The sequence below is a fragment of the Tauraco erythrolophus genome, chromosome 8 (assembly GCF_009769465.1).
Source record: "Tauraco erythrolophus isolate bTauEry1 chromosome 8, bTauEry1.pri, whole genome shotgun sequence".
Lineage (NCBI taxonomy): Eukaryota > Metazoa > Chordata > Aves > Musophagiformes > Musophagidae > Tauraco > Tauraco erythrolophus.
The window spans coordinates 34347878-34419379 of record NC_141472.1 but is presented as its reverse complement, the minus strand read 5'-3'; the positions used below and the strand labels follow the sequence as shown (position 1 = coordinate 34419379).

At 42.2% G+C, this 71502-nt stretch overlaps 2 protein-coding genes across 2 annotated transcripts in view; one reads left to right on the top strand and one right to left on the bottom strand.

Moving 5' to 3' along the window:
* SCTR (secretin receptor) overlaps positions 1 to 19905 on the bottom strand; it is a 20855-nt gene extending 950 nt beyond the window's left edge. The window contains exons 1-12 of the mRNA XM_009987091.2: positions 19861 to 19905; positions 15842 to 15968; positions 11230 to 11340; positions 7156 to 7259; positions 6762 to 6859; positions 5650 to 5782; positions 4279 to 4432; positions 4122 to 4182; positions 3522 to 3591; positions 680 to 771; positions 446 to 584; positions 221 to 262 (exon numbers count right to left, since the gene is read on the bottom strand). Coding sequence (XP_009985393.1) covers positions 221 to 262; positions 446 to 584; positions 680 to 771; positions 3522 to 3591; positions 4122 to 4182; positions 4279 to 4432; positions 5650 to 5782; positions 6762 to 6859; positions 7156 to 7259; positions 11230 to 11340; positions 15842 to 15968; positions 19861 to 19905 — 1176 coding nt within the window. The remainder of the gene's footprint in view (positions 1 to 220; positions 263 to 445; positions 585 to 679; positions 772 to 3521; positions 3592 to 4121; positions 4183 to 4278; positions 4433 to 5649; positions 5783 to 6761; positions 6860 to 7155; positions 7260 to 11229; positions 11341 to 15841; positions 15969 to 19860) is intronic.
* Positions 19906 to 27404: 7499 nt separating this feature from the next.
* CFAP221 (cilia and flagella associated protein 221) lies at positions 27405 to 50867 on the top strand. Its single transcript, XM_009982318.2, has 23 exons — positions 27405 to 27543; positions 27989 to 28089; positions 30014 to 30100; positions 30204 to 30299; positions 30782 to 30882; positions 33328 to 33431; positions 35511 to 35670; positions 36198 to 36321; positions 36408 to 36519; positions 36741 to 36849; positions 37436 to 37523; positions 39238 to 39327; positions 40742 to 40837; positions 42289 to 42379; positions 43667 to 43794; positions 44230 to 44310; positions 45348 to 45455; positions 45598 to 45774; positions 47212 to 47370; positions 47783 to 47877; positions 48366 to 48455; positions 48658 to 48777; positions 50744 to 50867. The coding sequence occupies exons 1-23, from the start codon at positions 27405 to 27407 to the stop codon at positions 50865 to 50867; spliced, it is 2580 nt and encodes an 859-aa protein (XP_009980620.2).
* Positions 50868 to 71502: the final 20635 nt, after the last annotated feature.

Genomic DNA, 71502 nt, shown 5'->3' with positions numbered 1-71502 from the left:
CATCTGATTTATGAAAGGGCTGCAATAGTTGAGAGGAAAAGTTTGCATCTGGCATACAATTACTCAGGCTTGCCAGGTCTAGGAGGTATTTCACAAGTGACGTTAGGTAGCTGAGCAGAAAACCCTCAGATAAAACATGTAGTTCATTGGAGAATATATCCTACTGATAAATGAGGCATGCTCGAGCAATAAAAAAGAATGTTATATATACAAAACTCACCTCACCATTAAGAAAACAATAAAGTACTGCCACAACAAAGCCCTAGAAGATAAAAGAACCATGGTCACAGAATTAGAACTGCAGTTTCAGCTTTCGAACGGGGATGAAACATCTCAAGGGAAATCAGACAGCTTGGTTTTGCCATTGGAACTGTGCGCTGTTGCAGAGTTACACATTATACCTCTTTTTCTTATTTTGAAGAAACAATAGCTTGTCAAATATTACCTGGAATGATCCAAGAGCCAATTCGAAAAACAGCTGAATTTCCATTGTGCCGTTGCTTGCGTCTTCGGGGAAAAAAGCAAAGATGATGTAGTGGACTCCAAAGAGAGGAATGAGGAGGAGTGTTGACTTTGCAAGTCTCCTGAGAACGAAAACAGAGGGGAAAGCCGGTGTAGAAAGAGCAAGAGGAGCTCTGGTGGGCTCACGTGGCGTAAAGTCGCGATGTAAAGGACATACTTGTATTGGTTGAAATCACTGCTCCGTCTTTCAGGAGAGCTGAGCTTTCTCATCAAGATTCTTAAAATGTTGACAAAAAGAATGAAATTAATCTGAAAAAAAAAAAAGGAAGGAAGTGAAAACAAAAACAAAAACAAAACAACAAAACCAACAAGCAAACGACAACATCAAATGCCCAGTAACCATTTATGTAACTGCTGGGAATCAGCAGAGCCAGTTTGGGGTGTTTTGGCCGAGCAGGCAGACTAGAGGGGCTGGGGCTGGCCTGTCTGTGTCCCTGTCCCATCCCAGTCCCTGTCCCTGCCTCTCCAGCCTGCCCAGCCACTCTGGGCTTGGGTGCTGGCTGCTTTCCCCACCAGTTTGCTGCAACTAGTTTTGGGGATGATCTTATTATCCCAGCAAATAATGGGGGACCAGGCACATTTGTAGGATCACTTCTGGCTGTGGGATTCAGACAGCCTCTGTGCAGTCTGGCCCCACTCTGGATGCCAGCAAAGGGGCAGCCCTGGAGCTACTGCTTGTTAACTGGGACAGCAAATGCCATTTGTTCCATGCCAAAAAGACACAGCATGATTTGGGATGATGGAAGCAAAGTAGTTAAAAGCAGAGATAGGAGAGAGTCAACACTGAATGTCTTCCTTTTGCATTTTCTCCCTCTCTAAGGGTGGATATCAGATAAAAATGCTGATCTGCTGCTCAGTTTGGGTGAAGGTGAAGCAATAGCTGTTTCTGTTCCTTTGACCCTCAGGCAAAGAGCAAGAGTCAAAGGGGAGGCAGAGCTGGCCCCAGTGTGCCTTTCTCCCACAGCCAGCGTATCCCACTGGGGATCAACCATGATTTTACCTGCCCTTTGACCACGGTTTTGTCTGCCCTTTGCGCCAGGGCTCCCGACATCGCCCTGCACTCCTCCTGCACCCACAGCCCTTCTGCAACACCCTCACCATGGCAGGCCCTTAACTCTTCCCTACTCCTGGAAACACCATCAAAATGGTGCATCCTCTTCATGGTGGCTTGTACGTGCCCATGGGTGTTGGAGCAGGGCTCTAAGGTGGTGGGTTTCCCTAAGTGAAGTGGGTCTACTGCAGATGGGACAGACGCAGGATGTCCCTGAGTTCCCTAAATTATCGGATGAAGATGGAGCAACTGTGGCTGCATGGTCTGGGCTGCTGAGGGTGTCTGGAGAGGACTGGAAGTCTGGGGAGCTGGGGAGGGGTGAGGAAAGGAGCGGAGCTGGGAGGAGCTACAGGTAGGGAACATGAAGGAAAGCCTGAACTATTTTGGGGGTGTTGGGGGAGAAGGAGGTTCAGGTCTGGGGATTCTGGGTTTTTTAACCCACGAGTCCAGGCATGAGCAGTGTAGACTGAGCAGGACTTTTTGCTGATGAAAACTACTGGGGAAGGGGAGGACGGCGACGGCGGAATTCCTGCTGGGAGGGATTGCTGCCGGCAGCCCGGCGATGAATGTTAGCCTGGGAGCACAAAGGAGTTTATCGGTGTTGATTTTCTGCCCTTTGAACTGCTAAGGGCTGTGCGCTGTGAGGAATAAAGAGATTAGATCTGAATTCTGAAGGTCTGGCTGTTTGTTTGTCTGCGGCTGTGGGCTTGAGAAAAGCCTCTTTTAGGTAAAGAGGCAGAGTCATGCAGGCGGCTCCTGCCTGAAGTGGCTGAGCTAGATGCGATCAGGATGTTGAGGACACTTGGGAGGGGATTGTGCTTTTTGCCTTGCAGAATGCCTGGGCCTCCTTGGCATTTAAATATTGCTGAGTGACTCCTGGAGCTTAAGGGTTGTTTCATTAAGAAAAATAAATGCTGTGGCTTCCTTAAGTTGATGCTGAATCACTTGTGTAGTCTTCTGCTTGTCTTGGGGTGAAGGACCGCTCAGTGGTAAAAGACAGCAGAACTTTAATCCACCATCTCCGCTGCTTGGGTTTCCAAGAAAGCCTGCAAGTGTTGCAGTTTGTGTTTTGCAAACTTAAGGGCTCCTACTGGAAACACAAAAAAAATCAACCAACTCTTGGGTTCTCACTTGGATTGTCAGTGGGTTACTTGAGGGTAACTAGCAGCTTGAGCGTTTCTGTACCAGAGTTTCAGACTGATCATTGCAGAGCGGTCTGCCCCAGAGCATCTCAGCTGGGCAGAACAACTGTCTCCAAGAAACAGCTCCAGCCCCTTGGTTCCTAAGGCTCTGAAGGTGAGCACCAGCAAATGCTCAAACCGTAGGTGTTGAGTATTATTTGTACCGGACTATACTTTACATCGCTACTGCCTTGTACTGGGCAGGTTCACACTGAGTTTCAATGCCTATGCCTTATTTCGGTGAGCAATACCATAATAGTATAATTGCAGTCCACTAGCATATGGTGGGTGCAGCCTGTGAGCTGCTTTCATTGCTGAAAACAAAAGTTAATGGTCATGTAAGGCAAGTTGTTTTTGGCTTTGCTGAGAGGGGCATTGACCGGGAGACACAAAGGCGATTGTACTGAAATGTACAGCCACTTCGTTCCTCCTTCAGAGCCTTCCTTGAAACAGTCCAAAACAAGCTTCCACAAGCCAGCCAAGTTCATACGAAATCAACAGGATGTGGAAACCCGATCTTCTTCAGGCTCTGGCTTCTTGGGAGGACACTCCAGCTTTCCTTGTGAACTTAGCTTCGGGGCATTAGTTACTGACTAAATCCTGCTGAGCAGAAGTTGCTTAAGCAGTAATTCATGTGTCACACCAGTTCAGGCACATGTGTAAGATCAGTTCATTAACACACTTCTAAAGCATGTTGAGTGAACGATCTCTGACTTCACAATATTTGAAAATACAGTTTGAATCTGCTTGTCCCAGAAAAGACTTACAAAAATAGACAAAACGACAGGGCCTCTAATGATCCACCAGGTATTGGCATTAGTGTTAATGTCCCAACACCTGTAAAAATAGAGGAGAAGGTGCAGTCAGTTATGAAAACACTGGTGTCTTTTCAAAGGGGTTTAGTCTGGTTTGCACGTCAGATAGGCCTCTATTCCTTTCTTCTACAAAATAAATTTCTTGTTCTCACTTAGTTGTACAACATTTCTGACTGTCCACCTGCACAGGACAAAAGTACATCCTGCCCTTCAAGTACAACCACTGTTCAAAATTTCGGAAGGGAGAAGAGAAAGGAACAAAGTTTCAGACATCAGAAAGTCAAATAGAGATGCTGAAAACATTGTAGGCTGAATTCATACTTGAAGGCTACCTCCTATCCTTGAAACTGCTCGAATTAAATTTGAAGCTCTTTCTCAGCTGGACCTCTACTCCCGCCCACGCCAGGATCCAGGCTTGCACCGCAGCGGGGTGGTGGTTCGTTTACTTGGCTGCCAGCGGTTAGGAATGAGCAGGACCCCGTGGAGTCAGGGCCTGCACAGGGCTACATGCTCCCCCCAGCATGCCACCTCGCCCCTCTCCATGCAACTTACCCAATATTTTCATGGAGTTGCCTCGCAATCGCCCATGCAGCCACAAACACAGTTGGGGCACCTGCGATGGGATTGGAAAAGCTAGTTACTGCTCCACAAGTCGATCCCAAAGGCAAAACAAACCCACAGTTATTCTTACTGAAAGGAGAACCAGTACCCCATCCAAGGGCGATGAACCACCAGAGGAACTTCCTTTCTGAGAAGAAAGAAATAACCAGGAGAGTGTGGAGGTACAGTCCCTCCACGAGGAGCCAGCTGTAGTTGGACATGATGCAATACTGAAAGAAGACCATGGTGAGCTTACACCCAGCCTGAGGAAAGAGAGGATAATTAGCTTCTGCCTGGGTTTGTATCTACCTATTAACAGAGAGCAAGCTGTAAATAAATCTTGGCAAATCGAGATTTTAGAGCAATTAAGGAATTAGGGGACTATACAGGTGGCCTGAGACAGGTGTTCACATGACAAGAAAGCAGGGCTGGCACTCTTAAGTGCAGTAATCAACTCCCTCACTAGCAAGAACCAAATATGTCATGGACACATGGGTTTGGGTTATTGTCTCACTTAGAGGAGTTTCACTATTCCTACTTTAGGAATAGCACTTATATCACCTTAGAGAAGCACGTGAATGTATTTGTCAGTCTTTTTTTCCTAAGAAAAAAGGTTGATAAAGACAAGTTAAAATTTGCTCAGAATGTTCTTGTTCAGCAATAAAAACCCAGCAAAACTGGGGAGGCAAAAAAAAATAAAAAGGCTTTTTTTTGTTTTATATTTCCCTCCCTAATTCTTATCTTTTGGTTTAAAGCATTTGACATTGTCTCCAGTGTTCAACACCCCGCCCCCCCCCCCCCCTCAGTTTTCAAGATATTTTGCTGCCAATAAAAAGAAAACAGGAAAAAACAATTCAAAATTTGGGAGGTTCCTTTTCCGGGCTCTCTGAGTGCAAACCCAAACCCATATCTTACTATGAGGTCTCACACTGCAGTATAAGTCAGCAATATTTAATGTATTCTTGTACTCTTCCTGCCAGCCCCAGAATCTAAAATCCATGCATGAATCTCCACCCTGGTAGTGTATCCTGTGTTCACAGCCTGAGACACCCATGTTTAGGCATTTCTGGGTCAATGTGCTGAACTCCTGGTGTCTTCTGTGGCCATCTATCAATGCAATTGAGATGACGAATGCAGGTACCTGCTTCAGACTGACCTGGATGTCCTCTGCTCCAACACTTGTAAGGGCATCTATAGCTGGGAGAAACCACAGCTGGGTTTCTGTGTGTATGGTCCAGCCTGGGCTGCTTTTGCATCCCCATGACTCCCTCACCCATGCGTAATACTCCCAAACAGGGAAATCTGTCAGGAACAACTAACACATGGGATCGAGTGACGGAGGAGGGTCAGTGCATACGTCTCTTCTCCCATAACCCCACATAGAAATCTGGGATGGGGATTTCCTTTCCTGCAGACTAACTGTTGCTAGGATTCTGCTGGGAAACTGAGGCATGGAGCAAGCTGGAAGGCAGAGGGTTACCGTGTATGCCCCACAGTAATTTGTGTCTTCAGAGGAAAACAAAACAGCATCCTTGATAAAGTTGGACGATGCTCGCAAAATGAACGATGTGAAGAGATGCATGTGAATGTAGTTCCTCGTACAGCGAAGTCTTCTGTTACAAAAAGACAGAGACATCCTGTGAAGTTAATGCCTAGCCAAAGTGGGTAGCTTATGACTCTAAACAGCAGGCTTCAATCCTTATTAATGCTAAACTGACAAATTAAGAACGCTGTTTTTCTCTCTGTGAAAGGAAGACTAATGCATTTCCCAAGAGTGATATCCTAGAGAAGACCTTAAAAAGCTAAAGTCACATCTGCTCCACTCAGGTACTAAAACAAGCTGAATGTTGCCAGAAGAATTGCGATTTCACACCAATATACGTGGTCTAGCCTCCTCCCTCCTTTCTGAAGTAACACGAACCCAAGGTGTTTATCCACACCTGGGTGGGTTTATTTGGTTTGCCTGCACAGTGCACTTGTGCCTGCAATGTTTTCTGTACTAAATCTCCACATAATATGGATCTGGAGACTGTGCAGCTTGAAGACAAGTTTGCAAAGTGGCTGAGGTTCCTTCTGCCCAGAGGTGCCTCCCTGACTCTTACTGGAAGGGAAATTCATTTCACTGAATAAGCAGCAAAGTACAAATTCCAGGTTATAAGGATGCGTGAAGATAAGCCGACTGTCAGATCACTGCTGTAAACCTGAAACAAGTTCCCAGAAGTCAGTGCAGCAGCACTTAGAGCAAAGTTTTAGCCACAGTCTCAAGCGGGGAAAAGAACAGCAAGGGGAAAGACATCCTGCCTGAGGGACGCTGAAGCCATGGGAAGACCTCAGCAGGGAGGTGGTGCAAACACCAGTCTGAAAAATGCATCCAGCTACATTTTGGAAAGGACAGGAGAGCACAAAACGAGGAGCAGCTCTGACATTTTCTGGGAGACAAGACTCAGAGATCATTTTTGTCACCGATTTCTGGGAAGGTTTTCAGAACTACTTCAATTTTTAACTTGCCCTGAAAGCCAACAAGAAGGACCTGTGTTGGCTGAGATGACCAGAAGTCCTGGCCAAACGCAAACCAGAGATGCTTCTCCTCACCTAAAAGAGGCCAGGACCACTAAGGCTATCGTCAATGTCACGAGGGAGGTGCAGTACCCGACGGTGTACATTGTCTTCAGAGTCATGAAATAGGAGCGCTGCAGGGAAACATATATTCACATCTTTACCTTTGACTGTCTGGTAGAAATCAACCCATACCAAGAGAAGGGTGCCTCCTCCTATTTAACAAATAAATTTTCTTGTAAAATCAGCTACTGAAGTTTTACCCTCAGCAACCCATTCTGATCATTTGGAGGCAGCATTTATGCTGAAAAACACCTCTAACAATAATCCCACCTGAGTTAAATCACAAAATCATCCAGTCTCTCCCTAAAATGTTCCTCCCCCAGGGCCCCGAAGCAGCAGATCAGTGGTCACAGACGCTCAGACTCACTCTCGCCTCGTTGGTTGTGTCATTGACATTGTAGCCACAAGCAATATCGGGTCTCGGATATGGGTCTGACCAACCCTCACTCGTACAGTTTCGGTAGACAAAACCTGTGTGGTAACAAAAAGAACAAAAAAGACAAAATCAGGTGTGATCGTTTCCAATTTTATCTTTGTTCTCCTTGGGGGTCCGTCACCAACAGGTAGGGTTGCTCCAAGAGCAAAGAGAATATTTTCCCACAGGCAGTGCACTCTGCATAGCTGGAGGTGAAATGCAGCTGAGCTAATTGTGTTGATACTTGCCCAGTGTACTTGTGTGGGTCATAATATTGTTTGCCAACTCAGGGATGACTGTGATGGATGTGTTTTTATTAATTGCAACATAAATAATACTGTTCAGTACATCTGGTGTTTCTTGGCTGGTATTCCAAGGTCAGCAAACATTAAGACTTGTTCAATAATAGATTCATACTCAATGCAAACCTGATAGTTTCCTGAATGCTCTCACCTCCTTACTGTGGTTTGTCATGGTCTGAAGACAACACAGAACTTTAAATGGTCACAGATTTTTGGTGAGATGTAAATGTAAACTAAAAGGCTTTTCCTCACAGCCAGGTCTGAGTATTATCTTACACTGTTGATTTCCTTGCTTACTTGCAAATTAAAAGCTAGGATGGGATTCCTCTAACTTCAGTTAGACTTCTGAAAGCTCAATGCTTGAGTCCAACTGTGTCCCTCATGTCTGTCTTTCTAGTCAGTGCAGGAAGAGAGGCACTTGCAGAATTAATCTTATTTTCAGACAGACATCATCAGAGGGCAGTTTGTCTGACCCAGTTCTGCTGGGATGTCTGATGTTTAGGCTCCTAAAGCTGAGTGAGATGGATCCCCAGCAAGTTGCACATGGTTGAACAGGACAGGTTTGAACACAACTATATTCATGTTTGGCACTAAAGTGGAAGTGGGAAGTCCTGCCCTACACACCTTACAATCTCATTGGAAGAAAATGACCCTAGCAGGCATATAGGTTACGCACTGAAAAGAAGAGAAATTTTTACAAAAGAGTAAAACCACTGCCCGCTGTCCTAATCACGTTCATCTGTCAGGTAGGAGCTACACCAGAAACATGGAGTGAAACCCTGGCTTTGCTGCAGTAATGGCAATACTAGCAAGGACTTAGAGCGGGTTGGAAATCAGCAGCCCTTTGTAGTAGAAGACTTAACAGAAGGCACCATAAAAGTCTATTTTTGCCCACATGTTGAGCCACAGGGACTCTAGAGCATACAGTTCCTGCAAAACATCCCTGCAGTGTTGAGGGAACAGAGGGAGATGCATATGCAGCAGTGTTTGGCACTGGTTTATGTTCTGTGGAGCCCTGCTAGGACTGTCAGGACAGAGTCAGAGCTCCTGCTACCTCTGGGCTGATTCTGATGACCTGACAGCATGTCTGCACTTGGCTTGAACTCACCTCTGTAAAACTGTAAGGCACAGCAAACATGCTGAGATCTCCAAGTGGGAAGAGCTCTGGGTGTGTCAGTATCGGACTATTATTCTGATGCTTTTAGGAACATGTTGTTCCAGCTTAGCGTCTTGGAAGGCCAGGCTTGCTTTTTATATACCCTGTTTTCTATACCCTGCTGCAGTGCAGCAACAGCATGAGAGAAACAGCTCTCCCAAACAGTTCTCCCCAGCCTACCTTGGCACTCAGCAAGGGAGAGGTACGGTGGCAAATTATCTACCTCAGCTTCAATTATTAAGACACACATACTTAGAGTGTTGTGCTTGTAAACATGCGTGTAACTGGTTTTGCCTGAGGATGTCAAAGTAGATCAGAAAGAAGAAGTGAAGCTCTGTGCTGGTGTGCACACGTGATCACGTTATATGCAAAGCATGGGAGATTATGAAGGGTATCTTACACTGATGGGCTTGAGCACAATTTTAATAATGCTTCTTGTGTGGGTGACACATACACTGGGAAAACTGCAGCATGCCCCGCTCAGAGCAGGCTCGAGGTCTGCAGTCTGTCTAAGGATGGGTGCTTGGTCTTTCCTACTGCCTTGGAGGCTTTCGGAGTCGCCTAGGCAAGGGGCAACACTGGCCAAAGGGATGGCTGTGGAACTGGGGCTATCCAAAGTGATCTTCTCCTCTGCCTCCGAATTCCCACAGCTGCCACACCTTTCCTCATTTCTTGCCTCAGACACAATGCACAGGTCTGGATGTGAACATCAGTTTTGTTACTTGGTTCCAGATCATTCTGTTCCTTTGGTCTGTTATGTGAGAAGGGGCCAGACAGTCTGGGCTGCAAATGCAAGTCTAGATGTCAGCACAAAGCTCAACAGCACAGAGACCAGGGTTCGGTCAGGGCTCAGAGCTATCTGCGTCCCTTAACGCATGAGTCTGGCATTTGCAGCTGCCCATCTGCTTTGTAAGTGGTAAAGAGAGAAAACTTTTGCTTTTTTTTCAAGTAAACAGATCTTTGTTTTTCTTTTGCAAAATTGCACCAAACAGAACAACTGTAACAGTAATTAAAGGCATGAGTCACAAGCCAACCACAGTATAAAATCAGAGAAGAATGTGGCTATGAGAATGAGAATAAACTATTGCTGACTTTGACCAAAATGCCAGATGCAGAGACCGAAATAAGATGCAAATGCTAATGGACCATGTCTTGGGTTTCTGTTTTCAACGCTGTCACTCTGGTTATTGCTTATCAGAAGTGGTTCAGCTCTCAGCTTCTTGATAAGAAGGGCAACTAAAGTTTAAAGCTGTTAGACTATCTCCAAGATAATGCAATACACATTTGAGATGTAATTATGACCTTTGGATGTACAAATTCCTGTTTTCCTCCCCGGTACGAAGGCCAGAGGCAGGGAGCAGTTCCCTCTAGTGGCTGTACCAACAGAGATTTCATTTAATATGCTTAAGAGCCGGTATCACTATGCTGAAGATTTGTGAGCGCACGCCAGGCAGATGATTTCCTCAGCAATCTGTGTCTTTATATAGTTTATTCTCTGTCTTTAAACCAGATTATAGGATTCAATGGGCAGCTACTCTTTGTGTGTACAGAAAGTAGCACAGTATTATTTATTTTAATCTGAATGGCTCAAACGATTCTATGTCTGATTTTATTTGAAGAGCACTAAGTGCTTCTCCTCTAACTTATCTAATCTTTATTAGACAATCTAATACTTTGTCTCCCGCTCTTCCCTCAGTAAAATGAATCTGTCTGCTTTTCTGTAAGTTCTGGACCTCATTAATCGGTGTCCCGTAACCACAGAACGCAAAACCCTCTTCTGATTTGAATCATTAACTCACTAAAGAGAAATGTAAGCACATTTCTTGGGCATTGATGAAAAGTAGAACTGAACAAAAAGCAGGCAGAAACTCCTACTTAGTGATTCATGATTACCGTAGTATACTGGGAATAAATTTCACTTCACTTCTAGCTTAGAAATCCCAAAAAAAGGAGAACAAATGTTGCTTGAGCTTGTTTCTTTCTGAGTAAGTTGGCTGGTGAGCCATGAAACCCGAGTTCCCATCAATTTGTGCCACTTGTGTGCAGCCTGTCACAGCCAAGGGAGGAACCCCCAGTGCAGGTTTCCTCTTGATGGAGGCAAAAAAAGGTATCTTTTCCTACTACCTGGCTGACTGTTTTGCCAAAACTTGTATGAATGTAATGCTGTGTGAAGTTTTGTCTCGGTCAAGCTCAGCTGAGATCAGCCACTGGCTCTAAGAGTTATTAGAAGGGGAAAGATGGACAGAAATACATAAACACAGAGCTTGAGCAGAGAAAACTCTTTCCTTTAAGAAACCATGCTAAAAACCTGCTTTTCAGGATGGCATTTACTTCCTGCACTTTTCTCCACCTGGGTAAGAAAAAACATCTTGCTACTTTAATTCCAGGCTTTCCCATGTTTAGCTTAGTGGTGTAAACGGAGCTGCCAAGTGGCCATTGGTCTTAAAAAGAAGACACAATTTGACTTCAAGTTCAGGCCTGACAGTGGCATCTTTGTAAATAACACATTTAAAACCAAAATAACAATAAAAAAATACCTGGGCAAGAAAACCATATTTTCAGTGTTACCTTTTTTCCCAGTCAGCATCTGGAAGAATTCCGGGCAGGGAGCATTGACAGTCTGTCCCACGGCAGACGAAGGCCAGCAGCTCATGTTATCCCACATTCCAGCACATCTGCCTGGGGGAAGCAACGATGAAACACCATGGAGCATCTCCCAGTGACAAAACACCATGAAACTTCTCCCAACAATGAAACACTACAAAACATCTCCAAGCAACAAAACACCATGCAATGTCTCTCAAGGACCAATGCAGCTACGGGAGCAAAGATGCGCAGTACTCTGAAAAGCAAGCTGGATGAGACAGATCAAGTCCTGCTGAGACCTGCCAAGACCTGGATAGGACAGAATAGGTCCTTCTTGCTTCAAACCAGCCCCAACAAGCTCCTGACCTGTCCCATTCTCGTCCTTGATGCCACTGGTCTCTACTAAACAGACAAAGAGCAACTTGGGCCATTGTGAACTTTGCATCAGGCCCTTGGCTACCCATCTGTCTTCTTATAACTATTGAATGGCCCTGGAAAGATGAAAGAAACCAGATGTGACTTTTTTAGCTCACTTTTCAGTCTTCCTAAAGCTTCCACATTGAGACACCCTGATGTTTTCCTTATGTAATCCTTTTGTAAACAGAAAAGGATACAACTTGATTAGGAGTTTATACAGCTTCAGAATGATAACTGGGGAAAGGGCAGAGAGGAACAGTATCCATGCAATCCTTGTATGACCATAAACACCCCTCTGCTTGTTCATCTCTTTTATTACACCAAGGCTGTGCTGGAGTGAGTAACACCAACAGACCAATCACTGGGCTTGGCTGTGGGTCTCAATGGCTTTTCTGCTGCAGGAGAGCAAAACTTTGCCAAGCTCTGTCAGTCCCTGGGACTATAAAGGGAAGGTCATCGCATTTACAGACCAGGGCAACACATGGATACACACCAATATTCTGGCAAAATCTGCTCATACTGTTGTTCTTTCCAGGCCTCTGACAGCGTGACATGTCTGTTGGAGGACCCATCTCAGAGCAGCCATTGAACCTAGAGTCTTGCTGGGCTCTCTGCAGGCATGAGCCCATGGCTCAGTTGCACTCCCTGCACATTCTGCCACCCGAGGCCTCCATCATCTGCAGCAATTGACCGACACTGCCCAAATTCACCCCATTTCCCTCAGTTAGGTGCAGGAGCTGCTTCTATTAAGGATGGGCTTGTTGTGGTCCCCTCCTACAGTCAGGGTCGGACATGGGCTTTTCCAGCTGCACTTCCAGCTTGTCTGTGTTGCCTTCTGTCAAGGATGGTAGAGATGCTCCAGGCAGCTGATGGTCAATGGAGCACAGTGTGATGGTGATCTCAACTTAAGATATCTTGCTTAGGTGCTTGAGTTGGCATGGATGAATTTTGGCCTGAGGTGCAGGGTGTTAATAGAGAAGACCTACAGTCGATGCCCCCTGTGCCACAGAGAAACTGTAATTCTGGTCTTTCTTATTTTTCTTTTCTCCAGACACAGGCTGAAATAATTCAGGATGGTTCTCTTTTGCTTCCACTCACTGTCATTTGGTTTAGCAAAACCTCCTCTGTGGCTTTTGTACATGATGGGGAAAAAAGAGGCCACTGGAGCATGCCAGGACCACACTACGCCTGGCGGGTCCTGGCGTGTGCTGAATGCCCCACATGGTTACTGCAAGCCGAGGGAAGTACTGAGCGCTCTCCTCAAACACTTTGTGCTTCATAAGGCCAGCCTCCAGTAGCCTGACAAAAATATTTACGTTTCCAGAAATATATTGATTTCCTCCTGCATGACAGTCCTCATGCCTGGAAATATAGAACTTTCAACAGCCAAGGCACCTCAGCTCTGGTGTCCTCCCTGTGCCAATGTTTGTATGACTTGGTATCCACTTACTTCAAAGCAATAGTTTCATCGCAAATGAAACATCACCTTGGGTGATGCTTATGCCTAGCCGTGCTGCAGTATTTGGATTATCAAACCTTCATGCCAACACCACTGGCATAAAGCTCCCAAATCAAACTCAGAGCACAGAAAAAACTGTTGGGATGGTCTCCTCCTGGCAGGAGAAAACAAAAACCAGCCAAGCTGTTCCTCCTGCAGGAGGGCTTCTCGCCAGCCCTCAGGGAGCAAACCCAGTGCCACCCACCCCTACCCACCTAAAGGTCCTCCTGGGTGGAAGCAGAGCACAGCTCTTCTTTTTCCTCCAGGCTACTGGTATCACAAAGGCAGAGGAAAAAATAGAGTTCTTTTTTCCTTATACAACAGGAGGATAAGAAACACTGCTCAGGTACTTTGTGCCTGATTCACCCGCAACAAATCCTGTGTGCTTGTACCATTTTCAGAGGGATGTGAGCATTGCAGCAGTGACAGCACTGTGGAAACTTGTCCCTTGCTTTGCCCCTCTTCGCGCCACTCTGTTTGATGCTGCCTGCCTGCATCAGGCAAAGTTTTTGTGGAAGATGCAGGAGGGATGGGGTATGCAGGGTGACCTACACCCTGAAAAGCTGCTTTTCTCTCTCCCTGTGTGATCCACCAAGGACATGCACTGGATACCCAGAGCTTTGTTTGTTTCTTCTTCAAACTAAAGATCTTGTATAGGATTTTCTCCACATGGACCTCAGACATGCAGATAATCAAAGGCTGAAGGTATTTGCAGAAGGTGAGCAAATATTTCCCAGAATAAAAGCATTACTCCATAATTTACCGAGGTAACAAACCTCCTCAAGTAAAGACAAGCAGAAGGAAATTCTTGGGCTCTCTCTTCAGAAATCAATACTTGGGGAAAGATGTGTATCGTACCCCTATTTATTTTTCTGGAGTTTCACTGCCGGGAGGTGTGTTTGCACAGTTACAGAGACAGAGGAGAGCTTAGTCACTTGGGTCACTCTGAGCTTAAGGGTTTCTGCTGTGTGGGTAGCCCTGAGCCCGTGGCCATATGGCCTTGTTTGATCTGACTTGCAGAACTACAAGAGCAATTTTGACAGTCATTGGAAATGCTTTCTCAAAGCTTTAACACAATCCTGTGTTTTTAACTTCTCTCTCTGTAAATATGGGGAGAGTGGCACAGAGGGTAGAATTAGCCTGTTTAAAAATTTCCAGTAACAAAAGGGCTCAGAGGAATTTTTAAGATTTGGCTCCAACCTAAAACTAGATTAAGTCTCTGCTGGGGAGCTACTATTTGACTGTGATAAAACGAGACCATCTGTAAAACAGTACTGCCTGCTAATGCTAGTGCTGGTCCACACCTGCACAGTCTGTGAAGTTTAACTCGTTTGCATCTCTGGAGCTCTGGTGCAGAGCCACGTCTCAGGATCAAAGCAGAAAAATAAATAGGCTGTCAAACCATCCTCTTCTTTAGTGAAGAGTACCAGGGAAGGAAACAAACAATACCGATTTACTCATATCATCAAACTTCTTATATGCAGTGAGACAGGTCTGTATTTTGGGGTGTGTGGCAACCTGCCACAAGATACCTTGTCACTGCTACATGGGCCTAATGCCCCGAAGCTTTGCTCACACCTATCAGTCTGCAAGGCTCACAGGGATAAAACAAAGATGGAAAAAAATGCTATGCATGCTAAGAAACTAGGCAACAGATCTTCCCTCTGAGTCCTGCCCTTAGGCCAGGTCATAGTGAAACAGTTCTGTGGCTCCAACACTCTCTGCTAGAGAGGAAGGCTTTGAAACTAAGAAAAAGCCTCAACTCTTGCTCCACATGGTAGCTTACTTCTGGCCAGGACACCCTGCACACAACACATCTCATGGGACCTCCTTCACTTTCCACACTGGTGAGGACCTTGCCATGTCATGGTCCGCAAAAGTCACCTAGAAACAGTTCAGACTGTGAGATGCTGAGAATTACACAAACCCATCCTTAGCGGTGATGGCTGGTCAGGCACAAAAAATAGTCACATCTGTTGTCTCCATCTAACATACTCTGTGAGACGCTGACCCAAATGCTGCCTGGGGGAGCTAACACTCAGTTCATAGGCAAGCTTCACCAATTGCTTGCAATTATCTCTCTGAGACCCCTTGCACATGAATACACTTGCTCAGCTGTGAAAGGAAAGCTGTCTACATGATGTGGAATCAGTACCACAAGGTCTTCCCAGGCCAAAAAAATTCCTTCATATGGTGATAAATCCTCTCTGAAATGCAAGAGCTCTGTTACGTGACAGCAAGTTAGAGCAAGGCAGAAGCAACGAGGACCTTCAGGCCACGTGATTTAAATGTTGGTTGCTGATATTCATTGATTTTGAAGGCAAATATAGTTAAGTAAATTTGCACTTACTGGGCTGACTTTATAAAAATATCCTTGTCCAAGATGAGAATAATTTCAAATCCTCCACAATTTGCAACGTTTTGTTGCTGATGTGCTCCCTAGTGGTGAAGACTGCAGTTGAGCAGCTGAGTTAGCTCCTACAACTCTTGCTGTCACAGTAAGGTCAAAATCCCACTCTGAGAGCCTTATAACAGATCATACCCGGTTTTCGGCTCCCAAATGAAAGATGCATACAAGGTGCATGCCTCCTATGGGGAGGAATGTAGGGGTATCTGATTTTGAGGCCACTCAGCTCACTTCAGAGCAGTTTTTATTATGCACATTCATTCAGCCTTTACCTGAGCTCAGGAGCAGATCATTTTCGGGCGTTCTGTTCTTTGCCTCCAGGGAGAGAGTCTCAGCACATTTTTCTTCCTCCTTATTCAGGACGCTCAGGAGGTCACATATAGGAGGGACAGCTCTGATCTGCAAATTTTAAAAGCAGTGGAATCACTTTTCCTCTTAAAACTTGTGTCTCCATGACAGGATTTACCCTGTTATCTTATGCTTACATTCCCCATGCAACCCTATCAACTGATTGTGGGCAGTATTTCCTTAAAATAAAGTCAGTTTCCTTGAAATACAGTCAATTTTCCTAATTAAGTCTGCTTTTTTATAATAGCAGCAGGCAAACACAGACTGAGTTTCCGCCTTCTCCCTTTTGCTGACATTACTGTTAACAAGAAAAATGAATGTGTTACTCTGCTAAATTAAGTACACGGGCAAGATGCCCTTCCAAAAGACTGCAGAAACATCCGAGGCACTGCTGGACTCTTCTAGAGCAACAGAGAATTAACTAATCGCCCGACAGGTCATTCTCCCGTGCACAAGGGATCCAAATACGGCCACTGGTTGCAGACCACCCAAGCCTGTTTCCCTGCTACTGATCGGGAAGTTGCAGGAGCCAACGTGAAAGCAGAATCTGACCGGGATTTTTGCGAGAACCTGGACAGTAATTTGTCCTAAGGTCATTTTTTCACCTTCACGTCTTGCCCCATCCTCCTTTCTCACAAAGCAGTGTGGAAGTGTTAGTCAGAACTCAGTCTTGAAGTAGCAATTAAATGTGCAGTTTATGTTATATGTAGCTGGACCAAAATGAATGTACAAAACAGTTACCAACCATTAAATGACATGTATTAAAAATCATTGCAAAATGATTTGCAGGACAAAGTCCCAGTTGTTCTGTCTTGCAGTAAAAAAGTACTTTTACCATTTCTATTACTTTACCAGTTTCTATTATTTTTGACAACAAAACCACTGAAGATAGGTGATCTATTAAAAAAAAAATTAGATAATTCCTCCCTCGTGAACAAAACAAAATTTTTTATCAATTCCCGCTGTGGAACTTTCATGTGCATATATATATATGCATATGGATATACACATATGTACTTAAAAGATTAAAAGCAAGTCATCAGGATTATTTGAAAAGTATCAGAAAGATTTTTTTTTTTATGTACTTTGTGCAGGAAAAGTTAACCTGGCAGCATCTTATTACTACTCAACCTAATCTGTCTTGTAGCATTGCTCATCACTTTCAGATTAGATTTAGGAGAGAGAATGATTACTGAAAACCTTGTAATGAGAACTATTACTTTTCTACAACTAAATTTTAGCCTGACAGACATCAGCAACTATATTCCCACTCATTTCGGCTGGAAGTATTCTGGGTATTTTATTTCTGAACAAAGTTTGAACTTTTCAGCAGTGTATTATGCCTCATCTAATTGGCCTGTTGTGTTTAACTTCATCATATTTCTCCCCTGTCTTTGTGCGTCATGAAATAAATGAACTAAAAATAATTTGATTTTTCATAATGCGGTTAATTTTCTGGAATCACATATGCAAAGAATTCAGGTGAAATAAACTATCCTCTGATGCCAGGATTTAAATGTATTTTTAATCCATGTAATATTTGAAAAAAAAAAATCCATTTAATCTTTGAAAAAAATAGAAATGTCTGCCTGGAGTATCATGTCTAAAGAAATGTAATTGCATTTAGTAGTTTCTATTGTCAGCTGAAGGCTGAATTTGATAATTTCTAAATATTGACAGATTTTTAAAACGTGCATTATTTATCACTCTCTATTGTTATCTATTCGATTACCAGTAGTAAAGCAATTTAGTACATTTTCAGAGTTCACAAGTACAAATGTGACAGTTAAGACCTAAAACATACTTCTGCTGTTGTATCTCTGTCCAAAAATTGCCTTGAAAATATGTTAAAAAGCAATATTAGTGCCAGGCATTTGAAGTGGCCAATAGAACCAGGCTGGTTTGTGTGCAGATTGTTCCAGATGATACTGAACATAAGGTAAAAATAAACGCTAGCAATCACGTTAGTAACTAGCCCAGAAACAGGAAAGTTCTTCATCTTAAATAAGCCTACACATCTTGTGGGCACCGTTTTCTTTTAAGAAATGTAGGTCCTAAGAAAGCTTTTGTTCTAGAAAGAGATTTAAAGCCTGTTATTTCTTTACAGCTCGAATGAGGCCACCCACTTTTAGCACATTCAGCTGTGAAGCCCCTGATGATCTGATACAGCACTATTTGCTTACATAAAATATGTTGCTCAAGCAGGAATATGGTGTAGTTAATGCCTTATAATTACTGTTTCACCCTGCCAAGCGATGTCCACCCTATTCTTCTGCTCAGATAGATACCACTGCCTGGCAACAGATGTGCAGGTAACAGGATTTTAAACCCAGAGAAAGCAGAGAGCCTCCAGGTACTGGTTTAAAGACCTCATTTTCCACAAGCGCTGTCCCTCGGTCGGTCTTTGTCAACGCTGGCATCCGACGGGGCAGGCTGGGCGCAGGTTCAGCCCAGCTGTTTGCTGAGTGACTTGAAATCTCGCTTCCCATCTCACAGCCGGACAGCCCCACTCCACTACTGGTTGGGCTGCTGTCTGCAACTGGGAACGAACAGCCTGCCCCTGCACCTTGAAATCCAGGAGGAAAATGGGCTCCTCTACATATGTTTTCTTCATCTCTTCCTCAGCAGTTCACTGAAACAGCTCCCAGCTCACAGGCTGTCAGATTTGGTGAGGGGGCAAGACATCCTCATATTTTGTTTGAAGACAATATATGATACCAAAACCATTCCAAATCGAAATAGCTGTGATAACTAGATGCCCAGAACAGGCAGAAAGCTGCAGTTCATGATATTGATAGCAACAGCCAACTACAGTTTTTAACCTATAAATAGATCTAAACACTATTTAATACAAATAATATTTACAGCCATGGAATTCACAGCCATTTAATTTGAAAGTAAGTGGGTTTAGTTTAATGAGAGGATTTAAAGAAGAACAAAAGATGCCTGGCAAAATAAAAATAGGTATTTTGAAGGATTAGAAAAAGAACAAGTGGAAGGAGATGCTCTCGGTAGTGCCTTGAGCAATGACATCTATTTACAGAGTCCTTAAGGTAGTACCTAAGAATAAGAAACCAAAATGATGAGAAAAACATCACAGTCACTATTTTTATTTTGGAAGATGATCAAAAGGCAAAAAAGTTTGCAGATCGCATTCATTCTGCAATTAAAATGTCTAGGCAAAGCTCAGATTTTCTCAGAGTTTGAACCAAATTTCCCTGCTGGGACAAATAGATTGATTTTTCCATTAGCTGTAATCAAACAGTGATTTTTAACATTTGCCGAGAGTTTGATCCTTTCCCAACGTCTCCCACTCAAGCTGGACATACGTCAGTCTTGGTTTGATATGCTTTCAAAATCTGAATAAGCTGAGCAGCACCTGGAGATCACAGCCCAGGTTCAGCTCTCCTTCCCGACTGGTCTGAGTGCCTGGAGCTCAGCAGTGACAATCTGCCACGTAAATTCCCAGTAAAGTGATGAAGCTAAAAGAAAGAAACCAAACTTTGTGGATCAAACATCACTTTTGCCTTCAATTTGAGTCAAGGGAGGCTTTGGTAGTGGTGGGCATTCCCCCTTAGGGGATTGCTCGCTGGTATAAATCAGCAAAGCTTCTCTAAATGGCATCAAGTCTTTTCTCCTGCATCAAAAAACCTGCTATGTGCACCAAACAGGTTAGTAACACTGATGTCTTTATAAATATGGGGAAACTGAGGTACGCTGCTGTCTTTACATAGGTGGGGAAACTGAGGCATCCAGCATCTAGCTATCTGGCCACTGTCAATTAGTGCAGGAAGCAGCAGAAGTAAGAATAAAACATAAAAATCCCAGCTTCTACACTGACCTTTTCAAACAAAGGCACCACTACTTCATGGAATAGAGGTGCACTTCGTCAGAGAACATGTTGATTCCATGAAATTGGGAATAAATAGCACTGAACACCTACCGGGACGGTTGAAATCCAGAAGACGATCACCCAGATGGTCCACATAGTCAATCACAGTCTGTTTCCTTTATCCCTTACGCACCAGAGGTCACCAGGCTGTCTGTGTGCTCTCCAGCGTGGCTCTTAGCTCCTTTTACTTCATCCCTTTCCCTCCTCTCTTTTTTTCCTTCCCAGCTTTGACCATCCTTAGCCAATGTTTCTCTCCAGCCGCTGAGCCTTAGAGACCATCAGGAATGACGGGACCCTCCTGTCCACCCTCTAAGCTCTCCTCCTCCTCCGCAGAAGCCTCCTGTCCCAAGAATAACGGCACTTCTGTTGAGCATGTTCCTACTATCGTCTGCCTCCCTTCCCGGCTATTATTCATTGTTATCGACGGGTGTCGCTGGGGAATGATCATTCCTCACGCTCCCATGATAAGGGACCAAGCAGGAATCCCGTGTAAAATTTCAGCGCCACAATGGCAGAGGTAATCAATCAAGGGGAAATACAGCCCTGGAATAAGAGCCCTGCTGAGAAACAGGGTTGGAGAAACGTGATGCAGGCTGCCTGCGCTGCTTCTGCTCCCGACAGCTCTGCACATGCCTCCCGCAGCAAACACACATCCCAAGGAGCCAGAAATCAGGAGGCTGGCAGAGCCTGCCGCAGGAGAGCTGGCTACCTGCACCTCCCACCCAGCCTGCCAGCACAGCTGCCAGAGCCGAAGACAACCTCGAGTCAGGGGTAAGCACCAGAGGAAGGGCAAATGGGATCTTGTCTTCCCATACCTTCCAAAGAGGATTCTAAATGCTCCCTGGACTTCAGTCTCTCATCCAACATCCAGAGAAATAGCTAGTCTGCATTTCATCCCGATGCTATAGTCTGCAAGATGTGATCACATTTGGATCCCTGTGATGCCTCCATGGTGGGATCTGGGTTTGAGCCATCCTGGGTTCCCCATAGGCAGTTCATCAAAAGTCTCCTTCCCTGGCAGCAGAGTGCTCTTTGTTTTTCCAGGTTTTGTTTCTGTGTCAAAACTATTGTCGAGGGGTTGTGTGTTTAACCTGGGTGTGGGCTCCCAGCTGCCAAGGCAGGCGCTCCAAACCCTTGCTTGTCAAGTTCACTTGTCGCACAATAAGGAATATGGCCTCAAAAAAGAGCCAGAGTTTGCACTATGCACTAGTGCCCTTTCTCAAAGCACTGCAGTCCTCAGCTTAGTAAAGTGTCTTAAAATACCTGTTACCATCTTTTCGAATTTACCATCGCCTGTTATACCAGACAGGTCAAATGTGATGAGGGACTGCCCAAAACTAACGTCTGCTCTCCAATCTACTGAGGCTGTGCTCCAGATCTTCCAGTAGAGTCAATGACTGTGGTCATAAAACATCTGGCTCATCACCTGCGCACTGAAAATCCAACTATTGCATTAAGCAAGTCAACTGCTGAGCAGCACAATGAAGGAATCTGGGTTTCCTAGTGAGTGTTGCCCTTTCCTATGCCCACTCCGACCACAGTAACTCCAGCTCATCTCTATGTGCTCCCTGGGATAGCCAAATTGCAATGCTCTCTGTTTCCCCACACACCACCCTCATCTCTCCCCACATCCCCAGAGCAGGAGTCGGTCAAGCGGCAGCATTTGCCCTACCCTCACACTACGTCTGTCCTGCCCAAGCTGCCCGGGTTGGCATGTGCTGACGGCCCAGCTGCCACGCTCGCACAGCATCGTTTGCCTTGCAAAGGGCAAATGTTTCAGTCTTTTCTTGCCCCTGTCCACACTAAATGTGTAGTAACTTTATTTTCTTGAAGAGCTCTGCTTTCCCGCAGAGTTTGCTTGAAATGGGCCAAAGGGTTAAACAAATCGTGAAAAGGGGGTCTGAGAGGCGGCCAGACAATGTCATTACAGTAGTCTGAAGAAACCACATAGGCAATGCCACATCATCTCGGTGGGATGCCAAGTCATTCTCTCTTTTCCTTTGGCTTAAGGAATGTTTTATTATTCCATTCATTTTGTAACAACTTCCCCTGAAAGCCACTGCTCTTGCTTCCATTTGTGGAATCGAGGGAGCTTTGCTCCTGAACATACTTCTGAATGTGAGGCATCTTCTGAAATAGGCAATGGTTGCCCGGGAGTTTTGGAGATGTTGGATTTAAACACCAGCGGTGTGAATGGAGACTCTAATATTTTGTGACTTTCCCAATATATTCATGTGCATGTTGGGTGTTTGAAAGAAGCTGGATGCAAAATAAAACCTGGAAAATTCTCACCCGTGCAAACCATTGCTTGGCTCGCAGCACAGCATATGTCAGTGCAACAGGACAGACGCCATGGGCTGGGAAACCTAAGAGCTGCAGCAGACTAGAGAGAATTATTCACAAAAATTCACATATCCTGAAACGAGATGTATGTTTAATTAAACAATGTAGCGTTGCACTTTGCCGTGTGCATCTACTTTCATTCCTACTCAGTATATCCATTTTAAATTTGTCACAGCTGCAATTTCTTTCAAGTCTGTAATCTAAACCAGAAATAAAACATCAGAATTTGTTCATGCAGTTTTGAAAGACTTTTAATTGTAGCTTTAGGACTAAATAAGTGAAATTACTTTGCTTTCTAGTACTCTGATTGTAGGATTGTTTACTATCAAACACTAACCAACTTTGATGTTAAATATTTATTTATTAATACTTAAAATTTCCATTAGTGCTTCATTCTAGTAATTCATTTTTCTCCTTCCTTTGCTAAATAATTGAATTGCTTGCAATGCCTCTATTACAGCTTGACAATCACGCATTTTTCAACTGGTACTTGGAATATAGAGATAAGCTGATGTGAAAACCATCTATTTAAATCCTAGTTCACAATCTTTATTTATACTAGCCATCATAAGGAAATGTGCAGATTTCTTGGCTGATAATCCCCTCTTTTCACCTGCCTTTTCTACTGAGTGCACAGAGTGCTTTTCCAGAGGTGCACCATACTCAGTTCCTCTGATGTGGAAATGGAGATGGATTCTGGTTTACACTAGACTATCGCTGTGCAAATAGACAGATGTACATATGAATTGTGTTTCTATGGAAGGAGAAATATGCCAACATGCAATTTGCTATACTATATTCCCACAGTCTTTTTCTTGGAAACAGGAACAAAACCCCAGCAAACCCATGTACCTAAGCAAGTTCAGCATGGGACACTGTGATTAAACTCGGAAGCTGGACAGTCCCTTTTCAGTGCCAAAGCATGCCACGCAAAAACATAGCATTTTGCAGAGACATCTACCCTTGCCCCAGGGAGCCGGTTCAGGCAGCTCAGCCCCCTGCAAGTATTCTCCAGCAGATCCATTCTGCAAGAGAAAAGAATTTAAACCATCTCCCCAGCTTGTCAGGTGGAGAATAAACAGTCTGCCTTAGTCGTGACTGTTTACTCAGCTGAGGTGAATGAATAGTTTGGAAAAGCACTAGCTCGTGTGGTGTTTGAAACGGTCAAAGCTCCACCAAAGGCAGATAGCTGCTTGCGTGGAGCTACAAGGAGGAAGAGGTGTGCGCACCCAGGAGAGGAAGGCTGAGACAGGTTTGGCAGGCAGGAGGTGTTTTAGGTACCCCTCTGAGGGGTTACATGCCTTTAGAGTGGTGTAGCACAGTGGGGCACATACAGAGGTGAGGTGAGGACCAGCTCTGACAGAAAATGTGCTGTGAAATGGTGGGGTAGTGAGCTGCCGGAGTTCGCATGAAGCCAGTGTAGCAGCTGATCCTGAACTTTCTCCTAAACCCAGCTCGAATACTCTCAGCACTGGGCATCTCTCCCCAGCCTCCTCAGGGTATAGACGTCATTCTTTCCTAATCAATGGCAATTACATTTTACTAAGTGTGGGAATTGTGTTGTGAGAGCTGAATTTTATGATCTGAAGTTTTATTTTATTATTAGCTATTATTTATCCTTTCTTTTTTATTTGAACTGAGAGACGCATAACTTTCAGTCACATTTTACCTCTGTGTTAGAAATGCTGAAAAAGAAGAATTTTATTCCTAGAATGTGTAAGAAAAAAAGTTCTGGAAATATTTCTGGCTTCCTGTAGTAAGTGTCCTTGAGAAATCAGGAAAAAAACAGCAGGGCTATGAACATGGTTTGTTGCAAACGCACATTCATGCCCAGGACAAACATAACACACCCATGGAGAAGACTCTGGGCAGCCAATGCTCTCAAATGCATTTCTGATGTTATCTAGTGCAGGATATCAGTGTAGATTTCTTCTCTTAATCTTTAAGAGAAGAATCTTTCTCTTTGGCTCCTCCACCGTCTCTGTGAGGAGCCACCACCCGAGGCAGGGTGTTTTAGCTGCTGTGTTTAGTTCAGCTTTTCTCAGTCTCATCAACCTGTCCAGATCATGTGCCCGAAGAAAGAAAAAAAGAAGAAAGTCGTGCTTTCCCTTCTCCCCTGTACATGTGCAGGTAAAAGCGAAAAAATAATTATTGGTGGTGAGAACAATACACTGCAAAATGTTTTCGTTTTCAGCATTATGTCTCAAGGGACTGCTCTTTAGTGCTGAAAAGTGAGAATTCCTGGGTAGTGGTGAAAAAGATGGTCCCTTTTTTAAAATACTGCAGTAAAACTTTCAAAGTCTGTTTTAAGCCAACGCGGGCCCTGACGGACACTGCCCGATCCCGTCTGGCTTTGTGTCACCTCACCTCAGAGTAAGAACCTTTATTTGAGCCTTATCAAGGAAGAACAATTTATGTGTTACTAGACGAATGTTTTCGAAGAAAAAAGTGCCTCTGCCGTGCCTGCGGCCACACTGTGGATCCTGAAAACGTCGCTAACTAGGAAAAAAAAGTTGTTTTTTTTTCTGGTCTTTGTACTTTTGCCGTCAGAACCAGCTGTGACCCGCTCGCCATCGTCCCTGGGGGAATCTCTCCCCCCCGCGCCGCCCCGAATCGTCGCCCCCGAGCGCAGCGAGTGGCTGCAGCACCCACCGCCCCCCCCGGCCGCGAGTGGTGCGGCCCAGCCGGGCTGCCCCGTTGCCTGGCAACCGCCGCGGCCCGCCGCCGCGCTGAGGTGAGTGGCGGGCCGCGCCGCGCCGCTGCTCCGCCGGCGTGTCGGGCTGCCGGGCCGCCTGGGCGCCGGGAGCCGCTGCGAGGGAAGGAGCGCGGTTAGCGAGGCTCCCTCCGCGTCTGGAGCACGCGTGGGGCGGAGGGGAGGATTGTCTCAGCCTGCGTCGCGTCGCTCTCGGAGGCCCGAAGGGGTTGGGGCGAGACGGCCGGCTCCTCTCCGACCGGGCTGGAGGTCGAGGAGGATGTGGCAGCGGCAGAGGTATGTGTTGTGGAGCTGTAAGCCCTTCTACTAAACTCTGCTAGCCCAGTTATATAGACCGAACCTTAAAAGCACGTCTTGCTTTGCTCCTAAAGCACGTCGATGCTTTTGCAAGAGGCACGCAGTAGGTAACGGCGTTAAACCGCATCCCTTTCTGGAGGTGAGGTGTTCTGGGAGCTCTGAGACAGCGGGATCAGGAAGCCGAAGTGCTGATAGAAGGGTGATACCGTGGCCTGAGGGGATTTGGGGTGAGTTGTGCCATTGCCCCCGGGGGAGCCAGGATTTCACAGCCCCAGAGTTCTCCTGCTGGTGTCTTCCCACAAAAATAAAATTAAAAAAAATGTTAAGGATAGACACAGGTGTCTTGGAAAACTTCAGAACATCAGTCTGTCAGTCAGAGATTCCAGGACCTTGGCATGTAAGCATTCGTCCTGTATTATTAGCCCTTTGATGAATACTGCAGGGTGTTGTTAAAGTTGGTGAGTGGTGATGGTATCGTCACTTTAAATTACTGGTAAGATTGCACTGAGAACCTTTGCTAGTATAAGTCTGTCTACAACTTTTCAAAACTTGTACTCCTGATGGGCAATGCTGACCAAGAGGAGCAGGATGGCAGTTGTGTAAATTAAAGTTGAATATCACAAGTGGAAAAATGTAAGCCTTGTGTTTAGAATTTTTTTAGCATGTTTTTGTCTGAGTTTGCTTGATCTCACTACCTCAGAAGAAATTTACTGTTGTGCACAGTAATATAGTTCCTCTTATAGATTTTCTGTTGCAAGTGGAAAATTAGTACTTGGAGCCATAGAGTGGAAAATATTATGGAGGCCAGGGTTCTGGTAGCACATTATTTTAAGATTCTTGGTTATTTATTATTTAATACTGCACAAGGCCATAAATCAAAACAGCACTTTAAGAGCTTGAAGCACCTCTCAACTTCTGCCTGAAAGATCTAAAGCAGACCAGATAACCAGACAAATACCAGAGGTGAGGTCATAAAATGTAATGGGGGAGGTGGACCTCTTCAGCCCTCAAGAGTGCTGATCCAGGTATGTCGGGCATCACTTTGACGCTCCTCTCTGCCTTTCTTCCCTCGAACTTTTATTGATCAGTGTTATTTTTAGGTTGGGGCCCTTTAAGGTCATTCAAGCCAGTATGAGAGTTAAAAAGACAAAACAACGACAATACTGCTCCTGGTACTAACTGTTCAATTTTGGAACTGTTGAATCTTAAAGTTCTGCCACAGTGTAGATCACACAACCGAACTCTCTTGTCCAAGCAGCTAATCAGCCTTTGTGCCACTGCTCCAGCAGACGGAAGGTGCCTTGTGGACTGGAGCCTGGAAGGAAAAGTCTATAACATGTAGCATTGAGTGAGTTCAAGTGTGCATTGATAGTAATGCGGCACCATCCTGAGCTGCGCACCCGTCTTCCCGTTCAGGAAGAACAAATACAAAATAAGAGTTCTCAGCCCCCTTCTTGAGGGTTGAAAAGCTCTGCATGGCTTTTGAACTCGGTACTCTTTCTGAAAGTATCTTGTCTTTTTATCTGGTTCGTAGGAGAGCCAGGGCTATGTGCTATATTTACAAAGATAATTTCTTGTGGATGGATCATGTCTGGTGTCCTTATTGTGTAATATTTGCACTTGTCATTAGAAAAGTTTATGTCCTGATAACTGTGCTTACTTAGCACAGGATCTATAATACCCGTGGCCTTCTGTGTTTACAGCTATCTTCTCTAAACAAATAACCCAGATGATGCTATCCAAACAGAAGATTCAAATGCCAATTTTCTTATCCCTTATATTAATATTTAAAAATTAGAAATGAATCTGCAAGTTAACAACCCCAACACTCAGGAGAGATTGGAAGAACATCTCTGCAGAAATCAGTTTGGATAGTGGAATTATCAGAAGAACGTTCTCTCCTTCTCTGTGCAGGGGCATGTGAAGGAAGAGAGAAATGTTTTACACAGTTCTGAAAGCCAAATGTCCCCAGTAAGCCCTAGAGCAGATGAACATGCCCAAAGTGCTCGGGCTTGCGGTGGGAGCAATGTTTCCTGGAATCATTCGGTCCTTGTACTTGGCACACACACAGTAATCTACTTCAGTAGGAAAAAAGTAACTCCCTTTCCTAAATGGTTTTGGGCAGTTTTAGGCAACAGATATTACCAGTGCAAGGGAAGACATTTTGATCACTACGCTATTTTGATTTGACCTCAGGTGCTGAGGAATTTTAGTACCATTCAGACTCTGTTTCTGTCCTAACATGGACGTAGTTCAATCGACCACTGCAGACACCATGATCGCTAAGAAATCATTCAAGAAAATACCCAGTCCCCTTCTGGGCAGCCTAGTGGAGGAACCTGAAAAAAGACATGCTGTCCCAAATCACCTCCTGGAATCAAGTAAGTTTCTGCTCTCTAACTGTTCCCCAACCTTGGAGCAATCCTAAGACGCACTTCTCTATTATTTTTTTTTCATAACTCGCAGGCAAAACTCCCATCCTGTTGCTTAAATTCTGTCTTCCTGTAAGCCTAAGTCGTAGGAGAGGTAGCCAGGAAAGAAATAGTGCTGTACTGATCCTGGCTGACCCTAAAGTTTTGGGGTGGCTTGTTGTTGCCAAGAGATAAACTGGCAACAGGATCGTGGCTCTGCTGGGGTAGTAGGTGCTGCCTTAACTTTCCATTTGAGGAGTCATGCCTGCTTAACAGGAGAAATAATCTCCGTCTCATTTTTTTCTCTATAATACCTTGGGTGCAGTGTAAATATGCTTAATCAATGTAAGTAACAGTCATCATGTGTGTTTCACTTGGTCTCCTTTTCTCCCTGTTTTATTATCTATCTCTGTAGAGATTTATTCAGAACTTCAGAGGAGCAAGGTTATACAGGCTGAGCCTGCTGTGTTACACTATGGAGGGTATGAAGTTGGAAAACATCACCAGCAGACGCTGGTAAGTGTCAGAGCAGAGATCCTCTTGGGGCTTGTAAAAGGATAACAGAAGCCGAGTAGACTGCTTGTGGTCATGAGGCCTTCTGCTCTATGGAGTGCTCTAAAAAGCATCACTTAAAATCAGTGGCCCTGCGGTAACAAAACAGATGAGTACCATGCTGTGTGCATCACTGTCCTTTACAGTCTCTGTTTTACCTTTCTGTTCCCCATGTCCGCGAGCAGTGTTAGTGATACGTGACTTGCAAGTCATGAGTGAAGTACAATCACAGAATCATAGAACGGTTTGAGTTGGAAGGGACCTTAAAGATCATCTAGTTCCAACCCTCCTGCCATGGGCAGGGACACCTTTCGCTACACCAGGTTGCTGAAAGCCTCATCCAACCTGACTTTGAACACTTCCAGGGATGGGGCATCCACAACTTCTCTGAGCAACCTGTTCCAGTGCTTCACCACCCTCGGAGTGAAGAATTTTTTCCTTAGATCTAGTCTGAATCTACTCTTTTTCAGTTTAAAGCCATTGCCCCTTGTCCTATCACTACACGTCCTTGTAAAAAGTCCCTCTCCAGTGTTCTTGTAGGTCCTCTTTAGATACTGAAAGGCTGCTAGAAGGTCTCTCCAGCTTTCTTGTAGGCTCCCTTTAGGTACTGGAAGGCTGCTAGAAGGTCTCCCCGGAACCTTCTCTTCTCCAGGCTGAACAGCCCCAACTCTCTCAGCCTGTCTTCATAGAAGAGGTGCTCCAGCCCTCGGATCATGCGTTAACTCCATAGGAGACTGTTTTCAAAATGTACTTGCACCATTACTGTGGCTGCAAACGTGCTCACTGATGGGAAAATTTTGAAAGCACTTCTGGCCTTCTGCCAAGAGCAATTTAATCTAAGGAAAGAAACTTGATGCATAGGTATGATTACCTTGCCTTATGAATAGTTTGGGTATTTCCGTTTCTTCTCTCTGCTTTCCCTTTGTCCGCCTTCTTTATTCATGTGGTGTTTTGAGGCAGAGGTTCGGTGATTATGATGGACATAATCCTCAGCACAGGAAAGACATGGAGCAGTTGGAACGAGTCCAGAGGAGGACCACAAAAATGATCAGAGAGATGGAACACCTGCCCTATGAGGGCAGGCTGAGATAGGTGAGGTTGCTCAGTCTGAAGAAGAGAAGGCTCTGGAGAGACCTTCTAGCAGCCTTCCAGTACCTAAAGGAGGCTTATAAGAAAGATGGGGACAAACTTTTTAGTGGGGCCTGTTGTGATAGGACAAGAGGTAATGGTTTTTAACTAAAAGAGGGTAGATTCAGACTAGGGATAAGAAGATATTTTTTGCAGTGAGGGTGGTGAAACACTAGAACAGGTTGCCCAGAGAGGTGATAAATTCTGTGATTCTGTTCTTTCTATTCTATTCTATTCTATTCTATTCTATTCTATTCTATTCTATTCTATTCTATGATTCTATGACTAGGTCCTCCAGATATAATGAAAGTAAACAAGATACAGGAGGCTTTACGGGCTGAACTGTCACCATCCAGAGGTTTATTGCTTTGTGATCCAAAACAAAACAGTGGAATATTACATAATTTCTGTTGTTTCAGACCTCTATAAAAGTGAAGTCAATAGGTTATTTATTTTTTGTTCCTTTTGCACATTAGCAAAACAGGATCAGAATTTGATTCAACAGTAGTGTCTTCTTTAGCAAGACTAACTGTTATTCCTAGGTAAGGAATTGTGACTTGGTTCCAAAGAATAAAAATGAAGGATGCAAGATTTACTTAATTTTCTTTTAAATCCAGAGCATATTCAGAATTATTTCTACTAAAGTAAAAATTATTACTTCTTTGCTATGGATAGTCTTACAAAAAGTCCAGCTGGCATTCTCGATTGACCTCTTATATTGTAAAGTGTTTTGTGGTTTTGGTTTTCTTTTGTTCTACAGAAGCTGATAAATATTACGGGCAATGTAATAAACCTTCACATAATACCACCCCAGACAAAGTATTTCCAGATCAAATACAACAAAACAGTAAGTGTCAGAAAGCCTTCACGCTGCTCTTTGCTGGAGCACTGGTTTGTGTCATATAAGTGGCTTTTACATGCCCTCTGTTGTATTTTGGGTCATTTTCTAGCACCGGCTTGTCCCTGGCTTGTCATACGTGGTTACTGTTGATTTTTGTCCTGATGAGTGGCGGTATTACTATGACTGCATCCGAATTCACTGTCAGGTGAGGATTTATTATAAAATATATTTACAGTTGTAATGGAGTGAAACAACTATGATGATCATGATAAAGTAAAGGTACAGTTAATCTCCTAAAGCCATGTGGATTTATTCCCAGTAAGTCTGGATTGGATTATTTCATTTTAAGCATTTAAAATTTTTCTCTCTGTAAACATCCCTGAGCTGTGGATAGAATATTTTCCTTATTCTGTTGTTCTTTGCCAGTAGATCAGTCTTTGTGTCACACTGATGTAATGTCTTAGCTGAGCAGGCTTGGAGGAGCTCTAGAGAGTTGATGAAAGTATGGAAAGACAGATGGATACTGAAAGCAGGTAGAAAGAATATCAATATCCTGAGGTGCAACAAGTGATGATCTTGAAGATGTTTTATGTCCACTTATTGGCCAACTACTACAGAAACTTTTTCTTTCAATAGCATTTATTCATTGTAAGAAATAAGTATTTACTCCTCTTTTTTTTTTTTCAGGGAGATGATACATTAGTTGTTCCTGTGCATGCTTACCCTGCTGTGAATGTTGTAGAATTTCCATCATTCATAAATCTGTCTGATGTATCAGTTGGTCAGAGGTGAGTTAAGGACAGACATTTGTCCACATTTCGTGAAACATGAGCAAAATTCTTGGTTCTACAACTGAACGTCTTGGAAGCTCTAAGGAAGTCAGCTACCATCTGAACTGCAAAATAATTCCATATATGAACTGTTTCAGGTGCACCATTCACAGGAAACTAAATACTGCACAAAATAAACATATATGTAGATGGAACTGGTGTTTCAGGTAGTCTAAACTGGTGCTGACTCACTTCATTCATCGTATGGTGAAGCAGTGTGGCTGCTGTTTGTAATCTGTACACTCCCAAGTGCTATGTCTTTTTAGTGTTAATAAATCCTAAGTGAATGGATCTTCCTTTAAAGATGAAGAGTTCTGGAAATGAAGGTGTGGTAGGTGTAAGTGATAGCAAATAGCTAACCTCAGTCCAGAGATTGGTCAGTCATTAGATTTGCTTCTTCTATTTAAAAAATATTTAAAGCAGTCATTTGATGTGGAGCTTTACATGGCAGAGACTTCATCTTACTCTGTCTGTTGCATAGATGTGACACTGACTGTTCTCATGAAGGAATCGGTAATAATTGTTAATAGCAACTGAGAAGGGGAGAGGGAGAAGGGAGATCCTGTTGATTAGGGTCTGGTTCTGTAGTATATTCACTATATTAGTTGTAATTATGGTGATTTGTGTTAGTGCAAAGATCTGAGTGAAGTTTAGGAACTGTAGGTCTTAGCAGCTAGGTTTTGTCTTAGCCTGTGAGTTGGAAGAAACTCATAAATTTTACTGAAGCACAGAAATATGAGTAGGCAAGGCACATACAAGGAAAATGCAAAATTCTGCAGTAAAAATGAGACCAGCATTGTAGAATAAACATTTGTGTCTTTTGTTTATTTGTTTTTCTAATCCCCCTTAATCTGTTAAACTCTAGTGAATCTGTCAGAAGTGATGTTACAGCTCTCTCACAGAACTGAACATAACTCCTGACTTTCTGGGTGCCTCTAGGCATGATGTGATTCTATTTATTTGCTCAGTTTTTATAGCAAGTGCTGAGGTATACAGAATTTTCATACTCTCAGAATATGGGGAAGAGATTAGACACAGTACAAAATAGAATTTTAAATAAAGGGTAAAATTTTTCAACACAACAGGGATGCTCAGAGATGCCCCTGAGGGAATTTGGAAGAGTTCCTGGAGAGAAAAATGATGGTTTCAAGCCTTAATGTTTACCAGTATTTTTCATCATTAGGCTATAAAAAACTTTCCTAAAAATGAAAGCTCTCTGAGATACTTGGTACTGTACAGAACCCAAGGGACAATGGACTCAATCCATAGCCCACTGAGGTCAGTGGAGAAACTGCCTTTGCTTCCTTAAGTGTAGGATAAGACCTGTATTCTGCCACCCAGCTTTCTCCTTAGGTACAGAAGGTCCATAACGCAACAGGCAGCATAACTGTCTTGTTTCTAAGGCACTTTGGTTACTGTAGAAGCTGCACTATACTTGAAAACAAATTGCATCCCCAATCTGCTGTTACATCTTCTTCATGAACAGGTCATACTAAGGCAGAGAAAAAAGGACTTTCCTATTGTTTATTTCCTTAGGCATTTCAGAACGTGCTTTCCAAAGGAACACTGTGTATAACATGCATTCTTTGCTAATCGGCAGGATAAGACTTCAGTCAGATAGTTTACAAAAAACAGAAACAAGCCTGAGTAAATTGGTCTTGATTTGTAGGATGATGGATGATGTTACACCAATGTTTTGTGTTTCGATTTGATATGTAAAAATAAATGCATACAAAAGCAAGGCTTGAAAAGACGTGCTCTGATGCTTGATATGTAAAAATAAATGCATACAAAAGCAAAGCTTGAAAAGACGTGCTCTGATGCCCCTCACACAACCAGCATGAGACATACAGGGCTTTTATGAAAATCAGGCCATGGCATCATTCTATCTATGGTGATTAAATCCCAGTCACTTTGATGTGCTGGAGTTTTCAACACTTTTGAAGACTGCACAGAGTCTTTTCTCATTGTCTTCTACAAGGAGGGCCATGGGAGGAGCCTGATTTCTGGTTCTGTACTTATTGTTCCTCCAGGTGGGATTGTTTGTACTTGCTAGATGCTGCAGTTTGTAAGAATGTGAGGATACACATAAATAACTTCTAAAAAGTAAATTTTATACATTTTTCTGTAATCAGATTTTGTGTGGGTAGGAGAAAGTAAGTAAAAATGTAAAATGATCCAGCATTCAAATCAAGATTTATCTCTCATTTCCTCACAGAGGGAAAGATCTGAAATATTTCGCTATTTTGGAACAATGAGGAATTACTATTTTCACATTAATAAGTAACTCATCCCTCTGAACACAGACAAATTAGTGTATGTTGTGTATAATGTAATTTTCCAACTTGTAATTGATAATCAACTGTAGTTTCATTAATTCTTTCTTCCTTTCTCTCTTTTCAGTAAGAAGTATGTTATCCCGTTGCAGTGCAGCTGTCCGATAGATTTTGAATTCCACATTGATTTTATTCAGCCTCATAGAGCCTTCACTGTCCAGCCAACATTTGGTAGATAGAACTTACTTAAAATTCTAAACATTAAATCTGTATTTATTGAGTGTAGTTACCTGTGACAGTGTATTCAGTGCTGTACAGAAAAAGCCTCTGCCTCAGAGCGTTTCCAGGTGAATGCAGACTGATAAGTATTAGTTATATGCAGCCTCCTGGCAAGTAGCCCTCTGTGACTGATAGATTTCTCTTGTCAATGCCCAGCTACAGACCTCTGGCAAAATATGGGGCATCCCAAACAGTCCATCAGGCCTTCATCTGCTCTCTTCGCCAGTATGGCCTTTGGAAAGGAGAGAGGCAGGAAGCCCAGCATTCACCTCTTCATCACACCTTTCCCCAAAGGCTGTCTGGCTCCTGCCCCGTTAAAGGAACGGATATCTGTCTTTGTGGAATAGATATGATTCCTGTTACTTGATTAGAGGCACAGAGGAAATAAAAGGTGACCTCTGGCCTAGCAAACATATCCCCATATCTGTTTTGCCCAGCAGTCTGGAAGAATTTGGTAAAACTGTGTCTGTTGCTTCAGGAACCATTATGGTGATGGGCACAAAACACACTGCTGCAGGTGTTTTGTGGGACAGCGCTGGATATTGGATTCAGTCTAGACCTCTATGCATGGGCTTTCCAAGAGGCAGGGACTTTCAGCGACAATATGCACAGCTGTTTTCATGCCTAATGTTGGAGAGGGCTCTGTCTTGAGGCAGACATAACTATTTGTGGGTCAGTTGCTATTGTTATATTTGCCAAGTGCCAGCAGAAGCATGTAAGTGCCCAGGTGTTCTGACAAAAATGTGTAAGTGAATGAGATGTGGCTGCATATTTCACTTAGGTAGTCTGATCAATTCCATGAAAATACATAAAGATCTAAATAAATAAAAACGTTCATAAATCTGGCACTTTGTGCCATTTGTGACACTGGAATTTAATCTTTGATTATTTATGCGCTTCAAGAAAAGTTGCTGTTGTTCCTGTATGCACAATGATATGAATTTGCCCTGCCTTGTCAGATGGATTTTTGTTCCTCAGAGGTAGTAGTTGGATTCTGTCAAATGTGTGGTTCACAGAGACGAACTATGCTGCTGCCTTGTTTTGGGTCGTTCTTTCTGGATAATATTCTTACTTTGTGCTTAAAGATGTTTCGATATATCAAGGGAGGAAAGGAACAATATTACAATTGAGTAAAACTAGGGAGAAGTTGTAAAATTCATCAGGAAGTTTTTGGGGTTTTACGTGGTCATAGACAAAGTGGCTCTAACTAATTAATGCTTTCTAAGTTGATTTAGTTCTTGGGAAATAGGGGAACAAAAATATCCCAGAAAAAGCATCAACCCAGCAAAAGCTAAGTTAGAAACTGTGGAGCTAGAAACTCTGAGGTGCTGAAGGTCATCTGAAGAGCACTAAGAAGTTTCAGCTCCCACTGAATTCCACACACACACACAAAAAAAAACCAATGAAACTGACTGGTGTTTAAAACTACAGGATTTAGAAAACCAGGCAATGATCACTTTACAGAGATAAAAAATTAATATTTCTGATGAGCCGGATAAAATCCTTGTTGCAGAAATGCTGAGAAGCATCAGGGCCTGTATCCTGGGATTGCACTGAATGTTTAGGTATATGAAGGGTGGTTAAAGTGGTCGAGAAAAAAATATAATAGGTAATAAGGAAATAAGACCAAGTAGAGATAGGTAATGCATCAAATCCAGATGATTCCCTCAACTTGGAAGAGCACAGAGGAGTATGTTTATGCTGCTTTCCTCATGAAAGCGGGAAGCACCAGAGACAAAACTGGCAGATGCAAGTGAAGAATTTTTACCTATAAACAGGCAATAATTTTACAGCAGTAGGAAATATTATAGTCTTACTGTCAAATCTCTCTGCTGTTGCAAAATATCTCCCTTTATCTGGCAAGGAACAGTTCTTGAAAGACACTTTGAGACCTGAAATATTTTCCAGGCCTACTGCCATCTGTTCAAACATTAATATTGTTTTTGAAAAAAGTAGTCTAGAATCAATTTTAGCATACTTAAGTGGGCTCACATTTGACAGACTCGTATTGGTTTTCTCTTCTAATCACAGGAATCGTTCCAGGCAATGGGAAAGTGGAAGTAACTGTGAAATATTCCCCACTTGAGTATGGAACAGCACAAATGACAATGCAGTTACAGATTTCACAGTTTCACTCAAAACCCTACGTATGTGTGTTTACGGGAACATCAACACCACATCTGAGTCTAAGGTATGTGTGGCTGACTGGTCTTTGAATATTTCTGCCCAGTGCTAAAAATGACTGTGTAATAGGATTTCATGCCATTTTGCTGCAATCATTTTAAGCATTTGTATCTATGGAGACTTAAAGTGCACTAATGTAATTTGACTGTTAACGCATGTACCTACTCTCTTACATAATTTGCTCAGAACACCCTGAATCTGTGTGAAGTGAAACTCTACCAAAATAAAAATAACAAGAAGTTGCATATCCTTAAAGAAGTGTTGAGCATCCTCAGCTTCTATTATGCCTGCTCTATGTTATTCTTATTGCTGAGGCCTTGCAAGATATAGGGTTTTCTGAGCAATAAGGTCTTTTGGGCTCTACTAAATTTTTTTTGTGAACTCTGAAGATTATAACATTTGGTTCCAGTTGTAGTTTGGGAGAGAAATTTCCAGTCTCTTTGTGTGTCTAGAGGGGGTGTAAATGCATGTACTAGACTTTTATGCCATTTACAGGTTACATATGAGAGCAATATCTGTCCTTCTGAAACCTAGAAAAGAACATTTTGACAAACAACGAAGTCATCCAGAGAAAAAAGCTGTGTCTGCAGGAAAATCCGTGGTGTGGAGAAGAGGCCAATTCAGCCAGCCACCATCGAGGCCTATTCAAAAAGTAAAGGTGTGAAGAGATAATAATCACAAGTACTTTTCTGGGCTGAAAATCATTCTTGTTTCTATTTCTTCCTATTAATTTATATTTCATAGGAAATTGAATATCAGAACCTCAGATTCCCCACAGACTTGTCAAATCCATATGCTGTAGCTACTGTTTTGAATCAGGAACCAGGAAAATTGAAGATTAAGGACTTGAAAGAAGGTAATGTAATTAAGCAGCATAAACTTGGTCTTAGCATTATTAGTAGATTTCCAGTGTGGAACTCGGCTTCAGAATTGCTGGGGTGATGTGACTGTAGTTTCAGTAAGAAATCTCACCTTAGCTTTGTGTATTAATGAGTTCAATTATCTTAATGGGTAGATTTTCCAATTAAAAATTCAATCTAGCTTGAAGTGTGATATGACTTTCTGATATTTCTGCAGCCCTTTGCCAAGGCAGCGAAGGGATGAAAACAAGACAGATGAAGGAAGCCGTATTTCAACTAAAAGTCAAACAAAATATTCAGGAGGAGGAAGCAAATCATCTGAAGTGGTAAGTGTTAGGTAACCACATTAACAGCACTGGGGTTTGCTTAACTAGAGCCTGTATGAGTGATGTATGCAATATCCACTAGTGCGTAATGCTGCCATTTCATGTCCTGATAGGTTTGTTTTACAGCTAAGTTACCGTTATTTTACTTTCATTTTTTTCTCTTCTGCCTAAGAGCAGCCTCAGTGGTAATCCATAGTAGTACACAATGAAGTCTTTGATGGCATTATGGTTGCCTTCAGAAAGAAACCTGCTGAAAACCTTGTTCACCTAATCTTGTTCTCATGCATCTCCTCTTGTGCCCTTAAGGGAAAAGGAAGCTTTTGTCATGGTTGTCAGTAAATCCAGGCTAAAATGTGTAATGGAGTGAACAGAATTGCACGTGTACGTCAAATGGCGTAAAGCAAAACATATAGTTGTGTGTGTAAGCACACCGTGGCTTCGTTTGCAATCCACAGATCTGCTCTTATGCTGAGTGCTTTAGACCCCTGGACACCTTAGGAAGAGGAGAATAAGTCTGGTAGCCTTTAAGTATAGCAAACTGTGCATTAAGTAAAGCTTTTTTTTTTTGCCTCCACTGTAAATGCAGGCAAGTGCGTAAAGGCAAAGATCCAATCTCTGTGGAATTGAGAAAAGAGGTTATTGAAAACCGACAGAGAGAAGAAGAGCAATACAAGGTGAGTCTTTGCTGGTTTTTCTATAAATTTAAAATCAAACTTATACTTTCAGGTTACGCAGTGCACTAGTGAATTGTTATCAAGCTTTCTGCGTCTTTGGTTTTTCTTCAAACGTCGACACAAACCTGTACTAGCTGTACCTCTTACTGCAGCTATATCTTTGTTATGCCTGTGTATTACTGTTTCTGAGGTGGTTTTATCTTGGAGGCAGGTAGAGAGAAGGATAAGTTATTAATGGAGAAGTAACTAGATATTTGCCCAATTTAGGAGACTTGCACCCAGCCACGTCACAGTGCAACATTGCAGTGTTATCCTGTCAGCAATGTGGCCACATCCAACCTTCTGTTATATTGTACCTCTCTGAAGAGCTGATGTCCTGACTGGCTCAAAAAGAGCTAAACCCAGTCAGTGCTCTCATGCAGAGCCATGGGGAGATAATTCATCAAGTTCTTTTTTTTATGCCTTCACCCTCCCTTTCTTTCGTTTCTTCCAGTCACCTGAGACTGCAGATCATCTTCCATTGAGGTGACAGTGGCAACACTTGGTGGCAGAAAATATTTTTCCCCATGTGGCACAGTCCTTGGGCAGGTGGAGCTTGTCACTCTTATCCTGCCTCCTGAATATTCAAGTAGCATCTGACATCCCACTGACTTCCAAGGAGCTGTTTATGAGAGTAAAAGTATTTATAGATAGGGTAAAGGCTTAATTTATACACTGAATTAGGCACTGTGAATTAATTAAAACGTATTCAATACTAACAGAGGAGGAAGTGAGTAAAAAGAGGATCTAAATTGTGAGATTGTTGTGTCACTGTATTTGACGTATGTTAACTTTGTTTAGAAACGTTTACTTACTTATCTATTGGCCACAGGGGCTGTGGAGATTTCTGACTGGTTCCACAGTTGCACCCATGACCTTCTGATAGAGGCACATTTTTGCTCATGCTGTCAGTTTGTTCACCTTGAGTGTCATTAAGCCTCAAAGCACAGTTACTATCCCTCCATCATTTTCTCGAGTGGCCACTGTGTTATACAACCTAGAAGTGGCTGTGCTGGAGACCTTTAACTGGTCTGTGTTCCATTCCATTCCATTACTAACTAAAACCTCAGTCCATGGGAATTTCACTCTGCAAAATTACCCCAGGGTCTTTTTTAGAACATAATGGTGTCCTGGAAATGAAACAATAGGTAAGTAGGACTGGGATGGAAGAGGCACAATGAAAAGAAGCACAGATATTCATCCAGCATGCCTGAAAACTTTGAGAAGGTCTCAGAGAAGTGAAGTGATGTCAGTAGTAAGCTGTTTCACACGTGAACAGATTAAAGAGCAGACACCGTTGGAAACCATGACAGAGATATTCACAGAACATGGGAAAGCTGCAGGAAATTTCTGTAGCGTTGTCATCTGGCAAGATCTGTTTGGGTGCTAACTTACGGTGTTGGTTCTGTAACCCCTCTCTGGCTGATTCTGGCTATGCCAAGCAAACTGTGTTTCGTTGGGGCAGGGATCTGATTGAAACTTAGACCTCAAAAGACATTATTTTACTTTGTCTGACTTGCTCAAGGGTTGCCATAATCACACCCTAGAAGGGAATGAGGTCTGTATTTTGTCAAGCACTTCCGGAATGTTACATTGTGAGTTCCACTTATTGTAAGGGAGAAAATTCACTGAATGCTCTGTAATAATGTGATTGTTCTTCCTGGTGACGAATTAGATCCGAAGAGGAGATCCTGTCATAGAACAAGAGTTTCAAAGGAACAAAGTGGAAGTTTCTTTCAGACGTGTTATCCGGCCTGTTGACCAGGTTTGTTTATATGTTATTATCACCTACCAAGCTAACAAACAGCCACAAATATTTGGCACTGAATACTTTTCCTCCTAATATTCCCATTTCTGTGTTCGTGTCTTATTTCCCATTTTACTTTTAGTTCAGTAGAGCAAGCGCTATGCTACATACACAACTCATCTTCTGATAATCTGAGAGACAAGTGGAAATCTGCAGGCTTAACCTGAGGTTCACATTGCTTGTTTCTGGAAGTTCTCTCAGGAGTAGCTTTCTCATGCCTAAACATAAAGTTAAGCATATCACAAGATTTGCAGCCTTTACCTGCATATCAGATTGACAGGAACCTTTCTGGTACTTGGATTCTTTTATTCTTCTCTGTGGTGTGAGGTGCTTCCTTAGATTCGTTTCCTAGGGTTGTTGTGAGTTGTGTGTAATACATACCCTGCTACTGAAGGAACTTTGAATGCTGGCAAAACAAACTGCCACCTTCTTGAGGAACAGAATAGCTGTGGGGGTTGGTCTTTTACTATACTCTTATGCCTATTGCAAAGTGCTGAAGATTGTTTGGTGAAGCCTGGCATGGAGTTGTGTGGAGTTGGTGGCCTGAGGACCATCCTAATCTAAACGTTGGTTGAGCGGCTGCCCTCCTGTTGGAATCATAGAATCGTTTAGGTTGGAAAAGACCTTCAAGATCATCAAGTCTAACCGTAAGAGACTAATTCTTGAGAGGTGCTGTACTCTGGGGTCACTGGAGTCTTTTCTAGCGCCACATTCTTGTGTTACATCAACTTAAAACTGGAGAGTAGATTAAAATATCAAGAAAGAGATTTACCTGTGTTCAAACAGTGTCCCAACAGTTTAAGGCATTAAATGTAGAGGCATCACCTCTGGCTCCAGAGCCAGAGATCACTAGATGTGGGAAGGTTATTCTGGGGAATTACCACTCTAAGTTTACCCTGGTCTTTCACACTTCTGTGGGTATGCGCCATCAGCCATTATTGGAGACAGGATGCTGGTTTTGCTGGGCCACTGGTTGGAGCCCTTACGGCTATTCCAACTTCACGTCTGTGCAAGATGAATTGTGTACTCAGTAGAGACCTAGTCCATTCTCTCCACTGTCTGACTGCCCATGTGTTGCGCTTAAGTCATAGTCGTTTATGTGTGGATGCAGACCATGCTACGTTATCTCTGCGTTCCCCATACTGCATCTGCAAATATTTGGTGATTACCACCCATTAAGCCCTGCAGTGAAGCCTTCTGGTTAAATGCCAATTCTGCGAATGTTTTCACTTGACTTTATTCCAGTGTTTGGAAGTAAGATATGGATTCCGGCCAAGGAATGGCTTGAGATGGAGGAAATTCCTCCCTTGTCTAGTTGTAAAAGGGGTGTCCTTTTTATTTTCTTTTTCTTTTTTTAAAAAATACCATGCAGCATCCAAGTGTCCATCCCACATTTGACTTGCTCTGTAATGACCCTTGGGACGACAGAAACAGGATGTTGAGGAAATTCCAACAAGCAGTGTACAAGGTAACGTGAACAGCCAGAATGCAGTGTGATGGCATGACACCTTGGAAATAGCACAAAAGAACATGCAAACTGGCACGTAAGGAGTCTTCACAGCTAGCCAGGGATTTGATAGTTTGATAAGTATGTCACTCCTTCACCAGGAAATAAGGATCTGGAGTAAATTTTCTATTCAGCTGGTGCTTATTATTGTAATCAATACTAAACAAATTCAGACAAATTTAGATTTAAAAAAAAAAAAACTTTTGCACGAAAAAAGATAAGATTTCAAAATGCATATAGAATACTGTGCCCAGTTTTGGGCCCCTAGTACAAGACAGACATCGATCGATAAGCTGGAGTGAGTTCATTGTAGAGCCAGCAAGATGGTCGAGTCTGGAGCACTCTCTCTGTGAGGAGACACTAGCTCAGCCTGGAGAGGGAAAGTGGGGGGAGAGAGCAGTACCTTCCAGCACCTCTGAGGAGGTTATTGATGATGGAGCCAGGATCTTTGCAATGGTGCATGGTGGGAAGATGGGAAACAATGCGCATAAATTCAAATAAGAGAGGTATAGACTGTAAATGAGGAAAGCCTTTTTCACCATGAGGATAGTCAATCATTGGAGCAGGTTGCCCAGAGAGGCTGTACAGTCTACATCGCTGGATATTTTCAAAACCAGACTGGATAAAGCCCTGAGCAACTTGGTCTAATCTCATCACTGACCTTGCTTGGAGCAGGAGGTTGGACTAGGACCTCCTAAGATCTCTTCCAACCTGGAAGTTAAAAGTCTAAATCAGTAAAATCGCTTATCTCATTGTGTTTAAATAATATCTTGTATCTCTGCTGCTCGTTTCCCAGTAAATCTAAATGCAGCAAGCAATATGGAAGTTTCCTGCTCTCCTAGTATCCAGTTTGGATATTCTTCTCCAGTCTATTCACAATATTAGGTTGGATACAGATGTTCTGAAATGACATGCTTTTTACTGTATTGCACAAATAAGGAGGTGGCTAAGTGTGCCCTTCTGGAGTTAAAACCTAGGACTCTTCATTGTTACCCTGTGATACGCGGCACTAGGCAAACTGCATAGTGCAGGGTGCTACTTGTTCTCCTCATTCACAGTACCACAAGTATTCACCTGGCTCTGAGCAACTGACTGTTTACCCATTGTTAAATCTGTATACGCCAATAGATGCAGCTGCAGGATTAGGACCTAGCCAAAAAAAGTCTAATTAACCTATAAGACTAAATGAAAGCTTGAACTGGTTTTGTTGTGTAATGTCACTGTAGAGTTGAGATCCATTCTACATCTTTCCTTCCTCATTTTCGCCCTCCTGAACAGAAAACTGTAGTAAAAATTGTGAAATAGAGATGCCTGAGTGAGCTCTGTAAAATAAATACAGTTATAGTGTGTTTATATGGCTGTAAATCTTAGAGTGTTCTGTTTAATATTAAACTTTAAAATCATCCTCTCAGATTATCATTCAGATTCGGCTAAATCGTTTACTGCTTCTGTTCCGTGGGCTAACTAGAGAAGCCAGAAGTTTGGAGGAAGGTTCTGTGTCTGGTAAGAAGTAGGTGAATAAGTTGATATTTTGGCCATGAATTACGGTAATTCAGGTTGTGCTGCAGTGTGTCAGGTGCGTTACATATACACTGACATGTAAACATAAAGATGGAGTCCCTACAAAGGAGTCTTCAAGCAAAAAAGAGAAGCATGACAAAGTAGAAATGGCTGTAGTCAAAATATGTCTATTTTTCATTTGCATTATTTACCAGATTTTAAAAATGTGGTTAACTCTTTTTAGGAGCCTTGCAGCTTATCCACTTAATAACGGGGCAGAATTGTGAATGCTTCTTCATTGGAAGCGTTCAAGGTCAGGTTGGATGGGGCTTCGAGCAACTTTATCTAGTGATAGATGTCCCTGCCCCTGGCAGGGCAGTTGGATTAGATAATCTTTAAAGGTTGTTTTCAACCCAAACCATTCTTACAGGCCTGAGGAACAAGGAAAGGGCAGATGGGACTATATGAGAAACACAGGTAGGTAAACAGATCCGGGGAGGCCAGGAGGTCAGAGACATAGGATGAGAGGAGCTTATCACACAGGGAATGGAAGAGGGAAAGACACCTGAATGTGATGAAGGCAAGATATCTGAACTCAGTAAAATGACCTGGTAGGAACCATGAGATACATGACTAGTGTCCAGTACTGGGTTGAGTTTTCCTCCTTATAGTTTTCTATTACAAGTACTTTCAAGCAATCACTTTTCTTTGCAGTAGAAGTACTGGCCTGGAAAAGTCACTTGTTCTTTAACAGTCATAGAAGGAAACTGGCCTTGGATGGGAGTCACAGTTGGGTATACTGGGGACAGAAGAGAATTTTTGCCTCTCATTTCCCACTCCCTCATACACACACAGTTTGACAACTGCTGAAATGCCTTTCCATATCAGGTCTTTTCCTGCTTCTGCAAGTAGACACTTTTCATTCCCAGTATGCAGGAGTTGCAGGGGTGCTTCAAGTAGAAGGCAGTTGGTGTAAGAGAGGCCTTCTGACTTGTCTCTGCCTTGCTGAGCAAAATGAGCTAGAGGACCATGCTGGAATGAGGGGGCTGTAATGTCCTTTTAGAAATGAGGAAATTAGATCTATCTGCCAGTCAAGGTATTGTGCCTGCTGTCTTGTAGATGTGGTATTTAAAGCCTTGAGGAAATATTACCTTACTTTTTATATGCAAATGACTAGACACATCCTGTCTTAGGAAGATGTTAAATACGTTTTGTGGTTCGATTCTATTTTTTAAATAATGTATTAAAATATATTACAAAATCTTAATATTTGCTTTCCATTCATGACAGAAAGCAGGAGTTTTGGCAAACCAGAGAAAAGTGAAGAATGTAAGGCCATTTGTTCCAATATAACTGAAGATCGTATATTGCCTTTTGAATTTCCCTTTTACAGTTCCTGTGAATTGCAACGTGATTTGGTAGGTACAGTAACTAAAATGGTGGCCAACACTCAAGACAGAATTTTGTTGAAGACATTGGCCCCAGGCCCAGTACTGCCTTTATTAAGATTTCACAATGTGACTGGTGTTCTCGATTCCCAGAAATTAATTCAGGACTTCAGATTTACTAAGGGTGCTGCTGAAAACAATAAAAAAATTTTTGTGTTCTCTTAATTGCATTCTAAATTTCTAAGTAATACATTAATGATCAGAGTTTATTAACATCCATGATTTTACAGAAGAGATGAAATATAATTGAAATGCCAAAGTCCAAGAGAGGACAGGAGAAATATCAAACAAAATGCTTGCATAATTATTTCCATATGTTTTCAAGTAACTGTGCTGTTGGATTGCTGCCAATGCAAAGCAAAATGCCCACCATATTACTGGGTTTTAAATACTGTATTCTTTCAGGCACCTGGTGCTCTTGGCCTGGTTCCTGTCGAATCTGTAGATGTGAAAGTCAGACACGTCCTTCCTTTTTATGACTTGAAGGTGAGTCAGTACAGCTCCCTCAGCTGTATCATGTTTCCGTCTTTCACCACGCCGGTTAGTTATGTTTTCTGACTGATTCAGTGACTCCATTGTGCAGCCCAGTAGAAATATTACCTTAGTATGTCTGTGTGATTAGCATGCTTTTATTAACAACAAATCTCACCTGTTTCTGTAAGGAACAAGCTTATAGTCAGCAATAGTCCCCTCTCTCCAGACAGAGAGATGAGCCATCTCAGCTGAAATTATTATATCTCAAACAACAAAATCCATCTATGAATGAGGATACTGCAAGGCCTGCATGCCACACAGTTTTTCCTTTGTTTTAGAGTATTATTAAAGTGACATTGTAAGTGTGTCCTTCCTTTTAGAAAGTAATGGAAGTCTTCTGTTTATTTGGCATCCAGTTATGCATGCTTAGTTCTTCATTCCTGCACAGGAAATGCAAACATCTCATTCTTGCAATATATAATGTTTTTTCAACTTTATGAGTACAGAAATGTTTTTTTCTCCTGACTTCTAAACCCTTTTCTTTCCAATTTTTGAATAGCAAAAGATCAAATTCTGCAGCCCATCAAAGTAAAAATATTTCCTTAGGTTCAAATCAATGCAGATTTTGGCTCAAGGTCCACTTCCTTTTTTTTCAAGTGGTGTAACAAGTCTAGAAGCTTTCTTGTAGTGTCTTTTCCCCTTATGACACATTGATTCATCTATCAGTGTTACATATATTACTTAACACAGCTTTTCTCCACCTCACTAAGTTTGGTACATTTGATAAAGGAACTCTTAAATCCATGATCTTTCACAGAAAAGCAAGAATGGAAATACTTGTTTACGCACTCATTCACCTTGTCCTGGTGAAGTGTGGCTTCTCAAAGTTTTGGTCATATAGCATGTTCCAGAATAGTGATCCAATTATCTTTTACCACAGAGATGTAATATGTCTATGATAAAGCTGGAATGTTCCATTCCATCTCTATGAGTTAATCAAAAGTTATTATCATCATCTCCTGCAGCACGCCTTTTTTCTTTGTACTTAGGTTCCTCAGCATTTCACCATTATGAAGTATCAGCCATTTTGTACACACCATGCAGCCACAAGTTACAAACCTCGAAAACTTTCCCGACCACTGAGGCAGGGTGCTGAGGTAAGAAGTCATCTCAAATACAAACTTTGCTGAAGTCTCTCCCAGCTCTACATTTCTGCAATTGCTTGATTAATTTTGTTGCAACATTTTATACCAAAAGGCTTACTACACTCTGAAAACCTTTGATGTCTGTGTTTTCAAGGATGAGTTGATTCAAGTAGTTGCTTCTCCTGAGGGGCAGCTCAACCTGGTCTCCCCGAGGGTGGATTTTCCCAAACCATCCCCAGAAGAAGTAGCAGAAAGAGATATCAGCCTCTTAAAACTGGTTCCTCCCCAAGCTTTAGTCTACCCTACTGAGACCAACCCACTTCGTATTTTTGTAAGTAGAAGTTGACTTCCACAAAGAACCTAAGAAAGGAAGGGGGAAGGTGTTTGTTTCATCAGAAGCCCGATGTAGAATTGGTGGACAATTTGTTTACTCGGATTGGTATATAAAACTATTCAGAGTGAGTATTCCTTCAAGGTGTGAGCCCTGGTAGGTAGGAATCACAGAACTCATCCCACTAAGAGGGAAGCCATTTCACTTTAAGATGGAATTTAATCAGTTTAGGGGAGGGATGGTAAGGCAAAGTTGCCAGTGGTGGCAGAGAACTGAAGACCCTTCCAGTCTCACACTCTGTAAACAGTCACTGATACCAGGATTCCCTGGAACATCATGAGACCCTTCTCTTCTTCTCCATTTGTTTCCCCATTTGGATGTTAGAATAAAAGCCACGATCTTGGCATCTCAGTCCATCTATAACCTCATGCTCTTGCTGGGGTCGGTAGGACAGGTGCAGTCTTTTCCTTCTGTTCGGCTAGGGGACTGCAGTTCTGCCTGATCCTTGGGTAAACGGAGAAAAGTGAAGTCACTCTGTGCGTACGTTGCATCCTGCTGCCTTAGAGTTTCCAATAGTTCTCATAGCATCCCAAAACCACATTTCCAATTTATTAGGCACAGAGATTCAATAAATCACTGCCACATGTGTGGGAGGATTTTCCGTTACTTAATCGTCATGTAGGTTGTGCTACTTGGCACTGACTACAGAAGGTATTTCGCACACAGTGCAGCTCAGCCTGGAGGTCTCTGAGATATCTCTGAGCAGGCAGAGGAGTGCTGTGTGTGGGTACAGGCAGCATCTCCAAGCCAGCATGGCACTGTGCCTGACTTGGGTGGGTCTGTCTTTCAGCATTACTGAGCTGCAATGGCCCAGAGCCCAGTGTGCTGGTCTGGTGGTCTTGGCATAACAGATATGGTATAGATTTGTCCTCGCTGCATGTAGCCAGGACTCCAGTGGACTTACTGATGTGATCCTCTGTGCATCTCTCATCTCTCTGTCATGTCAATGTAAGAGCCAGGCACAGCCTAATCCCACACTACTCAGCTATATTCAGAAACCGATACTAGTGCAGAGAAATAGATGGCAAAATGCTCACCAGCTTCCACCACAGTGAGGCCAGTTCCCATTCTTGGATTCTGAACTGTTCAGAGAATCAGCAATGGATTTTGTATTAATCAGGCAACAGTTTTTTCTTCTAAACTTGGAAACAACACCTAAATAGCTGTATTTTGGACAGCAGAGAGCAGGGATAAACCAGGCAGATTACGAGTCTGTGATGAGACAGGAAATGAAGGGTTACACTGAACAGAACAGTCACAATGAGACAAAGGTGTGAATCTGGGAAGATTACATTAATTGTAAGAACTGAAATTTCATCAATTTAGTTCTTTAGGGCGCTCAGAATTATTTTTTTACAATAATCTCTTTACTTTTAGAACCCCTCTCCAGGATTAGTTCCGGTTTTATCTCCTTTGGCCTATTCTGAAACAAATATTGAATATCATCTTTGTCCTCATCCAAAATATACCTTTACCAAGGAATGCCCCAAAGGTTCCAGTATTCCAGTCACACAAAAGAAATTTCTGCATCACAAGGTATGGCCTTTTGTGTTTATTGTATGAGTACCTGGCTTGAGTATGTTCTTGCTGAGAATTTGCTCTAAGGAATCAAAAAGGAAGGTGAAGAGTCATCCTAGATAGAAGATATTTTCAAATATAAATTATGCATGCACCTAAATAGTCAATACATGGGTCGGAATAACTTGGTCGTGTTAGCCTTTATCCATGTCTCTTATTTATCCCTGAATATTTCTCTGCTCTTTCCTTCTTTTCACTGTCTATTGTATTTTCATGACCTTGCAGTGGAGGAAGCCTCTTCTAAATATGGTGAACTGCAGCTCCCCACACTCAGTTCTTGGCCAAGAAGTCAGATGTTCTGTCCTGCAAGCCTCTCTCCCCACTGCATTATGTGTTAGAGGTCTGATTGCTGTAGCACTTGTCATTTCAGGAAGTGATTTGTGGAGTAATGGAATGGAGAAGATTCTTGCCGGTGGTGTATTCCACTTTTTCTAACACTCCCATATTGACAAGTACAACACCTAGGTAAGAAAGAATTTGAATATGCAGTGCTTCTACCCTGCACCAGTTTCTGCTGTCTGTAACTAGTCCCACAGATTAACTGCTGCTCAGAAAGCCAAAAGCAATGAGGAAAACCCCTACTGACCTCCTTGAAGGATGGGTTAAGAACAGTATCATTAGAGGAAATACCTAGCCCTGGAATGAGGGTTGCAGTCTGGACTTTCGATAGCATCTCTGAATGCTTTTTGATTCAGTGCCAGAAGGCCCCGACTCTGTCCAGAAGTGTGAACGGTAAACCTTTAACGTATGGGCACCTGCCCCCAGTGGTAGGGAAGATCTCTCAGGCTCACGTTCCCTCATATCACAGTAGTTTCTGGTGTACTCAGATTTTCCAGGAATATTTAAAAGTACATCATCTTCGTTGTAACTACAACAACTGTGAAGCTTCAAAATAGAACCATCGAGTGCAGTTACTCTCTGTCCAATTTAAACTAATACCATTTCCATCACAGGGATCCTTACAGTTTAGATATGCTTCCAAGAGATGTACCACCAATGCTGCATGGCATACCTGAGAGAGACAGGGAGAACATAATTGACCAGTAAGTTTCTCCTCTGTTTTGTTTCATGTGATTGATCATGTCTTAACCACTGGTATGAATGTGTCTAAACCTGTCCTGAGAGATCCTCAAAGGCAAAAGCACAAAGTCCCTCTTGCATGAAATATACTTTTTTGTTGCTGTTGTCTGAAAGTTACTTTTAAAAGGATAAAGCCTGATTGTTCTTCATCTTATTAACTTTTAGTGAGACAGATGAAACTGAGTTCAAAATGATTCTTACTCCAGAGATGGTGAGAGCTGAATTTCCACAAATTGAGCAGGCACTCTTGGAAGAAGGCAAAGAGAAATCAGCAAAACAAGAAAGGTAGGTATAATTTGAAATTAGGAGAGAGAAATGGAAAGGAATCTGAAGACAAGCATCCCTTTCAGAATTAGGTAGAAAATCATGCTAAGATGCTTTAGGGGCTCCATCACAAGAGGGATGCAGATCTGGTACTTTGAGCAAATTTGCACTGCAAACGTGGATCTCTGGATCGGACTTCAGAAAGCAGCTGTGAATGTGACACACTGGCCTGCATGTCTCTGACTTCAGTTTTATCAGTATGATCCAACACTTGAGGCAGTTTTCTTGCCTTCGCAGAGATACTCAATGTCCTTGGACTAGTGGTGTTTCCTTTTCAGTGACCCTTCTGGTTAGGTATTCATTAATTCTGGCAGAGGAATGAGCCCTTAGCATTTCACCCTGGCATGGTGCTTTTTTCTCAGGCTTTTCCCAGGAGTGGGTCACATTTGCCGTGCTGTCCAAGCTTCACACTTCATAAAGACACATTGTGATTTAGGCATACAGCACAGCACGTAAATCAACTTGCATTCATAAACAAAGAATTTCCTGCTCCCTAAAATGTTGTAAACTGGCCACTGTAAGGGCCAAATTCTGCCTTTTACCTCCAGTGTTGTCAGGCTAATGTCCCGATTTTGCAGCTCAGCAGAGAAACCTTGAGGGGGAACCTGAGGACAAGGAAAGTTCTGAGGGGCAAATGGTCTTTGATGGGGTTGATGATTACCACCATGGTTTCAGAGGAGCATTTCAGAACTGCCCAGCAGTTCTGTGGGGTTGGAAGCAGAAGTCGATGCACTGTGTGAAACTTATGGGTATGTGATGTTGCAGGAAGGATGCAAAGAGGTGTATGAGCTGGTAAGTTAAGTGGGACACTGGGGGCAGCAGGCTTGAGCAGCAGGCAGTATGGATAGGATAAATGATTGTGGAACAACACAGGAGATAGTGCTGAGTTCCAACTCTGTGTTTTCACAGATACCTTCTGTGACTTGATACCCCTTTAAAGTGGTCATGATGTGGCTTAGATGTGCAAAATAGCTTGAAACTTTCAAAGCCATCAAGAGATTTGAATATCTCATTTTCTTGAATTTTAGAGGGAAATTATTTGATTGACTTTCAAATCCTGCGCAACTGTCAGCCATTAAACTTTAAAACAGTGCTGCATATTATGAGCTCTCTGACAAAACACCGATTGCTGTAGTGTGATTACTACAGCATTGATTGAAAATAATTTGCTATAAAAACACAGATGTGTCTGACTCAATGCTGCTTTTTGCATTTGATGATACTCTGCTTGTCAGAACATGGGGATTTGGGATAACTTGTGTAACTGAAGAGTTGTCTTTTTCTCCACGCTGATACAGTGTTGGATGGTGCTTTTCCTGGATAAGTAGTTTTATAACCATAAGGTTCCTTCCTTTTGAAGTTTTAGATGTTTTCTTCAAAAAGGAAAGTTCTTTTCTGTATTAAACACATCTGGGTATTGATATTACTTGTTGAAAGCTTCCCTATTTGTTTAGCTTTGTAAAGAGGGAAACAAAAATTTATTAGCTGACAATGAAGACCCAATCCTTTCTTTTGTCTCTGGAAGATTCTTCATTGTTATTGAAGAGGTGGTGTTTCACCAGACGACAGAGTACGCAGTGCTCCTCTGCAGCAGTTTCAGCATTTTATCCTTAAGGCAAATCAGTTTTTCATGCAGATGCTCTTGTTCTGGCCATTACAGCATATGCTCCTTCATAGACAGAATGTAAAACTCCATCTAGTATGTATTTATCTATCAAATGGTTAGCTTTCCTATCTGGGCAAGCCAAGAGTGAATGTTCTTTTCACAGTTTCACTCCTTTTCCAGTTCTGCATAAGTAATAGAATATCCTTTGTGATCATTATGAAAAAGAGAGAAATTATGTGTGAGTGTCTCTGTTTTTGTCAGCTTTCCTGAGTAGCTCCCCTGGCTATTATAAATACAAATGACTTTTTAAACTTCTTGCAGAGACCTGCACTACCATCCAGATGGACATTTTCAGCCCCAAAACAACGAGACCAGAGAGAAAGTTCAAAAACATGTGGAGAAAATGAAGCTGAAAGCACTTAATAAAACCCTTATTCTGGGATAAGAGTAATTTTATTAAGTCCATGGTTTAGCACTGCTTACCCTGTTAATGCACGAGGCCTCCCATGTCCCAGCTACGAGGTCAGCAACTTCTTATGCAAAGAGAAGAGAACCACCAGTAATGCCACCTCTGTCAAGGACTCTCACTGTGACCGTTTCCCCAAACACAGTAATTGCTCCAATGAGAATCCTCAGCCATGTACCTGCTCATTTTGTCCTGGTGTGCAGGACCACAAACCCACAGTACTACTATGTAAATACTTTGTTAATTAATGTACAGCCCACTGTTTTAAAATAAAATGTGAAAAGTCCTCATGATCAAATTATTCTGATTTCATTTTCTTGTTATGACCTGTCCTTGAATTTTTGCAGGTAAGTCACTAAGTCTCAGACTTGACTGTAAATCATGCACTTGAGATTTTTAATGAAAGGGAAGATTTGAACACAGTTTCTGTCCACAAAGATAATGTCCAAGCAGATTTCATTAGCTGCTCCGGGATTTAATTCAATCCACAGCTCTCTTGGCAAAAGGGTGCATGGATTGGGGTGATGAGCTCCAGAGCCTTGTGAGACATCTATAATGCTTAGGGTGTATTCCCTAGGAAAGGCGTTTTCTCAGCATATTGCCTTTCAGCTGAGATGTCTCCTGCTTTCTTGTGGGCAAGCTGGACATCAGACAAAATTGGTTTTATCCATAGTGAGTTGATGGCTCATTTTGAAGAGTGGTCCAGGCTATTAGTGCTGAAAAGCATGTATCTTCTGTACTAAAAGGCAAGAAAATGGAGCAATAAATACTACATTCCTAGCAGCCATATTTTTTTCCAGACATACTTAAAACCCCTAACAAAATGTGTTTCTTCCAGAGAGAGATCAGCGTAGACAAACTGTGAAAAGCCCAGGGAGATAGAAAATGGGAAAGTAGGGTGAAAATAAAGCCACAGAATAGTCTGTATAATACTAGCTACATACTATCTCTGCCCGCTTCAAAGAAATAAAAAGCTGTTAAGTTTCTGCTAACTGTCTAATCGGCAAGGGATTGTTCAGAATGCAGGTCTGGATATCTGCAGAGTTTCTCTGACTACAAACAACTGCTTAAATATGTACACATCGCTTTTTTCTTCTGTAAGTCCTGAGGAAAGCAGTTGGTATTTTAAGAGGCCACTAAGACTTGAGCATGTTTCTTAACATGACCATGACAAAAACATTCTCACAGTTTACGGTGAAAGCATTCACGGTGCATTATCACGGTTTAGGTTAAATCAAGCATAGATAATTCTTAGGAACTGTTATCCATCAGTTAAATTTCAATGGCTAGTAAAGATGGAGTAAGTATTCAGAAACGATGGTAACTAACCAGAGTTGATCTCTTTTTTTTTTTTACAGCAGTTATCGTCTTTCCTCCCTTCTCCTCCAGAGTTACCTGGTCATCCCAGTAGAAATTATGCTTCTCCATTCCCCAGTGGTAGATGCCAGCCTTGGAAGAAATGAACCTCCTTTCTATTTAAGTGATCCTCCTTTCAGTGTTTTAAGGCTTTTATGGACCAAGTTTCAGTGTGCGGAGAAGGTAAGGAAAAGCTGTTACCTTGCCCTAAATGGCACCTAAAATACAAAAGGACTGTTTTAACAGCTAGTAATGCACAGACCTCTGTGTGTTATGTCCCTCCAGGATACCTCGTAATATGAGGTTGACTCTTCTCATGGTGATAAGCTATCAGAGGCAATCCAGCTGTGTCTACGAACATGAAATTTGGCTAAATAATTAGAAGTCTTAGATTTTCATATATGAGGCCACTTAAGTATTCTCCTGATTGACTACAGAACACTTTCAGAAATGGGATACAAACTACAAGAATTGTAACCTGCAGCTGGTGGCTGTTCACAGTTCTATTCCTGTTCAATATTTCATGAAAAGGACTGAGGTAATACAGAATATAAATTGGAAGAAAAAGGCATGATGTAATGGAAATTGTGCTTTTGGTGTAACATTGCCCAGTGCACTGGAATATTTCTGACAGTTGTTTTTATCTGGATTATCATTTATAACGTACTGAACCAAAGCATAAATTTTGACATGCATTTTTATGCGTAAAAGACATATATGTATTTGTCTCTAACAGAGTGCTAATACCTGTTAATAAACAGTCGGCTGCTTTATAGGGTCTTTTTTTAAGGATCAGCCAGCAGGATTCAACAGCAATTGTGTGAAATGTCAACATTCAACATGGGTACTATTTAAACGGTATTAGTGGAAACTTCAGCCTTCAGGCTGTGCTTTTACAAACTATGGAAAACAGTTTGTTAAAGCCTCTTTTAATCTTTCTTATGCCTCTACTAAAGATGCAAATTACAATTTTTTGAAGGAAATGTAGCATTCAATTCTAGATTAATCCCATGAATGTGCAGATTGAGTTTACATGCGAATTGCAAAATAAGATCAGTTAATATGTTCTATATAGCCATATTTCCATACATTCTGATGTTAATTTGCAGATTGCTTTGTTTTGAGAGTCAAAGGGCTGCATTCTTACTGACTTAAATGGGAAAGTAAGAATGTGTAAATTGATATGCGGAATGTGACAAGTTTATTTCCATTCACTGCAAATAAAATTTCTGCTGCTTCCCTTGTTCGGAAAGGATTAATTGGCTAAATGACGATGCAACAGTTTTCACCAATTAAGATATATCCATCTTGCCTGAAAAAACCTGTCTTATTAGCAAGGTTAATAAACACTGACTCACACTTTAGCTTTTCTCCCTTTTATTACATAAGAAATCTCTAAATCAAATAAAAGGTGCATTTTAAAAATGAAGAAAATGTTAATGTTTTTATATGGAAATGATCCATGATCTTAAGTGCTTGGTAACTGGGTTATTAATCTCACTTACTGTTCCACGATGAGAGAAAACTCATTAAGGTCTTTAAAATGTAAATTAATTACATTTTATAAGAAGGCTGGGAGAAAACCAGCAGTGTGTCTCTGATGTAAATAAGTGGGTGAAATTGTATTTTCAGCTCATAAGAACAGTTTAATGAATGTCAAACTAAAGAAACCTTGTTACCTCTGGATTTGTAACACAAGGTTCAGTTATTCCAAGCTCCAGCTTAAGTTTTTCTTGTGGTCTAGGCATTCATTTGGTCTCTCTCCTGCACAGGTTTTCTTGTGTCTAATAAGAGCTGTACTCACACTGCATCCCTTGCCTGTGAAGGCTTCTCTCCAGCTGTTTAACCATGGAGGATTTTAACTCTTGCTGAGACCTCTCCTGCTCCTTCAGTTTGGTTGGAAATAGCCGGCAGGTTTGGAATTTATCAGGTGAGATATACACAAACAGTGTCATTTCCTTAGACAGCTGGATAAAGGCAGAGAATAAGGACTTCTCTGTGTACTAGTGTGGGTAAATTTCTTTGTAAATGTAATTGTGAAGTGCTGTTCTGCTATCAGTAAGTGCATAATTCGTACAGTTCCTAGAAAAACACCAAACAGGTGATGTGCTGTCATTGATATACCTAGATTTTGCATAGAAGTTATTTTAAAGCAGAATTGGTTTAAAAGTTGTTTTTTGCTCCTCTGTTTTCTGCTTCTCCTGCTGTAAGCCTGTGCACTGAGTGCCAACACTGGTTGCGTGGAATGAGCGCTCTTCTTCAAGCGTTGTGGCTAGCAGTATACAGTGATAAGAACCTTCTCAAAATCTTCGTGGTTTTTTTTTGTTTGTTTGGGTTTTTTTTTTGGTATGTAAAAGCCTTCAGAGGGGACTTTTAAAGCAGTGAGCAGTGTTTACAGCTGTTTGGTCTAGCGGCACAGGAATCAGCTCTTTTAGTCTGAGCAACAGAAATGTCTTTGACCTCCCCCCACTCCGTCTGCTGCCAAAGGGTGGTCAATGGGAGCTGTTTTGGTGTAGGGCCCCAGAGAGCCATCAGGAATACAGTGCTACAGTCACGTACAATTCTTCTTTGGGCTTTGTGGTGTGGGGTATTGTCAGTACCAGGGTCTCAGTGCGTGTTCAGAAGAGACCTCCTGCCGTTCCCAGGAATGAGTCCCATTCATACTGCTCACACAGATTGAAAGACTTGGTCAAAATCGTCTTATGATTCTTCATTGTTATGGACATCTCAGGTAACACGTGTTGTTTCTGCAAAGCTGGAATTCATCAAAAGTCTCCCATAAATACTATTGTACTGTGCCATCCTTTCATTGGCTAAGTCCCTCTATGTCCTCTAAGAAAGCTGAATTCATCAAAACCCAAATCAGTGCAATATCATGGCAGTAACTTCAATAACAAAAAAAGATCCAGAAATCACACAATTTGGAAAAAAAAAAGCCAGACACATCTGATAGGGCTATCTTGTGCCACTTAACATGTGCAGAAGCTAATTGCTAATTGATCGTGAGGGACTTCCCAGGTTAAGTCTGTATGACCACAGCAGGGACTTGAAAATTAAATCAAGCAGCTCCTGAAAAACTCCAGGTGATTTCAGAACACCTGCAGGAAGTACTTTTCCAAGGCATTGGTACGTCAAAAAAACATCTTCTGATAAGCTGCTTAGTTCTGCCAGGCACTGTTTAGCTCCAGCACATTCATGTTTTACCATCCAAAGGTTAAGCTGCATTTTAGTGAGAGAGGCCTTTCCAGGGTGAAGAGCAATAGCACATCCTTCCATCTAAGGAAATAACATTTCCAGGACCCAATCCTATTGTTCGTTGAGCACGTTTTTAAATGGTTGCAGTTATTCCTGCTGTTAGAAGGCCCTTCTAACTACTTCAGTCAGGTTCTATGAGTTTTTAATTGCACAAGGGACTGAGTTAACAGTGCATTATTTTTAATCAGTTGATTTTATCTGGCTTCAGAATTCTGAACTAAATTACATCTCCATCACCAACTAATTACTGGTTTATAATCATTTCACAGTGTGGAGTCTCCAGTAGTCCAATATGTGTTGCCTAGAAATCAACAATGCACTTTGTCACCTCAGGGATATTGGTTGTATGTATTGTTGGCTGAGTTTCAGAGCACCAGATGAAGAAACCAAGGCTTATTTCCCTTGAGTTTTGATTTGCATGATTAGTTCTCTCTCTGTTACCCTGAAAATGGACATCAAGTATCAAGAGAGAATCGCTTTCAAACAATTCTCGCTTTGCTTCCCTGCCTCTGAAGCACCTTTCCCTGCAGGCAGCATCGTGTTCCAACAAACTTGCTACTTCTGGTAACGCAGTAGGCACAGATGTCCCCATGCAGATACGGTCAGCAATTGTGGACAGTCATTTTATATATCGATACAGGAAGGCCGGATACAGCTCAGGATACTGGAAAGTGTTGTTGATGAGCAACGTCCACCACCAGAGCTAGTAGCTGAAAGCTTCTGATTCCCCTCGTAGTTAACAAACCAGGGACTCCCAAATTTCTGAAGTTCAGCTCTTCCTGCTAATAACCCCTCCATGTCAAAATGAGGAGTATTTCCATCCACTGCTGAAACACAGCATAATTTGTAGTAGCTGTTTGGTAACACTGTAGAACAGCTGAAGAGGAACAAAGCAGCTATGTCTGCTGTGACAGGAATACCCACCTGAGTCACTCATTTATCCTTTCTGTGATCACCTTTCCAGCTCCTTGTATGCACTCTTCCTCAATGGATCCTTCCTCCTGGAAAGTGCTGGAGATCCTACTGATAAGTTTTTTCTCAAACTTGCCTTCCAGAAACACAGCGCTAGTGCTCTAGCCCAGCGAGGGTTTACTGTTCACAGCATTCCCTTTTGATCTGCACCACTGGAAATACTGGCTTATGGAACCAGGGAAATTCCAGTGCCATTCCCAGTGCATCATCCATAAATTTTGCTATCAGTCAATTTAGTATAGTCACATTCTTGCCTTGCTAAGAGCAGGTGATATAGAAGCTGTGAGCTTCTGTTTGTGGTACTGATAGAAGCAGTCACATTTGCTGGGAGGAGAGACTCAAGCTAAACTGGACAGTTCAAATCCTGGTAGCAGAAAAAGCAGTTTTCAGTACAGACTGGTCACTGGCATCAGTGTGCAACAGCCAAAGAGGCTCACAGTGCCCACATTTAAACCAACTTTGATTAAAACTAGCATGGACAGCTTTTTTGTGCTTCAGTCAGACCTCCCACCTTAGCAGCGACATGTTTGAAGATGCCTGCATTTTAGAGTGCAACTCTAGTTCTTCAGAATTAAAAGGTTAACAGTGAATAGAAATAACAGTTATATATAATGATATATAATGAGTGATCCTGAATACTCGATTAACCAGCAGGGAAAAAAAGAGTGTAGATCTGAAAGAGCACCCCTGCGTATCATGTAAGCTGATCAAGCCCTATCTTGAGAACCCATAGAATTTGTATTGTTGTGTTGTTTGTTGTTCATGTTTAGGACTTGAGGGAAGAAGAGGTTCATATGATTTCAGTGTTGTGAATGAGTGTCAAAAGGCAAGCCTGCTGGCCACATCTTCAGCCAGTGTGCTCAGTAAGGCCAAACACAGACATTTAAAGCTTGAGTCAGATCTCCAGAATGTCTGAATTATTTTTAATCAGTCTGCGTTTCTTGCTCTTTTACTTCTGGTTTCCGAGCTGCAGGTTATGCTCAGAGTACAATCTCATGCTTTTTCTGAAACTATGAAAGCTGTAACCTTAATTTCAAATACAAGGATGGTGAAACACTGGAACAGGTTGCCCAGAGAAGTTGTGGATGCCCCATCCCTGGAAGTGTTCAAGGCCAGGTTGGATGAGGCTTTGAGCAACACGATCTAGTGGAAGGTGTCCCTGCCCATGGCAGGGAAGTTGGAACCAGATGATCTTTAAGATCCCTTCAAACCCAAACCATTCTATGATTCTATTAATATATTAAAATAAAAATGTTGTCTCTTAATAATTTGCGAAACAATCACTTATAACAGCACTAAGCACTGTGAGACTCCAGGCTGTTAATGCTGGTGTCCTAAAACTGGTATTTCTCTCCTAGTGTCAATAAAGATGAACCAGCTTCACCTGAAGACTGGTTTAGGGTCTGGTCCTGTTTTTACAGGAATAATTGAGCCTCTGAAAAATCCCCATGTTTAGATATATTTGATTCTTTCTGCCTGTCAGGGTTGTTTGAAATTACTGCCTATCATCCTGATGCTTTCTAGTCCAAAGAACGTGAAGCAAGAGAGTAACAGGCTCTATAAAACTTCAGCAGAATACCTCTATAAGAATTAAACTGTAAACAGCAGAGTCTGTGGTAACACTGAAACTACTTTTTCTGCCATTTCCTTTTGAGACTCAAGCACTCTGTTGGTCAGAAGAAATTCCTGGTCACATCTGGACTGAGTGTGATAATTGTGGCCATGTCTAGCCATTGTGGGATTCGTTACACTGATGTATTATTTAGAAGACTATTTATACCAATGGGCAAATAAAAGGAAAGTTAGTTTTGCAAAAGTGACATACTGAATTTTCTTCAGAATTTTTGAGTTTTGGCTCTGATCTGCCTTGGCTGAAAACAACAGGCGTTTTGTCACTGACATCAGTGGCAGTAGTATTAGCCCTTTTAGGCTATGATGTTTCTTGCTACATTAAACATTTGCCATTGACATAATCCTGTATTTAAGGTGATAGATTGGAACTTGGTGCCTGAGAGATCACTTCGTCCTGCTAGGCTGGGATTACACGGGAGAGGCCTGACAGTAGCCTGCTTTCCTTGGAAAGCTTTTACTTTGTTCTGCTGTTAAATGCTGTTAAATGTTCTCTGTTAAATCCTTTGTGTTTATAATGGCATTAGATGCTGCTGCGAATCACTGAGGGAGCAGATGGCAAGGAATTCAAGTACCTAACTCTGTTTGATACCCCTGACAGCGAAGTATCCACATATCTCCATAGATTTGAGCCAAAGAGCTATGCCAGAATACAAACAAAGGAATCTTGAACCTCAGACATTACAGCAACTTGCTGATTGTGGACAGTCCTACTTTCAGTCTCTCAGACCCCACAGGTTGTTTGTGCTTATTGTTCTGGAGTGTGTTAGACTCCCAAAGGGACGGAGCAACATTACTAATTTATACTAATCACTCTAAAAATAACAAAAAAGCTGTGGAAAAATATCAGAGAGAAGGCAATGGAAAAGCACAACTATCCTATCTGCTCTTCCAACCCTGAAAAATGTACCAGATCACAGTGAAAATCTCACTTTTAAAGAAACATGGTGACATAATTTTGTAAGTACCCTGAAAGATGTCAATATTTCCCACTCTCTGTAGCGATGGCATCTCACACAGGAGAAGTAAAGCTATTTATGTACTTTCGGAAAAGAAGTGATGAATTATTACTGTCATTATGGTTATTATTTAAATGAGTGTCTAGAACATCTGTTCCAGGAGTTGGAGGTTGATGTACAATTGAATGTCACTGCTAAGATGGATTTTATGTATTAGATTAAAATATTTATTCAAGATAGGGAGGATACATAGTGGAAGAAAGCGCTTCCCAAAAGAGTGAACTGAGAATAGATAAAGCCTATGAAAATGACCCAGTTGAAAAATATTTTCCAAAAGGATCTCTTCATCGAATCAGAACAATCCAAGTCTGACAAAATGTTGATAAAGAAAACCAAGGGGTGGCATCTGTGATGGAAAAGTGTGCCTGTGTTCGATCACTGGGGTTTTTTTGGCTTTAAGTGAAAGTTACTGGATGAAACTGAACACATTGGCCATATAAGAGGTCATGATAGTCTCTCTTATCCTTAGGATGAGTGAATATACTAGTCTATCTCTGTTACAAGTATGCAAATATGAGGTAGTGGTGTTTGCAATCTCATTTCAGGCCCCTGAAAGTAAAGAAATCCAGACACGGTGCCACAGAGACAAAAAATAACTATTAACACCAGCAATTATTTGTTTAACCTGCAGGCAGAACTCAGATCAGTTTAAAGCCATTTATATACAGCTCAACACTGGAAAGTCTTGCAAATGTCTGGACTCTTGTTGGGTTTTGTAATTTCTACATTTGCCTATCTCTTATCTTGTTCCCTTTGAGTATTTGCTGCACTTGCTATGTGTAACAGAAACAGTGTCCATAAATACCCAATAGAAGTCTAACAACACAAAGCTTTCCACTGATAGCAATGGAACAATATGTTCTTGGCATGGAGCACTCTTGGAAGGCCTATTTACAGGTGATAAACCTGAGGCAAATTCCTACACTACCCACAGTAGGACAATCCTGGAGTTTCCCGGAGAAGACCCTAACAATGTTTTAATTTCATCACTCAATGTAATATTGGAGTTGCTGGCCCTTTGTCTTCACCTGTGGTAGCCAGATGTCAGAAAGCTACTTGGCTCTAAGGGACTGTCCTTCAGCTGGAAAGATTCCTGGTCACTTGTAACACTTGAACCACCAAATGCTTTAAAGAGTGCTGCCTTTTACAAATATTCCCTAGAAGAGCCCTTTTCAAATACGTTCTTCCTGTGACTGGCATGAAACGTGGTAGTTTTGTATTTTCTTATGTTATACTAGGCACTGCCAGAGATATATTTTGTTTCTTATAAAAGTCTTTCTCTCTTTTCTCTTTGCTTAGAGATATGATTATACTTTTGGTTTTCTTCAGGAAGAAAGGCCTGACTGTTTTTCAGACCCATACCATCAAGATAACCTGTTTCCAACTGTTTATTTGGGGACTTAACTGTTTGTTTGAGGAATTCTTACCATCTTTTCTTTGACGAGATTATCATCAGCAGCTCAATTGTAAGCACATCAGTAATCATGGCTCACAAAAGTATCCATATCATCACCTTATTCACATCTCAAGGTAAGGCTTGAGTTCACATTGCAGAAAGCAGTAATTTATGCAAAACCGGCAGCTGTAGACTTGAAGAGATGTCTCAATGGTTGTTAGCAATCTCAGATTGGAGATATTCTGATTTAGATCCTGATTCTGATTTAGACCAGCCTTCAATTGCTGAAAGAATTTCTATAGAACTGCATTAGTTTCTGTCTAACCCTGTTAGCTGCATCCTGTATGGGCAGGATTTTCAAAAAAGGCTGTAGACATTTTGTGTGACCAACATTGGACACCACGAGAGGGGTATGAACTTATGGACTCCCTGTGATTGTAAGGTGTCTCCAGTCAGGCACTCAGAATTTCTGGTCAATTTTAGAATTTATCTTGAGCGATTTCATTAAAAGACAACAATTCATATCAGAAAACTATTTGACAAAAAGCTGTCTCGGAGCTATGTATCTAATGCATTTTGAAATCTTCTGACCTAATGTATTTTAGTTTGTCTGCAGCTACTTGAGTAATCTAAGAGGGAACATCTTGTTTCCTTTGGAATGGAGATACTATTTGTGAAATAGCCTTTCCAGGAGTGAGTCACTGATCAAAGGAGGAAGTTCATTTAATATGCTCCCATGAAAACTGCAAAGAGAAAATTGAGTTTTCAGTTCGTCTGAAGGAAAACTGAGTGTTGATAAAGTCTGGCAGCATTAAATACGGGATCGTCAGCTGCCACATGAAATAAACTCTTTCCTTTTGTTCTGATTTTGGTGGCACTCGAAGCAAAATACGGTATCTGGCTTGTCAAAGGTTTAGCATCTCAAACTGCTGAGCCAAACTCAGTCCTTGCTAGAAACAAGTACGGTATGAAGTATTTGATCCAGTCCCATGTAATTAACTCTGAGGCAGAGCCATCTCCATGGTGGTAGGGGACCTGGCAGTAGAGAATGCACAGATTGCAAGACCAGGGAGTGGGACATCAGGTGCCCACCCAGAACAGTTCTTTCAGGGTCTGATCTGGCTGTGAGTCTGAGGTGGAGCCAGACGCTGCTTCTGCTCGTGCACATCAAACGTGCCTCTGAACTGCACGCACAGGCACAGAAAGGACCTCCTGTGAGACACCTTTCACCCCAGCAAGCTCAGACCACAAGTCCTGCATGCGCACGGTGGAAGGCAGTGCTGCTGTGAGAACACATGAAACCTATGGGCTAAGTTCAGCCCTGGAATTCAACTCCACTGAATTCAGTTGATGGTTGTCTGATCAGCACTGTTGGGATCAGTCCTGTTGGGATTTGTTGACTTCAACTAATAATTATCATCATAGGTTTATTTTCATTATAGTCAAGGTCAGAGGCTTCATCTAGGAGCATTCTTATTAGACATGAACCCTTATTAGACTCTTATTATTTTAGAGCCTTTGCTTTATAGACTACCTATCTGTAGTCAGGAAACTGTTCATTCAGAAAAAAGACCATCTTTTAATTCTTAACTGTTAAGTCCTGATTGACTCATGACAGCTTCCATTGAGCAGAACATAACATTTTTATCTTTCTAGGCCTTGTCAGCATGTTCTGCCAGATTCAGGCCTGCCCTCCAGTGAATGTACTTTCTGCACTTTGATCTGGCTAACTTAAATTTTCTGTAAGAAAAATAATTACTGAAAAATACCAACCGAAATCATAGTGCTACTGGAAAAGCTGATGAGTTTTCAAGGAGATAATTAAGTCTAGTGGGCTTTTGTTCTGCTGCTCTGAACAAAAGATTTTGTGGTAACAAACATATTAGAAGCAAATGCAGGAACTGGAAAGAAAAGAGGTTTTTCAAGTGTAAGCTAATTTCTACGAAGAAAAGAGATGCAAAAGAGCTCAGTTGAAGAGAAGGGACAGGGCTACTATTGTGTTTCCAGTTTGAAATCAATCATGACTTTATTGGCCGTAGTGCTCAGAGGAGGAACATTTTCTCAGCTGAGGGCAGCTATCCTCCAGCTGTACACCCTGCTCCTTCATGCTCCCATTGACACTGTCTTTTTCACACTCACTCTGTTGTGAATGACATATCCCATCTCACCAGATTTTGTTGGTAAATGGGGTAGGACAGGCTTTTGTTACTACTGTTGGCCTGCCTGCAGGCTACATTGGGACTCTGACCCTGCCCTTGTTGAGGAAGCATCCCCAGATGGCACTTTATTTGAAACAGAAGGAATATTTTAGCCTTTTGCAAAAGAACCCACCTAAAAAAAAGAATTATACAGGACTCAGTTTCTATCCGTGATTTCTCTTGCCACCTCAGTGGATGTCATGAAAAAGACGGCGGAGCATTTCTCTTGGTTTGGAGAGGTCTGAAGGTGTGGAGGTCTATGAGTAGACCCGGTTTGGCCACCCAGCCACTGTCAATGGGAGCATGAGGGCGCAGGGTGTACAGCTGGATAGCTGCCCTCACAGTACAGCCCCCACACTGTGCTGAATCATTCAGTGGGGTGAACCCTTGCCTTACTCCCACCTTCCATTCTCTCAGCAATGTGTAATGGAAAGCACCAAGCTGTGATCATGTCCTGTAGGAGGACAAAGGGACTTCTCAGCCCACTCTATTGCTTTTCGTCTTGGGAAGATGAGAATGGCCATGAAGGTTTAGACCAGGGGTTATATCTGGGTATCCATAAGCAACCACTTAAGGAAGAGTAAGGACAAGCACTTAAAATACTCCCCCAAAACTCTTCCAGCCTCCGACTGTTCTCATCTCAGGAATTTCCTGAGCCTGATATGCTGAACTTTAACAAACCTTTTGTCTCAGTACTTGTCCATTCTCCCCTTGAATCCAAATGATTTTTTGTCATTCCAGTTTCCTTTGGCAAGGAGCTCCAGAGTTCTGTTATGATGGCATAAAGAACCTTTTCTCATGTTTTCCCCAAAAAGTCACAATTTTTCTTTTATGTAGGAGAGAATGATAGGAACATTCCTGCCTTGAGGTTTTTCTGACTCTTCTTTTTTTTTTTTTTAATTTTAAAACATTATGCTCTTGCGCCTACTCTTTATTTACATTTCCCAACAAATATAGTTTTAACTACTGACTGGCTGCAAGGTAGCATATATCTCAGTCATTTACACATAAATTCAATGGTACTAGCAACCTTAAGCTTATGTTCTATTGGTTGGTTTGCTTGTAGGGAAACAATTTCTTAATGATCTCAATAAGGAAAAGGCTAAAAGCAAAATCTCCCTTAAACCTTTTAATTAGAACCATGACAGAGAAATAAGGGAGGGGGAAAGGTTTTAATTTGTTTTTCTTTATAATATATGAAACGCAAATTTTGTAAGAGTTCTCTTGAGCAGAAGAGGAGATACTTCTTTTTTTTTTAATAAAATAATCAACCTTTCTCTTTTCTGTATAAACAGGCTTTTCTATAGGCAACTGCTGGAATCAGGAGCCCATTGAAGACTGGAAACTGATTGGAAGGTAAGGGAGAGAACATGGCACTATGATATCTTTTAAAGATAAATCCTTCAGTGGAAGACCACCAACCTCCCATAGAGAAACAAAGAGAAAAATATCTGTTTATAATGATAGGGTAACTTTATATTCTTCTAGTAGCAGAGAATTTATGCTCCCTAACACTGGGAACGTAAGAAGGAAAACAAGATAACTGTAAATCTGAGTTTCTGCTAAGCTAGGGAGATTACCAGGAAAGCAGCCGCATTTTTCTGACGATCAGAAAATAGCGCACATACACTTTTTTTCAATCTTTTTGGCAAGATCTCTCAGCTGAAGTGCTGAGTAACCAGAATTATATTTTCCATTTCTTTGAGAGCACTTCTGTTCACAACTTCACTGTAAAAATGCTATTCTTGGAAGAGCAGATCACTCTCAGCCATGCACACTCCCAGTCAGCATCTTCTTTTATGACATTCCTACAGCACCACATAAAGCTGATTTAACAGATGACTCAGTTTCAAATCCAAAGACAGCAATCGCATCCAAAGTTTTACTTCAGTGATTTTGATTTGCACCCCTCAGCATTGTTTTGCCAGAAATATTTCATGTCCAAAACAAGGTACTATAGTTGAACAGTGATCTCTAGTGAGAACTTTCTTCTGCCATCAGTACCGAACCTGTTAATGATGTAAGAACTGATACGGATGTCTCTCCATCAGGTCTGTGTTTTCTGGTCTGTTATTTATCATCTTCTTATGCAAAATGCCAGACCTATAAACTTGACTTTCCATTCCTTGTCTTTACCAATAATGCCTTTCTTGTTTCAACTTACTTCTAACTTACACCGCCACCTTGCATGTACTGTCCACCAGCAGTACAAACCTCAATTGCTCGTTTGTCCACTTGTCTGAGCAGTGTCTTAGCATGAACCATTTTGACTCCTGTCTGTCAGTGAAATTGCTCCTGTTGGGAATATAGATGTGAAATAAACAGCCTGTGAGCTTTTGTAGCTCAGTGTTCAGTCAGAACTTGACTGAATGCTTGCCGTTGGCCCATTGCCAGGCCACTCCACACCGATCCTGACAACATTTTAGGCTTTTAATTCTTTCCCAATAATATTTTATAATATTATAATATTTATAATTACATATTTTTCTCTTCCTCTTTTTTTCCCAAGACCTATTTTGCTGGGGTTACTCATGTTTATTGTATAATACATCTTTTTAAAGGAAAGTGACTAATGAAAAACTGTCTCACATAGCTGAGGTCACCATTACACATAACTTAATCCATCTGATTTTTTGTACGCTTGTTGCAACTCCACTTGTTGCATCTGTCTTTAAATTATATCATAAGTTCTTCAGGGACTGGCCTATATTGTGGGAGAATGTGAACAAATGAGTTCAAGAAAAGGTTTGTCTAGCCATCTTTTTAATTTGTTGCTTGGTGCAAGCTGGAAACAAGGTTGCAACACGTAGATCACAATTGTGAGCCAGACAGGACTAGCAGCAGCATATCTATTGCACTGAAAACACCTTTTGTTTAAGGGAAAAAATGCTGTTCACTTTGCTAACGTAAGAAAGTTTACCTCCACTAGGACTTTTCTCTGTATACAGCAACAGAAGCACTTTACCAGAATTGCCAGCTTCTCTCTAGCCAGCTGAAAAACTGGTATCTTAGTTGGGCCAAAAAGAGACTATAGTGAGCAAAGCTAGCTCTAGGCCACAAAACTGAGGACATCAAGACCAGGGGACACAAAGTCCTTTTCCCTATGGTTCCTCAGTAACACAGGGTACTAAAACATAGAGATACAAATTCTTATTTTCTGGACAGCAGGTAACTAATTTCTTTATTGATTTTTTTTTTTCCCAATCTCAAGCCCTTTCAGAGACTACTGAAACATACAATAAGATAGCAATGTACGAAAAGTAAAGAGTTCAAAAATTAGTATAGTCCTTCTGCTAATAGCATTCCCTGTCTGGGTTAAGGAAACTGTCTCGGCCTGTGACAGTGTCCCTCCTTCCTTTCCTGCTTGTGAGAAACTACAGACACTTGTACCTTCTCTCTGCAGGGGGACAACTTGAGCTTAATCTCTCATTGCCAAATACTTCCTCAGAAACAAATGTTCTGTTCCTTAAATTTCCTATGTATTAAATTTGACCTGGTAAAGGACAGTGGTCACCAGGTAGTGAGCCTGAAGTTCTGGAAACTGAGTGGCAGAAGCTAGCTGGTTTTCCAGACAAATGTTTTTTCTTTTGCAAGCATACAGTGAAAACATAAGAATTTGATGTCAAGAGCTCCAAGTGGTCACACTGAAATGCTATTTTCTAAACACCCATTTGTGAGCATTTAATATGCAAGAATTGAATTTACCCTGAGAATGAACAATATTTGCCATCTGAAATGAAACTCATAAAAAAGCAAGATTATATCAACTGCTACATTTCACCTAAAGCAAAAAATATGATTTTAATTTGGAGGTTGTTTTGGGTTTTTTTAAACCTTAGAAGTCTAAGCATGAGAGCAGTAAACAATGACTCCAGTTAGCACAAGCCCAGATGTAGCACTGGCTTCCCTGATTCAATAACATTCTCTCTCCTGCTTTCTGAATAAGACGGTGGCCACAAGTACACTGAAAACATTGGCTTGGAAACCAGAGACCAGCCAGGATTCCTCTTTGTATTACTGAGCCAGTTGTTTAACTTCTCTACCCACTTCCGCTCTTGGAAATGGGCTTTAAAAGCATTAGTGTTATGTATGTTGAACTGCAGGTCAGACAATCAGCTGCACTGTATTAATTTGGCTCCACTAAATGTGATGGAGCCAGACTAGTTTGCAACAGCCAGTGATGTGTTTCTAGTCACTTATTCTGATATTGCTTAGTGCTAAGCATTTGCTTGCTTTTCTATGCACTTCTCTTTTTATCCATAAGGGAGGACATCTACCCTTGAGTACCAATCTCAATATACCACTTATGCCCTTACATACCACTTAGCACTTTTATCACTTACCAAAGATTTGGGTGACAGAAGTCGTCTTTGGGAAGACTTTTCTTTAGGATATAGCTTAGATAACCTCCCATACCAGCAAGGATACCTGTACCTGCACGCAAAAGTGAAGTAGGAAAGACTTGGAAAATCTGGGCTATTTTGCAAGACCCTTCCTATTGTATTGCTCTCAGTCACTGACCTGAGCAACGTGCTTAGCATCAGGTGGGATGCTCGCAGGTTAGTACAGCGCTGTAGATGGTGTCTCTGCTGTTGTCACCAATAAAATATCTATGTAAATCTTAGCTGGATTCACTTAAACAGATGCCAGGATCTCGGTCCTGGCCAGCAGAGGCCACTAAGAGATTGTAGGAAGAGCTGTGGTACAAGGCCCTGGAGGCCCTGTTGTTCAGCATGCTCACCACCAGAGAGATGGCATCTGGGCTGTGCATTGGGACTTTTACTAAAAGAAAGAATCTTCTTAGGATTTTCAAACTTTCCAAGAATTTTAAAATAATCTTGAGATGAATAGTGGGCTGGTACTTGCCGGCAATGAGCTGGAGCAGGTGCAGAGGGAAAACTCTTTTTACAAAAGAAATACAGGATACTTTTCTACTTGTGTGCAGTGCTAGGGAGGGCTTTGTAACTACACTGTGCTGTTTGGTACAGTTAGTTGAAGATAGACTGTCAGCATGCTTGTGTCAGGGTTTAATGGTCCAGCTGAAATGCTACCTGTCATCCCTTCTGGATGGACAGTCGTAAAAGCTCAGGTGTAGCCCATGGGCCCAGCTGTCTGTGTCACAGGGATGCAGCAAAGTGGCTGAGGTGGGCTTTGAATCTGCTGAGTTGACTGTAATCTCATGTTCCTCTGGAGAGGAATTTTGTGTTTGTGAGCAGCAGTGTTAGCTTACTCCAAAGTTGTCTTCTTTCCTCAAGTTTTTCTCAGTCCCTTTGGGTTTTATGAAACCCACCTAATACCATCATGTCTTTCCCCAGTCTAAACAGTTCATTGTTCTGTGCCTAACCTCACTTGATTCTAGAGTATACACTGCTGTGAAGGGAGAAGTTTTGGGTAAAGGAAGCCAATTTTGACTTAGTAACCTAGTTCCACAGTACTGTGCAATTCCTTTAAGTCTTGAGCTTGTTTGTCTGCTGCAGCTGCTCATGACGAGCAGCTGCATTAAGGAAAGTAATCTGAAAATTCACCCAGTGCACGTCTTCAAGTGCAAAACTCTGGCATAGAGCAGTTCTGCCTGCTCAAAGAGGTTTCAGAACACTATTTCCCTGCTCATGGCAGGGGGGCTGGAACTAGATAATCTTTAAGGTCCTTTCCAGACCAAACCATTCTATGATTCTATGATTCTATTGGATTACAGCACTGAGTCTGCTGTGAATAGGCTTTACACTGACCTTTCTGGAGCTTTGAAGGTAGCACTTCCCCAAATTCAGGTCTTCACTTTAAAGCATCAGCTCTTTGCTGAGAGCACACCCTGAAAACAGGTGGTAGGAGCTCTTCAGAGGGAGCTCTTCAGTCAGGCTGTATGCATTTTCCTTTCTCAAAGAAAAGGCTAAGCATGCTAAGCAGAAACTCAGCTGGAGCTGGGAGGCAGAGCCTCACAGGGAGGCAAGATGCTGTCAGTGCTCCTTGGCAATAACTTGGCTCGAGGAAAGTGGCTTCTGACTGACTGAATTCCCAGCCCTGTGCCAGCCTGGCTGTGCTGCTGCAAACTGTGCCTGTGCTGTCTTTGGCAGCCCATGCTCCAAGTGGGAGACAGCAGGCAGGTGTTCCTGTGTCAGGATCCATTATGATGAAGGGATGCCTGGGCAGGCAAAAATGCAAACAGCATTCCTGACAGTTTCGTATGCGTTGCTCCTGTTGTTACTCTGTAGGTCTGAGCCTGATCTGTGTCCCACACTGTGTCAAATACAGACCACAGACATGAAGAGTGCTCAAGCAAATCTGCTCTTTAAATGGACTTCATAGAGGCAGAGTTATGACTGAGCCTCGTAGCAGAAAGAAAAGAGCAGAAAGTGTCAGTTTTTACCTCCTTCCTTTCCTTCTGGGGCGAGAAAGTGCAGCAGGTGATGTATCCATTACTTCTTCAAAGCCTGGGTGGAAAGAAAATAGTTTCATAGAGACGGTATTATTAGGTAATGCAGGTACAGTTTATCAAGAAATCTCTTTGTTTTGTGACAGTTCAAATGGAAAGTGTCAGGTAAACAAGATGTATCCCTCCAAGAAACTTAACAGAGAAAGTTCCTCCTTCCTGGTTTCACCATTGATGGGGAGGTACCAGCTGGGACAGCAGTTCTGTAGTTCATGGATTATCTTCCTCCACTGCTTGACACTTTTAGTGTCTTTCACAAAAGTTGAGCTCTCAAATTCCTGAAAGAAGAGCTTTCTGTGAGCTCAGTCGAGTCTTTTAAGCACTTAAAATATAGTAAGAGGTAAATAGTACAGATTACAGACTAAGCTATAAATTATTAATAAACTTGTTCTGGAACTTCATCATGCGCTTGAAAGGCAATTTTTACAGCCTGATGTGTGTCAGTAGCCTGTACCAGCATGCTCTTTCACTCACTGAAGTAGAAAAGGATTTGAAAGGATGTGGAGACAATTTTTCCCAGGGTTTTCTTGCTTGTCTTTCACTAACTGACATAACAAAATCTATAAAATATTTTATCCTCCAAGAAATGTGCATGCTATTTTTAGATCAAAGGCATTGTATCTTGTGCTCACAGATCCTGTTGCAGATACAATTGTTCGAACAGAAAATGGAGTAAATTAATGTAATAACAATGGCAAAATTTAAAACAAACAGATTTAACAGGCTGTGCTGCTGAGATTAAAATGTATAATACAATAACAGAAGTTGTAGTCGGCAAAGACTTTAAAAAAAACCCCGAAGTTCCCCTGGCTCGTTTCAGTTCTCTGCTGATTCTGTTATACACTCTAATTTCAGCAAGATTTCACTTTTCGGGTGAGAAATTTATTTTTCCTGAATCCAGATTGCAAATTACCTACCAAATCTAGTCTGTATACTAACATCAATGATGGGATGCAAAGCCACCCTGTGACAGCATCCAAGGATCTGTCGCAGGCGGACAGGTCATAACTACTCTCAGGTAAGTGCTGCTCTTGCTCTATTTTCTGTAGCCCTCCTTCCTGAAGTAAAAGCCGTTTTGTTCAGCAGGTGGCACCAGCTGCTTACGAGTCAGTGCAGGCTCCAGGATACACAAAGGTGTGCTGGTGTGCCTGGCGAGAAAATCTGAGTGGTCCTCAGAGTCAGGAAAGCGACACTCCAACTCACAGACCGTCTCTGGAAGCACTGGAAAATGCTGCCCTCGCTGTAAGGGAAGTTTATTTTTTCTCCTCTTCACTACCATCATAGATTGCGCTTTGTATTCTTTCACTTTTTCGTGCCTTACCTGTGCAGTTATATAAATTGTGTAGACAAGACACAGCTTTTCTCAGTTCTCTTCTAACCCAGATGTCCACTGCGACTCACAGTGTCGGACCAGTGTGGGATTTGCTGGCAGGAAGGGCAAGGCTGGGCAAGGGGCTCTGGGCCACACCACCCTTTTACCTCCTGTGGGGGACACTGCCCTTATGTTAATGGCCCTGCTGTAGAAAGAACAAGTGGCTGTGTGAAATAAATTGCTGTTACTGGTTTTGTTATATTGCCCAAAGTACCAGCTGTTCAGTGCCTTTCCTTACTGCCTGTTGTACAAAAGCAGAATGAGAAGCCACGACCCAGACAGACACAAGGCATGGTATGGGGGAGTGAGCGCAGTGAAGCAGAGCCTTTAAAAGCAAGGGTCATGTAATCCCAGCCCAGCTTTGTACTATTCCCAACTAAAGTCCCAGTCTTGCAGTCTTCTGCATGATTGTTTTTCACATGAAAATAAATCCCATTAGCTTTACCAGTCCAGACCAGGTTTATAGATAATACCAGTTAGTCCTAGATAGGGCATGGTTTAGCTAGTCAGTATCCCACACTGAGGCTTGAGATTGGTATTGTTTTCTGCCAATGGAACAATTCCCAAAACAAGACATACATAATTCTTTTCGTAATACACATCTCCTGACAGAATAATACACCTGGCTGAACAATGTAACATGGGCTCATTTTATCTGCCCAGCTTGTATTTAATTTCCAGACAGAACCAGACAGAATGAAGGAGCCACAACTTTCCCTGGAGAAATGCACTCCAGACTCGGTGGGAGTGTTTGCGTGAGAACAGACAGTAGGAGTAGATACAAGAGTTTTGCCCTACGAGAGGCAGAGTCTGGATATGGCTTTGCTTGCCAGGGTGAACAGTGCCCAGGTGGGCAGTATGAACCGAGAGGAAACTAAACTATAATTCCCTGTCAAGTGACAAGGAGTGCCAGAAGGGGCAATCACTTTAATCAAGTCATGATACAGAAGTCATTCTGTAAACTCGAAGAGTAAGGTTTCATCCTTACAT

What these genes read in the sequence shown, in the direction of transcription:
- CFAP221 (XM_009982318.2), top strand. Translation starts at nt 27,405, where the DNA reads ATGGACGTAGTTCAATCGACCACTGCAGACACCATGATCGCTAAGAAA. An exon ending in CACTGTCCAGCCAACATTTG is followed by an intron (nt 33,432 to 35,510) that starts GTAGATAGAACT and finishes TTCTAATCACAG; the next exon opens with GAATCGTTCCAGGCAATGGG. An exon ending in AAATCAGCAAAACAAGAAAG is followed by an intron (nt 48,778 to 50,743) that starts GTAGGTATAATT and finishes AACTTCTTGCAG; the next exon opens with AGACCTGCACTACCATCCAG.